This window comes from Saimiri boliviensis, chromosome 11 (genome assembly GCF_048565385.1).
Source record: "Saimiri boliviensis isolate mSaiBol1 chromosome 11, mSaiBol1.pri, whole genome shotgun sequence".
Lineage (NCBI taxonomy): Eukaryota > Metazoa > Chordata > Mammalia > Primates > Cebidae > Saimiri > Saimiri boliviensis.
The window spans coordinates 114,546,779-114,618,867 of NC_133459.1; the positions used below are offsets into that span (position 1 = coordinate 114,546,779).

Here is a 72,089-nt window from a genome sequence, read left to right on the forward strand (position 1 = left end):
GTGTTTCTTCTGTTGTTTATTCCTCTCCTGTTAAGAATGCAATGATCTCAGTCCAGGTACTTTTATGGATTGTCACGCTATCCCTGTCATTGACTCTAATGTCCAAAAGTTTTATCATTTGCCAATGGTGCAACAAATACTGCTATGGCTAAAACGTCTATATTTTCTACAAATGAGCCCATCTCCCACAAAAATGTATTCACAAAGGAAAAGTCATCTTCCATTAGGTCTATTATAATAACATAATCTGAATAACCTGGCAGCAGAGCAAACTGAGACTTCTATAGGTAAGTATTATTCCTTTTCAACAAAGAATCATACATTCTGATATCTTACCAATTTGTCTCACCCCCTGCCCCCGTTTCAAATGGAGCTCCGTCAAATTCTACCTAAAGCCTTACACTCCTCTGCTTTTGGGGCTTCTGTGCCCTCACATGACTCCTACAGTGCCGGGTGCTCTGGTACCAGCAAAAAACATTACAGACTTAATGGTAGTTAGATTTTAATTTCATTACTTTGGACTTTAACCTGCCCTCTAATTAGATGATGAACTGAGGAAAATCTCATTACTTTTCCAATATTCCTTCCGTGGCATCCTTGATTATTGCTGTGTCCCATTTCTACAACTCACAGAGGCTTCCTGAATGTGGATAACAATCACCTCTTCCCCAACAAAAGCTGAATTAACTCCCTTTGTTAAAGAGTGGGAAGTCAGTTTGTTGGTTTGCTATGTGTCTGCTGTTTTATATTAGAATTGGCTCTGTAGGTCTCACCCCTACCATGAGATTGGTCAAGTTTGGGCACTCAGGTAGCCAAAGGCATTTGAAACATGCTATAATTGGCCTTTCTTGAAACAATTCTCTTTTGTTTTGCAAGACAAGCATATGACCTTTCCTTCAGCCAGAAGCCAGTGAGTAAATGGATTACTTGATTGACTAGGTATGACACTACTGTTGAGAAATGTACTTTGAACATATCTGGCAAGTTAAAAGTGGCATAGCTCATTATGATTCTATTATGTTAATTTGGAATGCCACCCAGGCAAGGAAGCAGTTCTGCTATAATGATACATTGTAAAGAACTGCCTGGATCCTTCAGAGAGAGAGATGGCCTTACAGTGGTGAGGCCAGCTAGATGGTGTGGAACCCAGGACGATGTAATAGGCCTCATGCTACCTGCCCAGCTCCTATGACTGCCTTTATGAGGAAGGCAAGAAAAGAGACTGGAATATGCTCGTGTTGCCTGATTGACTCCCACTGGCTTTATGGATTTAGGCAAATAAAGGAAAGAAGAAAACAATGGGCTATGTCTAAGCTTTTGTCTTTTGCTTCACCAATGAACTCGCCCCATTCCCTCAAACTCAACCACGGTCACCACAACCACTGGAGTGAAAATGAAGGTCCTCATGCTTCTTTGCATCCGATCTCTGGAGAGCTTTCACAGACAGCCAAAGAGACAGTATCCTTAATGATTAAAGACAAACACTAGTAATCCCAACCAATAATTGCAATGCCATCTAGGGAAACTAGAGCAACAGCAAAAAAGACAAAATTTCTTACCAAATGTTTACAGACCCTTCACGGCCTCTCTACCTTATTTTGACTAAACTATTTAATACATTGGATTTACTTTCAGTATATCACAGATAAGTTCCTGTGACTTTGAAGTCTGTGATCCGCCAACAAACAAATTTTGCAGTAAGAAGTTTTCTTGTGCAAAACACAAAAAATGCTGAATGAGAAAAGCTGTGCTATCCAGCAATTCAAAGATATTTCCCCTTCTCTGCTTTTACCGAGATGCAAGATGACTCTTCTGCTTCTGGGAGGGTCAAAACACAGAAAGAAAACCAGTCCAGAGCAAGGATTATCTTGGATATAAACCCTTTTCCTGGGATACTAGATAATCTAAAAATACAAGCTGGTGCAAGACAACTAAACATCAGTCCAGCTCCTCTTTGTGTCTGTAAATGTAGCCATGTAAGTTACTTGAAACAATTAAACCACAAAATCCCAACAAGACAAAGTGCAGACAGTTTACAGCCCAGCTACCGCAGCTAGGGAGGGATATCTAATAGTCTTACCTTAGAAGCAATAACAAATTAAAGGGCTTCTCAGTAGCGGAGGTTTTTTTTCAGGAAGTACTCTGCCAGAAAATTTTTTCACCAAAAAGAAGAGATCCATAGAAACTCTTTTTTAAAAATAACATCATTAATAGAGGTAGCAGGTATATTTGCAACACTGGAGGAGAGCATGTATCTCAGTAGAAAAATGAGTAAATAGTTAGAGCTTAATACACATGGTTAATGAAGTCTGTACTCTTTGAAGGCCTTAACCATGGACAGTCCAGGGAGTACAAAGACTGTTGGTTTCAAAGCCCAACAAATAAGAATTCCAATGGGATTACAACACTTACTAGCTTTAGGATTGGGGCAAGTTTTTAACCTCTCTGAGCCTTAGCTTCCTCAGTTGTATAAAAAGGACAGTTGCATTTGCAACCTGGAATTACCATGGAGCCAGTACATAACAGTTGCTCAACAAATATTATATCCCTGATCTTTTTTTGCACAATTACAGAATAAAATCAGGAATAGTATAATTTTCTACTTTTTTTTTTTTGAGACGGAGTTTCACTCTTGTTACCCAGGCTGGAGTGCAATGGCGCGATCTCAGCTCACCGCAACCTCCGCCTCCTGGGTTCAGGCAATTCTCCTGTCTCAGCCTCCTGAGTAGCTGGGATTACAGGCACGCACCACCATACCCAGCTAATGTTTTGTATTTTTAGTAGAGATGGGGTTTCACCATGTTGACCAGGATGGTCTCGATCTCTTGACCTCGTGATCCACACGCCTCGGCCTCTCAAAGTGCTGGGATTACAGGCTTGAGCCACCGCGCCCAGCAATTTTCTACTTTTTATACAAGATAATGCATGATGAAAACCAAGAAAATAATATATAAGGTCATTTAAAAAGGGAATACCCTAGGAGGCAGAAGACCTGAAGTCAACCCCGGCTCCATCCATTTCCACATCTATAATTCTGCTCTTCCATCTCTCTAAGCTTCCAATTTCTCATGTGAGAGATTTGACCAACTTGTTGCTCCCTAGGGTTCCTTCCAGCTTTGAAATTCTTTGATTTCTCTAATGACTGTTCTTGTTCATTATGTGTAAGCCACTGAATGGATATGTACTTAAATCCCAATCATTTTGTATTAGAAGCAGCAGCATATAATGGTAATGAGAGTATTCTAAAACTGGACTGCTTGGGAGTTTGAATTCCAGTTTTGCCACTTACTAACTCAGAGACCTGAGGCATTTAATCTCTCTGTGCACTAGTTACCTTATCTATAAAATGGGTAAACTTATGGTTACTTGGGTCATGAAGATTTAGTAAGTTGGCCACAGAAGGTACTAAGAACAGCATCTGACACAGAGTAAGCAGTCAATGAATGACAGCTGCTCTTTGTGGTTGTTGTTGCTGCTGCAGTTATCTACTAAGGGGAGATGTAATAATCTACACTGGTAGATGTAATAATCTACAAAACCACTACCGTGGTTTTGCCAACTTTGGATATAACATATGGTCGTTTTGTCTTTGTATAAGTGGGTTTTAATTAATTATCTTTCTATGTGCCCATCATACATTCAGTCCCCACCTGCTTGATTATAAACACCCAGAGTGATGACTGTCCCTACTTGTGTAGCCCAAGTGGGGTCTCAGATGCGAGACAGCTCTGAGTTCTCTATATGATGAAAAGAAGACCAAGCCCAGAAAAATGTACTGTTAAGCACTGCCATAATTTGTGATAAAGGTCAGACAGTTACACGAGCATTTTGCTGAGACCAGAGAAAAGCAAAGACTAATACGAGTGCAAAAGAGTATGATTTCTTAAAAGACACATTGAAACTTTTTAAAGAGTCGCTTTCTGAATATTATAAAACTTGAGAAAAATATGTGTCAGCAATTTATAACACTACAGCAATATTGCCCAAAGAGTTAAAACAAGTGATTGATCCAGAGCAGATTTTTATGCCAACTAATCTAATTTGTGTTGGCAGCAGATACCGTCTAGAAGTTTTATTTACTTTTAATACACATTTAATGGCATTTTTATTGTTTAGTGTCTATGAAACTTTGATCCCTCCAACTATGATCAGCCACAGTACCATTAAGTAGAGTGAACACCTGGGCTTGTTACTGCAAAGAACAGATCATCTGCCCTCAAAGAGCTTATAGTCTAATATGAGCAATTATAACCCAGCACAATATGTATAGAGTCACACTGTATGGTTCAGACATCAAGACAGCAATAAGGCTTGAGGAGATGGGGATAGTGCTCTTTAATAATATGTTTCAGATGCCATCTTATCACTAATGTTTCTCATTTTACTTTTACCTAGACCTGCCCTCTAGTTCCACTTTTAGTTTTCTCTACAGATTCTTCCAGCCTTAATTGTTTCCAAGTCCGCCAATAAAGGCAGTTCGCTACTGATTCACAGAAATCATTTCAACCCCCTCACACAATTTCATTGACTTTCATCACACGGAACTTAATATTCTTAAGTTCAATCATTTGTAATACTAGAGTTTAAAAGAATCTCCTAATGTGGCCCATCTGAATCTCCTAATAAAATATTGTTGAAGATAAAAGCACAAATTCAAACAGAAACTCAAGAATAGCTAGAAAATGAAAATAGTGAAAACACAGCATATAAGACCTCATGGGAATAGTTAAAAAAGAAGTCAGAGGAAAAACAGTAGCCTCAAATAGTTCTCTGAATACAAAAAGAAATAGGAAAATACATAAATTAGGCACCCAAGTTACAAAATACAAAATAAGGCTAAGAAAAGCAGAAAGATAAATAAAGGAGAAATGACTTAGAAATGAAGAAGAAAGTTGCTAAACAGTAAACTATAAAATTAGTTAAAAACAACAAAATTAAACAATTTATTGTCCACTCTGATAAAGAAAAGAGAGGAAACGCAAAATAAATAAATAAAGGATCTGAGGGTGAGGCAACATGATGAAATAGAAGGCTCCACGGATTGCTCCCCTACAGGAATGTCGAATTTTAACAACTATCTGTACACAAAGAAGCACCTTCATAGGAACCAAAAATCAGGTAAGCAATCACAGAACCTGGTTTTAACTTCACACTGCTAGAAAGAGGCACTGAAGACACACAAGATACAGCCTTGAATCACAGGTAATACCTCTCCCTCCTTCCTCCTAGCAGTGGCTGTGCAGCACAGAGAGACAATCTGTGCACTTGGGGGAGAAAGCACAGTGACTGGGGTACTTGGCATTGAACTCTGTGCTGCCTTGTCACAGCAGAAAATAAAACCATCTGAACGCAGTCAGTGCCTGCTCGTGGAGGGAGCATTTGGACCAGCCCTCGCCAGGGGGGAATGGCCCATTGCAGTGCTTAGAACTTGAGTTTCAGCAAGCCTCACCAAAGCAGGCTAAAGTGCACTAGGGTCTAAAGTGAACTTGAAAGGCAGTCTAGAACATAAAGATTGCAATTCTTAGGCAAGTCCTGGTGCTTTGCTGGACTTAGAGCCAATGGAATGGGGCAGCATGTGACCTAGGGACGTATCAGGCAGGGTGGCTTAGAAGTGTTTACCACCCCTCCCCTAACCCCAGGCAGGGAAGCTTGCAGCAACAAAAGTGACTCCTTCCGTCTGTTTGAGAAGAGGAGAGATAAGAGTAAAGAGGATGTTGTCTTGCATCTTGGATACCAGATATGCCACAGTAAGACAGGGGACTCTGCAGAATTATGTCCCCAGACAACATTTCTAGACACATGTTGGGCCAAAAGGGAACACTCTTCCTTGAAGAGAAGGACACAGTCCTGGTAGGATTCACCACGTGCTGAAAGAATTTTTGGGCCCTGAATAAACAGGAGCAATACCTAGATAGTATGCTATAGGTCCCGGATGAGACTCTGAGATGTGCTGGCTTCAGGTACCTGCTCAACCACAGTAAGGCAGAACACCAAGCAGGCTCTTGGGTTCCAAGTCCAGGCTTAGGCTCTTGGACACAATTTCTGGATGTGCCCTGGGCAAGAGGGGAGCCCACTGCCCTGAAGTGTGAGTCCCAGGCCTGGCAGTATTCACCACAGGCTGATGGAAGCACCCTTGGGCCTCAAGGGAACATCAGCAGTAGCCTGGCAGTATGCTCTCCTTATGGGATAGAGTTGGTAGTGACTACAGGGAGAGGCTCCTCTGCCTGTGTAAAGGGGAGGGGAGAGAGAAGGACTTTGTCATATGATTTGAGTGCCAGCTTAGCTAGACTAGATGAGAACACCAGGTAGATTTCTAAGGTTTTTGACTCTTAATTCTTGGCTACCAGACAGTATCTCTGGGCTGGGCATAGTGGCTCGTGCCTATAATCCCAGCACTTTGGGAGGCTGAGGTGGGCAAATCACCTGAGGTCAGGAGTTCAAGACCAGCCTAGGCAACATGGTCAAACCCCATCTCTACTAAAAATACAAAATTAGCCAGGCATGGTGGCGCATGGGTGTGATCCCAGCTACTTGGGAGACTGAGGCAGGAGAATCACCTGAACCCAGGAGGTGGAGGTTGTGGTGAGCTAAGATGGCACCATTGCACTCCAACCTGGGTGACAAGAGTGAGACTCCATCTCAAAAACAAAAAACAGTATCTCTGGATGCTTAGGGTCTAGCGGAACTCACCACCCTGAAGGGAAGAACACAAACTTGGCTGGCTTCACTACCTGCTGATTGAGACACCGTTTGTTCAGGAGAAAGTAAGGAAAGAGAAAGAGTCTGGTAATCTGAAGAGTTCATATGGCTCTTACCTAAAAGCACCAAGGTGATACATCTATGAGTCTGCAAGGACCGCAGCATTACTGGGCTTGGGGCCCACATTTCTTTGAATACCTGAAAATCCTTCCCAAGAAGGACAGGAACAGATTGTGAAGGCCATGTTGTGAGAACTACAATAAATATAAAACTTTTCAGTGCCCAGGCACCTAAGAACATATACAAGCATCAAGACCGGCAAGAAAAACATGACCTCATCAGATGAACTAAAGCAAGCACCAAGGACCAATCTTGGAGAAACAGAAATATATGACCTTTCAGACAGAATTCAGAGTAACTGTTTTGATTAAAAAAAAAAAAAAAAAAAAAGAAGAAGAAGAAATTTAAGATATCACAGAGAAGGAATGCAGAATTCTAACATAAATATAACAAAGAGATTAAAGTGATTAAAAACAATCAAGCCAAATTCCTGTGCTGAAAAATGCAATTAACATACTGAAGAACACACCAGAGTCTCCTAGTCGTAAAATTGATCAAGCAGAAGAAAGAATTAGTGAGCTTGAAGGTAGGCTATTTGAAAAGATACAATCAGAGGAGATAAAACAATAAAAAGAATAAAAAACAACAAAGCACACCTACAAGATCTAGAAAATAGCCTCAAAAGGGCAAATCTGAAAGATATTGGCCTTAAGGAGGAAATGGGGAAAGCAATAGGGGTAGAAAGTGTATTCAAAGGGATAATAACAGAGAATTTTCCAAACCTGGAGAAAGGTATCAATAGTCAAATACTATAACATTATAGAACATCAAGATGATTTAATCTAAAGAGGTACTGAGGTATTAAACACCTCAAGGAATTTAACCCAAAGAGGTCTTGTGTCATTTATGAGCTACCAGGTCTATGTTATTTTGTTATAGCAGCCCAAATGATCTAAGATAGGGCCCTTAATTCATTTCTATCCACAGTGCACAGGTATCTCCAATGCAAAAGCAGCTTTAGGTGTCAAGCCATTTCAAAATAACTGGTAGCTACAGGTGAGCCTTAAACAAGGCAGACTTACTTTGCTGTATATTTTCCATGTTCCCTATCAGATCCCTTGTCTGCCTTTCTTTACTCTGCTCTGTGTCCTGAGAGCCATCTATGTGGACCACATCCACTGTTTCCCAAGCCCTCTGGCTTTCACCTGGATGGAGCCAATGTGAAGCACTTGCAGTAGAGTGAAGGGTAGGGAAAGGTAGCTCCCTCCCTACAAGGTCACTGAGAGATAACTGTATTCATCCACACAAAGTAATTGTTCCATTCAAGAAGACCGATTGTACAAAAACATTCCCACCTTGGTCTTTTTGGGTCTCAGCATGGTAAGAGCTCAATTGCTAACAAGACAATGAGTTATTGCACTATCTCTCGTGCCTATCATTACAAATAGTTCTTTTGTATACAAGCCTTCTCTAATTATTTTATATGGAAGGTGCCATCTGTCTTCCATGAAGGTAGGACAGACAGTCTCAATGGGGGAACTTCTAAAACCATAGACAAGACAAATTTTATCCATCAAAATGGAAGTTACCACCTGCCTGTTTGAAGTACAATTGGTCAGAGATCATTTACTCCCACGTCAAAAGCCAATAAATCCCTAAAGCAACGGTTCAGATGGGAATAACAAATGTTGATAGTATGTTTACTGGTGTCCCTGAGAAAAGACTTTCTATCCTGGTATGTGTGGGCCCATAGCCTGTGAACTGGTTCCTCCTGGCTCATGATAAAGTAAATACTGATATGCTCTGCTTTGCCCCACCCACCCCACACAGACCTCCCCTTAAAATTCCCATTCAGAGAAGATATTTTAGGGAACAGAGTCCTACCTCTACAACAGCAGAGTAAATTCATACTAGTATGCAGTCCTGCTTCCTTAGATATGAAGACGTAGCCACTGATGACCAGAAACATGAAGAGAACAAGCAGTATGAAAGAGAAATAGAAAACATGACTTCAAAATAAGTCAGATAAAAAAGAAAATAATTTTCAAATCGTATTAATGTAGGTAAGAGTAAATGAAGTTATTGTCGTCACGGAACAAAATGAGTGCTATGACAAAGAATTAATGAGTAAAAACTGGAAATAAAGATATTAGAAATTTAAAATTATTCCTGAAATAAAATACTTAGAACTTAAAAAGAAGTCAAATAAATTTTCTAGAGATGAAGCAAAGAAACAAAGTCATGAAAAAAGAAAAGAAATTCAAAAGTTACCAACATCCAGTTAATAAGCTCCATAAAGAGAAACCTAAAAAAAAAACAACAGAAACAAAAGGAAGAAAATGATCAAAGAAACAATACGAGAGAATTTCCCAGAGCTTAAGAAAGACATGTCTTCTCATTAAAAGTACCAACAAAATGCCTAGCATGACAACTTAAAAAGAAAAAAACCACACACACACCTAAACACACAATTTTGAAACGTCAAAATTCCAAATATAACAAACAGATTTTAAAAGCCTCTGAGAGAAAAATGAATTACCTGCAAAGGATGCCTTCTCATCAGCTCAGCAGATATTAGAAGCCAATGGGCCAATGCTTTTAAAGTTCTCAGGGAAAATAATTTCAACATAGAGTTCTATACTCAGCCATATTATCAATTAAATGTAAGGGCAAAGTAAAGATATTTTAGAGATGTAAAATGTCAAAAAACTTCTCTTTTTTTCAATGCAATTTTAATAAAAATGCTAGTTTAAATCTTTATAAAGAAGTTGATAAATACATTATAACATTTACAAGAAAGAATAAATAGAGTCAGTCCTAATAAAAAGAGATAGGGATGAGGAGGTACTCTCCCTACAAGCTGCGAAGGAATACTATAAAACTTCAGAAAAGGAAGCATGTAGACACCTGTTGGCTCACTGGATGGTGATGGGAAAAGAATTTTACATCCCTGCCTAAAACCTCCAGAAAGTTATGCTCCAGATGAATTAAAGTCTTAAAAATAAAAAAGAAAGCTATAAACTTAAAAGACAAAAATGTAGAAGAATATCTACATATTTGAAAGGCTAGAAAAAAATTGGGAGTTTTATTTGAAATGCCCAAAAGCATAAACTATAGAACTAAAAAGAAATTCATAATTTGATTACATAAAACTTAAGAGTTCAACTTCAGCTCAGCTTGTCATCATGTGAAGCCACTGACAGAGTCAACAGACAAACAAAAGATTGATATAATACATACCTGTGTCTAAGCCAATCACTACTTAGAATATTTAAGGGATTCCTAAAAAAAAAATAGCATGAAAACAACCACCTCAGTAAAAATGGGTGAAGGATGAGATAGGCAGTTTGCAAAAGAGGAAACCCAAAAGACCAACAAATATATGAAGTATTTTTTAAATAATTAGCTCACAGAGAAATTCAAAATAAAACATCAAGGATTTACCACTTTATGTCCATTAAAGTGGCAACAAGTATAGCGTTGACAGAAGTGTAGATACAGACACTCCAGAGAACAACACATAACCCAGGAATTTCACTGCAGCATCTACATCCCAGAGTAATTCCCACAGGGGTTCCTTGTGGGTACATTTATAAGGATGCTTATTGCAGCCTTTTGTAGACTAGGAAACCAGAAGCAGTCTAAGTGTCCATAACTGAGGAAGAGGTTATGTTAAATGTGTCAGGGGTACACCATGGAGTACTGTTGCTGGGGTTCAGAAAAAGAAAAAATATGGTACTTAGCATGCTGAGTGCTTTGAATTAAAGAAACTGAAAGGCCTCAGGACTAAGCCTCAGAACGAAGGTCTCTCTTTGACCTTCCCCCACCCCTCTGTCTCTCTGATCCTCTTTCTTTTTTGAAGCACAGGAAGGGATGCTCTCTGGAATTTTCCTTATCTAACTAGGGAGGCTTCTTTCCAAAAGAAATGTAACTGTCTTAAGACCCCCTCCTTAGGAATCTAATCAAATAATTAGGAAAAATTAACCACGGGAGAAGAAAGCAGACTTGGATTCTCCACCATACCCAGAGAGACTTTTTAATCTATTCTTCTGAGAGCAGCTTGGAGAAATGCCTGGGAAACTTTATTTGCATAACAGACAACCTTTGTTCACAGTAAAGTTCTGTGAACCTTCCCACCAGTTCCCCAGAGCTCGGAACAACTTTTCTTAGACCATCATTTTTGGGCTCTTTTACTTCCCTGGAAGATCATTTCCTTTTTTACCCCCACTCCACCCATTTCTTCTCTTGTGCAGAAGTACCATATACAAGCATCTGGACCTCACTGGGCCATTAGGTAATCATTCTCCAGCAGTCCACCATGCTTGTGCATATTAGATAAATTAAGATGCCTACTCCTCTTATTAATCTGTCTATTGTCAGTCGTTTGCAGGGAATGGATCTGAGAAGATACAGGTAAACGGCCAACACAGTAGTGATCTATTTTATCTAACAGATCTAACAAATAAAATGCTTAGAGAGGATTAAAATGTAAAAGACATGAAATATATAGCTGTGTCAGTAAGAATCCTTGCAAGAACAGAGAACTTACGCCAGGTTGTTAAATAGGGGGAATTTAATATAGAAAATTAATCCAAGATTCTAGAAGAGCTTCAAAGAGCAAATAAAGGAGTACAAGGCAATACAGAAGCCAACAATTGATACAGTTTCTTTACCTTTTTTTATTGTTTTTCCTCTAAGACTTTTTAGGTATATTTCTTCTAATCATCCCCCCCATGCACTGTTAGTATATCTGTGCTTTCTACATAAGAAACAGGATTCCCCTCCCTCAAGAAGCATTTTAGCCCCTTTAGTGGCAATATTGCACCCTTGAAAATGCAATGTGCAGAAGGAATAAAAAGAAAAGCAAGGGGACATCTCTGGATTCCGGAAGGGGTGCCAACTGGCTGGTGCTAGAAGCACAATGGAGATGTAGTTACCATCAGTCACCACCAGGCAAAAGGTAGGAGAGGAAATACACCAACCGGTTCCTTTCTCCTTTATTCTAATCTCAGTGCCTCCCATTTGACAAAACTAACCAGAAGCCAGGCAAGTCTGCAGTTTTCTGGAGTCATCCTTTTAAGTGTGAAATAGAACAGAGCAAGAAAAATGCAGGGAACTGGTCTGAGAAGATACAGGTAAACAGCCAACACAGCTGTGCATGCCATTTACTTACATGAAAAAAAGTAGACAAACAAAAGAATACACACTTTGCAAGAACATATCATGCAAGAAGAGCACAGCAAGCACATTGAAAATGGCTGCCTGCGTGAGGGAGAAGAGTGGGTTAGGAATAGAGAATAAAGATTAAAGAAAGTTTGAAAACGAAGAGAAAATTACTTTTGAGAAGAATTTTCTTAAACAAAGAGAAAATTACTTTAGGGAAGAATTTTCTTAAGGAGCTACTCCAGCCAAACAAAGGCATTAACCCAGAACAGGACAACATAGGAACCAGGAGATAGAGCTATAACCTAGAAGAGGAGTAAGGAGAGAAGCCAGGATGACAGCTGCGCAGCACACTGAGGAACAATGAGTCCAGATTAGAGCTAAAGGGCAGAAAGTTGGAGGAGGAGAGGCAGCAGAAGGGCCTACTTCAGTTCCTTCCTGCCTCATTTAGGTGGGACTTGTTTTCACGACATTTAGGTGAGAAGGAACAGAGCTAGGGACTTGTTTTCACGACAGCATAATCGATTGCGGTTTAGTTGTTACCAGTGTACACATAACTCTTTCACCAAAACAATTAAACATTTTTTAAAAACATCTTTAGGACAATTCCCTTTTGCTCAATAAAAGTTTATTGAGAGGCTACTCGTGACAAAGAAAAGGTTTCTTTTGCAGCAAAAAGGCCCAAACTATTTAAGTTGGCGTAAAAGGCACTGTATGACCTGACCCTGAAGAGTCTGTCTAGCACTCTCTCTCTCCTCCAGCCAGTCTAAGTCCTTAGGCATCTCCAAACCTGAGATTCTGCTTTCTGCCTGCCTACCTTGATACAGGCTGCTTCCTTTGCCTTGAGTGGTCTCCTGCCTCTGTCTTCCTGCCCACCCTACGATCCCTTTTCCACATCTCTGAGGCCTTCACATCCTAGGGAGGAATGCTCTCACTCGCTCCCATTCATCTGCTGTAGGACTTACCACATGCCCTGTCATTATTCGCTTCATCCTGTCTCCTCTTCTAAACATTGAATGTATTCATCTTTGTATTCACAGAAGCAATTACAGTGTTTGACACATACTAGAGACTCAATAAATGCTGATTTAGTGAACACTTCATCAGTGAATGAATAGCAAATGAACAAAAACAATGAAACACATTAGATAAATTAATTCTGTGGTATTTTATATTGACTGTGTATTACTTAAATAGTTAGTTTGGTGCAAAAGTGATTGCAGTTTTTGGCATTAAAAGTAATGGCAAAACTGCAATTCGTTTTGCACCAACCTAATATATTACTACACGTGAATACTCCTCAAACAAACATGTTGTGGTATGTATTTATTATATTAATGTGCATTTATTTGTATCTCCTCTTTTCAAAGGAATGATTTCAGAAAGACAAAACTATATAAATATACTCACACCCACTTTAAATCTGGTCAGCAAGAGTTTTTGTTAGGTGGATGTTTTCAGGTTAAGATATTCCTCATCTTCCTTGTCAATACAATCCCACATGCTAAGGTTTTGACTTGTTTCTGAAGCAAATACTGAGAATTTTTTTAAAATCTGAAACAATGAGGTTTCTTTTGTGTTGATTCTTTTAGGGCAAAGGTCTAAATGGGGGCCAGAATATTGAAAAGCCCAGTGGCTGCTGTCTGGCTGGACAAGGGAGGGCCACCTTCTCTTCTGGACTCTAATTTCTTCTCTGAGTGGCACATCTTTTTCACAGCACCGAGCAATTGGAATGATGGCTTCGGGGGGGGGGGATGGGGAACAGATGTCATTCATTGACTCTGGGTAATGAGATTTCATATTCCGTCAAAATCCTGAATAGGACAGGGGAGGCCTCATTAGTGGTTTCATGACTGAACAGGTGTAGAGGTCCCACGCGCACAGCAGGTAGAAAGAGGCCATTTCAATTCCATGTGTGGACGTATCTAGGAAACTGGAACGGGGGAAAAAGTGCTCTACCACAACTGCCACTTCAGGAAAATTGCAGCTTCTAGGAGCCAAAACAATATTAACTCCGACCACGGGCGCAGACCTCATCCCAGGGCCAGGAAAATGGCTGAAGGCAGGAGACAGGTGATATTCAGTCCTAATGATACAGTGCAAAAGAGGTCATCTCCTTATTTCTCTGGTTCCATATGGCATATCATAAAATTTTAGCACTCTTTAGCCAACAAAGTAATAACCCTCTTAAGGCCACCAGTCAAAAAATGGGACTACAGGGCGGAATGAAATTTTGTCTCCAAAACTAATGGCAGAAACCTCTTTAGAGGATGGGACACATGAGAAGCAGTGTGTGAATAAAATGTTCCAGAGCGTAGATAAGCCTGTCTAGCAATTTGGCAGCTGTCTTCTGGACAAGTGTCCTTTACTGGAGATAACAATTAAGAAACCGACCCCACTGCCTGTCTGCTGAAAGAAATCCACACTACACCAAGAACCAGGTGACCTGGAGGTACAGTCTCAACTGCGACTGCTACTTGGCAGGCCCCAAATAGCTAAGATGTAGACAAATAGCTCAGCATGTTTTCATGAGGAATATGTTTCTGAAGCTTTCAATATGTAGCAGTTACTTATGACCCTCCTACCTAAATGTTCAAGGTCTTTCTAAATGGCCATCCACCATGGAATCACAATTAGTGTCAGTCTCACTGGTTAATTCTTCTTCAGTCAACTTTACAGAACTCAACTCCTTAGTAAAATCTCAGTAATGTCATTTAGAATATGTTGAGGGAAGGTTAGTCACAATTCCAAAATGTATATTTTAAAATACATTTTATCCCAGCTACTTGGGAGGCTGAGGCAGGAGAATCACTTGAAGCCAGGAGGTGGAGGTTGCGGTGAGCCAAGATTGTGCCACTACACTCTGGCCTGGGTGACAAAAGTGAGACTCTTGTCTCCAAAAAAAAAAAAAAAAAAATTAAATACACGAAATGTTTTTTGTTATGTTTCTTGTTGGTTCCAATTTGGCAGCCTTGTCCTCATAAAAAAAAGTCTGATTTCTCCAACCTTCTCAGGAAAGTGGTCATATATTTTTTATGAGCTCACCATGTGTCAGTCACCATGTTAGGCACTTGATGTGAGCTGTTCCATCCATCCTCACAACACAACCAAGTGCCGAGACTCAGAGGCAAAGTCATGTGATCAATGTCACAGGCTAGTGGATGGCAAAGGTACAATGAAAATCTCAGCCTACGGCACCAAAGCCCAGGCCTTGTTCATGGCATCATGCTGCCTCCTGTGGTCACGAGAAGTGGCTCAATATATTGAAGGCCAAACATTGCCAATGAAAGCGTACAATAGACTGGTTTTGCTGGGCGCGGTGGCTCAAGCCTGTAATCCCAGCACTTTGGGAGGCCGAGGTGGGTGGATCACGAGGTCAAGAGATCAAGACCATCCTGGTCAACACGGTGAAACCCCGCCTCTACTAAAAAAAATACAAAACATTAGCTGGGCGTGGTGGCGTGTGCCTGTAATCCCAGCTACTCAGGAGGCTGAGGCAGGAGAATTGCCTGAACCCAGGAGGCGGAGGTTGCAGTGAGCCGAGATCACGCCATTGCACTCCAGCCTGGGTAATGAGAGCGAAACTCCGTCTAAAAAAAAAAACAAACAAAAAAAAAACAAAAAAAACCAATAGACTGGTTTTAATAAATAAGAACCATTTATAATAACTATTAGCACAGCTTTGGATTTTAAGTGGCTGATTCTAAAGTGTCTTAGGAAGTACTGAAAAACTATTCACTTCCTTAAACAGACTAAGGATGGCTTCCATGAACTTCCATGCTCTTCTCTACTCCCTTTTATGACCTGAAGTGGTAGAGAAGGTACATTTCAACCCACTCCATGTCTACATGATCTCAAAATCTGCACTGCTACAGTAGTAAATATGCCTTTTATGCAAATTACTTTTTTCTCATCAGTGTATCACTATTCAGAAAAATAATTCTTCAACCGTTTAATGTGATCCAATTTCCAAACCGGAGCACTGAGAGCATGCACATCATGTCTTCCTTTCCTTTACTGTCTGCTTCCTCTTCCCCTCGTTCACTACAGCACTTGGGCTGTATGGTGCTCCAAACAAACTAGATGCCCTTTCTGTACCGTCAACTAAATCTGAGTCCTATTTTGAAGACAGTACATTACAAAAGCAAAGATACATATAACATATTTTAACAAATGTAGCACTGTGATGCTGAATGTCAATAGTGGGGAAAGTTATGCATGTTATAGATAGGAAGGATATAGGAACTCTCTGCACGTTCTGCTCAATTTTGCTGTAAACCTAAATGCTCTAAAAATAGACTTTGTTGGCCGGGTGTGGTGGCTTATGCCTGTAATCCCAGCACTTTGGGAGGCCAAAGCAGGCAGATCACAAAGTCAGGAGATCGAGACCATCCTGGCCAACATGGTGAAACCCCATCTCTAGTAAAAATACAAAACTTAGCTGGGCGTGGTAGTATGCACCTGAAGTCCTGGCTACTCAGGAGGCTGAGGCAGGAGAATCACTTGAACCAGGGAGTCGGAGGTTGCAGTGAGCTGAGATGGAGCCACTGCACTCCAGCCTGGCAACAGAGCAAGACTCTGTCTCAAAAAAAAAAAAAACTTTATTAATTTACATATATAAATTATATATTTATGATTATATATAATAGAGATAAATTCTATATAATACATAAAGTATTAAGTTTATATGTATTATTATATATAACATGTGTGTGTATGTGTGTGAACATAAAATATTACTGTATTAGGAGGACATACAGAAAAATCAAGGAAGTCTACATCCACCTCACTTATAGGCAATTTCTGAGCAGAGGTATTCCAGCTCATTTCCTTACCCATGATAGACAAAGCCAAAGTCTTAACTCTATTGTAGGCATCCATCTATGCATCATAAGATAATCATATGAGGACTGGACATTAGGAGAAACAGTCACCTTTGAGGAGACTACCATAAACACTGGCCTATGAGGCTTTCCATTTTTGAATCTGTTTAAACCACCCAATCAGAGTGGTTAGTCTATGCAAACAAAAAGACAAAGAGTTAAAAAAAATCTGTGAAAGATGGAGTGAGGAGGTGGGAGGAGGAGGCAGAGCAAGATGGCCAAGTATAGCCCTCCAATCATCGTCCCCACTGCAAGAATGCCAAGATGAAAAACTATCCCCAAAAGACAGCACCTTCATAAGAATCAAATATCAGGTGAGCCATTACACTATCTGATTTTAACATCATAGCCAGGAAAGAGGTGCTGAGGAGGGTAGGGAAGACAGTCTTGAATTGCTGATGCCACCCCTCTCCCATCCCCCAGCAGCAGTCACGTGGCATGGAGAGATAATCTGTGTTTGGGGAAAAGAGAAGACGGTGCCTGTGAGACTTTCCATTAGAAATCAGGGCTGCCCTGTCACAGTGGAAAGCAACATGGGGAAGAATTTAGCTTTCACCCATGGAGGGAGCGTTTAGACCAGCCCTAGCCAGTGGGGAATCACCCACCCCAGCAGTGGAAACCTGAGTTCTGGCTAGCCCCAGCACCCTGGGCTAAGGCTCTTTAGGGTTCTAAATAAACTTAAATGGCAGTCTAGGCCACAGTGACTGTAATTCCTGGGCAAGTGCTGGTGCTGGTGCTGTGCTGGGCTCAGAGCCAGTGATCTTGGAGGGCATACAACCAAGACACCAGCCTGGCAGCCAAGGAAGTGCCTGTGCTAGCTACCCCTTCCCCAATCCAAGGCCTACAGCTCCAGAGGAGATTTCTTCCTTCAGCTTGAGGGAGGAGACTGGAAAGTAAAAAAAACTTTGTCTTGCAATTAGGATTGACCAGCTCAGCCACAGTTGAATAGGGTACCAGGCAGAGTCCTAGGGTCCCCGTTCCAGGCCCTAGCTATGAGATGACATTTCTAGGCACACCATGCAACAGAATGGAAACTGCTGCCTTGAAGAGAAGAATCCAGTCCTGGCAAGTCCATTACCTGTGCACTAGCCCTCAGGCCTTGACGGTACCCAAGCTGTACTCGTTTGGGGCCTTGGGTTAGGCCAGGGCCATGCCGGCTTCAGGTGTGACCCAGTGCACTCCCAGCTATGGTGGCCATGGGGAGAGACTCCTTCTGCCTGAGGGAAAAAAAGGGAAGAGGAAAAGGGAATTTGTCTTCCATCTTGGGCACCAGTTGCACCACAGTAGAGTAGACAATGAAGTGGGTTCCTGGGGTCCTTGATTCCTTGGCTCCTAGACAGCATTTCCGGACCCACTTTGAACCAGAGAGGAGCCTGATTCCCTGAAGGGAGGGACCCAGGCCTGGCGGCATTCATCCCAAGCTGAGTGAAGGGCCCATGGGCCTTGAATGAAAGCCAGCAGCAGTCAGGCAGTTTTGATGCAGGCCTGGGGCAGTGGTGCTTACAATGAGAACCTCCTTCTGCATAAGGAAAGGAGAGGAAAGGGTGCAAAGAACTTCATCTTGTGGCTTAGGGGGCCAGCTCAGCTGCGGTGGAATAGAGCACTAAGTAGATTACTGAGGTTCCTGACTTCAAGCACTGTCTCCCAAGTGCCATTTCTAGACCTTCCCTGGGCTGGTGGGGAGGTGGCCACCCTGAAGAGAAGGATACAAGCATGGCTAGATTTGGGTTCTGTTGACTGAAGAGTGCTTGAGCCTTGAGTGACTATCAGTGGTAACCAGGCAATAGTCACCATGGGCCTTGGGTGAGACCCAGTGCTGTATCAGCTTCTGGTCTTGCCAAGCACAGTCCCAGTGGTGGTGGCCACAGGAGTGCTTATGCCACCTCTTCCCCAGCTCCAAACAGCTTGGCATGGAAAGAGAGATTCCATTTGTTTAAGGGGAAGTGACCAAAGAGGACAAGAGTCTCTGCCTGGTAATTTGGAAAATTCTCCTGGATCTTACCCAGGAGTCTGCAAGAGTGATGGGTGTTACTGGGCTTAGGGTATGTTCTAATGAAGAACTGACCCAAGATTTAGATCCTAGCACTCAATTCCCTTTCAATACTTGGAAAAATTTCCCAAGAAGGACAGGTACAAACAAGCCTAAACTGCTAAGACTACAATAAATTTTAACTCTTCAACGCTCAGACATTGATGAACAATCACAAACATCAAGAACATCCAGGAAAATATTACCTCACCAAACAAACTAAATAGGGCACCAGTGACCAACTCTTGAGTGACAGAGACATGTGACCTTTCAGACAGAGAATTCCAAAATAACTATTTTGAGAAAGCTTGACAAAATTCAAGATAACACAGAAAGGGAATCCTATCAGATAAACTTAACATAGACACTGAAATATTTTTAAAAAATCAATCAGTAATTCTGGAGCTGAAAAATGCAATTGACATACTGAAGAATTCATCAGAATCTCCTAGTAGCATAATTGATCAAGCAGAAGAAAGAATGAGCTTGAAAATACACAGGCAGGGAGGCAAATTTTTAAAAAATGATCTCCTACAAGATCTATAAAATAGCTTCAAAGGGCCAAATCTAAGAGTTACTGGCCCCATTTATGAGAAGAGAGAAAGAGATAAGTTTAGAAAGATTTATTCAAGGGGATATCAGAGTTTTTCAAATCTAGGAAAAAATATCCATATTCAAGTACAAGAAGGTTGTAGAACACCAAGCAGATTTAACCCAAAAAAAACTACCTTGATGCATTTAATGATCAAACTCCCAAAGGCCAAAGACAATGAAAGAACTCTAAAAGCCACAAGAAAAAAGAAACAAATAACATACAAAGGAGCTCCCTTACATCTGGCAGCAAGCTTCCAGGGAAACCTTGCAGGCTAAAGGAGAGTTACATATCATATTTAAAGTGCTAAAGGAAAAACGCTTTTATCCTAGAGGAGTATATCCAGCAAAAATATCCTTCAAATATGAAGGAGAAATAAAGACTTCCCAAGCAAGCAAAAGCTGAAGGATTTCATCACCAGACCTGTCCTACAAAAAATGCTAATAGTAATTCTTCAACCTGAAAGAAAAGGATGTTATTGATCAATAAGAAATCATCATCTGAAAGTACAAAATTCACTTGGTAATAGTAAGTACATGGAAAAACACAAAATACTATAGCACTGTATTTGTGGTATGTAAACTACTCATATCTTAACTAGAAAGACTTAAAGTTGAACCTATCAAAAATAATAATGACAACAATATTTGAAGATATAAACAGTATAAGATATAAATAGAAACAACAGAAAGTTTAAAAACTGAGGAAATAAAATTAAACTGTGGGTTTTTATTACTTTTTACTTGTTAGTTTGTTTTTGCAATCAGTGTTACGCCATTACAAGTTCAAAATAATGGGTAATAAAATGTTATTTGCAAGCCTCATGGTAACCTCAAGAAGCAAACAACAGAAACACAAAACATAAAAAGCAAGAAATTAAAACATGCCACCAGAGAAAAATTACCTTTCCAAAAGGTGCAATGAGGGGTAGTAGGAAGGAGGGGAGTGGGAATGTTTAATGGATACAAAAATATAGTTAGATAGAATAAATAAGATCTAATATTTGATAGCAATATGTGGTGACTACAGTTAACAAGAATTTATTGTACATTTTAAAATAACTAAAAGTATAATTGGAACGCTTGTAACACAAACAAATGATAAATGTTTAAGGTGATGGATACCCCATTTATTTTTATGTGATTATTACATATTATATGCCTGTATCAAAATATCTCATGTACCCCCATAAATGTATACATCTACCATATATCCATAAAAATTTCAAAAATTTTTAAAAGATAGACTTAGTGAAGCAGGTTAAGAGTTCAGGCTGTAAGATACAGAAAAGCATTCAGTCTAGTAAATACAAATGCTATAATTTGTGCCCTTAAAAAAGTGGGAATATATGCTCATATTTATTCATATGTGCATTTAAATTTAAAACTCCATACACTTATAAAGAAACTAAGAGTACTTAACTGATTTGGAAGGGTTAGGAATGGCAGATGAGGTGGAGATGAAAAGATGTTTATATTTAGTTCTTAAAGCCAATGAATGCCAGTGAATCATTTAAAAGCTGACATACACCCAAATCACAAAATAACTCCGTGTCTGCATTCAATCTACTTGAATTCTATTCGCCACTTAAAAACTGTGTGACCTTAGACTATCATTTACTTCTTTAAGTCACCATGTCATCTATAAAATGAAGATAATATACCTATATTACAGAGTAACCTTGAAGATTAAACTATATAATCTCTGTAACATGCATAGCACATAGTAAGTACTCAATAAATATTAGATATTAAGATTTTCATTCTTACTGACATATTATGAGCACTTAACAAGCTTATTGCACATCGCAGAGTCCGGGAAAACTAAAACATGAAAGAATTCAAGTTATCAATATATTCTTCCAGTAATCTTTCACTATGGAGGCAGTGAATGTTTATGCTTGTAATTTTCAGGGCCTGACTGATGCAACAAAAACACCCCAAAGCCACAATCTTACACAGTCTAGTAGCAATATTAATTATGCCATTTTTTAAGAATAATAATCTGCAGAAGTTCAAAGATCTCGTTTTACAACCAGGAAAAAAATATCTACTTCATTTTTATTTTTTTCTTAGGTAAAATTTTGGTGAGAAATAACAAAGGGGAATAAAATAAAGTATGTGGTTTTTGAGATATGGGGAAAACATGTCAGGTTTTATCAAGAGACAGAATTGGAGCAATAAAAAATACTTTTCTGACACAAAGCTATCTACAGATTCAATGCAATCTCTATCAAAATACCAATGACTTTCTTCACAAAATGGAAAAAACAGTCTTGAAATTCCTATGAAACCAAAAAAGATCCAAAATAGCCAAAGCAATCCTGAGCAAAAAGAACAAAGCTGGAGATATCACACTACCTGACTACAAATTATACTACAAAGCTATAGTAACCAAAGCAACATAGTACTAACATAAAAACACATAGACCAATGAAACTGAATAGAAAATCCAAAAATAAATCCACACATTTTTTTCAACAAAGGTGCCAAGAACATACACTGGGGAAAAGACAGTCTCTTCATGAAAACCTAGATATTCATATGCAGACAGAAGAAACTAGACCCCTATCTCTCACCATATTTAAAAAAAAAAATCAAAATGGATTAAAGATTTAAATATAAGACCTGAAACTAAAACTTCTAGAATAAAACATGAATGAAATGCTTCAGGATATTGGTCTGGGCAAAGATTTCTTGAATAAGACCTCAAAAGCATAGGTAACCAAAACAAAAATTGACAAATGGAATTACATCAAGCTAAAAAGCTTCTGCATAGCAAAGAAACAATCAACAAAGGGAAGAAAATGAAGAAAGAAAATATTGCAAACTATTTATCTAACAAGGGATTAATAATTAGACTATATAAAAAACTCAAACAACTCAATAGCCAAAACCAAATAATCTGATTTAAAAATGGGCAAAAGATCTGAATAGACATTTCTCTAAAGAAGACATAGAAATGGGTTACATCATGAGAAAAGTGCTCCACATCACTAATCATCAAGGAAATGCAAACCAAAACCACAAAGAAATATTATCTCACCCCAGTTAGAACGGCTATTATCCAAAAGTCAGAACATAACAAATGCTGACAAGGATGTAGAGAAAAGAGAATGCTCAGACACTGCTGGTGGTAATATAAATTCATATGGTCTCTATGAAAAACAATATGAAGTGCCATCAAAAAACCAAAAATAAAAATATAATGTGATCCAGAAATCCCACTGGATCCATCTATCCAAAAATAGAGGAAATAGTATATTTCTGAGATTTCCAAGGGCAAGAAGCATTTGCACTTCCATGTCTATTGCAGTTCTAGTCACACTAATCAAGATACACAGTCAACCTAAATGCCAATCAGTGAATGAATGGAGAGAGACAATGGAGTATATATACAAAATGCAATATTACTCAGCCATGAAAGACTGAAATCTTGTCATTTGCAACAACATGAATGGAACTGAAAGACATGTTAAGTGAAACAAATCAGAAAGACAAAATCACATACTCTTATCATACGTGGGAGCTAAAAGACAATCTCACAGAGATAGTGACTATAATGGTGATTACCGAAAGCTGGGAAGGGTAGTAGAGAGGGAGGGATAAAAAAGGGTTGATTAATGGGTACCAAAAAAAAGTTAGACAATAGGAATAAGAACTAGTGTTCAGTATAAGAATAGTTTATTATATACTCCAAAATAGCTAGAAAAGAAGATTTGAAATGTTCCCAACACAAAGAAATGATACATGTTTGATGAGATGGATATCCCAGGTACCCAGATTTGATCATTATATCTTACATGCTTGTATCAAAATATCACATATATTCTACAAATGTGTACAACTACATATTTATGAGCTACAGAAGGTCAGCTCAAGGAACCATTAAAAAGATTTTTATTGGCTCTCAGTTCCCTGAGAACAATCTTAGACTGCCAACCTTTTCTGGCTGCTTTCAAATTAGTTGATAAGATTAGTCTTATTATTTGATGACAGCTTTTTCTAACTACCTGATTGGTACTGCAATAATCTTTTCTTGGAACAATCAGATTTTATTATTTTTAAAATAAACAAAATTATGTATCATTAAAAAAATTTTTTTAAGAAAATCTCTCTCTGAACTAGTTGGATTAATAGGGGTCTTTATCTGGGGGAAAGGTATTTTTTATGAGAACCACTAACTTAAAACAAAACAAAAAAACCCCACGATACTACAGAAAATGAGGAAAACTGGTTAAGTCTGTGAAATTCCATAAAGACACTGAACACAGCATATTAGATTCAGTACTCACATATATTATTCAGTAGCTAGAGGTCTCCTCATTATTTTTGTAAAGCTCCATATGGCATTCTTCATTTATTTAATAACATGTAATATATATTTAAATGTCCCCAAATTAGTCATATTTTGTGAAAACAGAAGGTAGATTCACGATCATGTCATCTCAGCCCGGGATTGCCCAGTTACAAGTGACTGGGTCAACCAAATCCCACTGCCCAAAGCTAGCAGTCCTTTCCTCATTTCTCAGCTGGTCAAGCCAGACTGAGGTGAGACAGGTTGCCCAGGAAATACTTTTAAAACTCCACTAACGGATGCTTCTGACACCATTTCCTCTCTATACCCTCTAAATGAATGGTATCAACTCTAACCCACCGTCTTACATACAATAACACAATAGAAGAAAAGAAACAGATGACCTAATTGCACAAACACTGGTAGATGAATGATTCAATTGGGTATGACAGAGTAGGCTTCAGAAAACCTTTTAGGAATGAACTAGCCTATCTCATCTCATTCTGTTTGCCCAAAAATAAATAAAAGCAAGCACACACAAATCAGTGAATGAATAATATCACTGAATGAGCTGAAACAATGGTGGTTATGCCTACATTTTATTTTATTAAGTATCACAAGTAAATTTTCTTTCTTTTTTTTTAAGAGACCAGGGGAGAGCTCGAATGCAGTCCCCCACTACCACAAATTATGCAGTCAAGTTTCCCACATTTGGGGATATTGCAGGGGTCAGCACATCTGGAGTGCAATGGATAAGCCTCGCTCTGGGAAACCCACCTTTGTGATCATGGTATCTCCCCTGCCAGGTAAGTATCAGCACAAGTAAATTTTCAATCCATCCCAACAATAAATACATAGTCAGTACTTTCTCATAAACATCTGAACTACAAAAGGTCAGCTCAAAGAACCATTAAAAAGATTTTCACTGGCTCTGAGTTTGCTGAGAACAATTTTAGACTGCCAGGCTTTTCTGGCTGTTTTCCAATTAGTCGATAAGATTAGTCTTATTATTTGATGGCAATTTTTTCTAACTACTGATTGGCACTCTAATAATCTTTTCCTGGAACAATCAAATTTTATAATTTTTTAATATAAAAAGATTTAATTCCAGAGGTTCTGATCAAATTAAACAGAATCCTAATTAACTAGTAATCAAATTGTACAGCAGGTAATGTTTAAGTTACAGTATGGAACGTTAGCAATACTTGTAATAACAGCCTCTCTCCAGGGACTTAGCAAAGCTTGTTGGGATTGTTCAAAGCCCTCAGGACAGGGTCAGAAGTTACTGAAAAGAAACTGAGGTACCTGTGTGTATAAAGAATATGGACAATGAGGCCAAAAACGTAAATATGATTTGCTTACCTGTAGGTAGGGTGAGAATTTTATAGGAAAAATAATGTAAAGCTAAGAAACAAGACTATTCAACTAGACCTAGGCTTGTCCTGGCTTCCCTACTTACATAAAACACCAAAACATAAAATACTTTGCTCTTAATCAAAAGTTAAAATGATTTGGGATCCAGTCTCATTCACTCTGACAATCCAACTCCATTGACTTCAACTAACTGCATGGAATGCCATATACTTGCAAGGCACTGCTAATAACAATAATAATTAATAAATAAGTGATCCTTGGACATTGATTAATTGAAAAATTATCCAAGGGCACACTTCCCCACCTTCTCTCTCCTACAGCCCCTCTCAAGCTCTATTTCATTCGGACCTTGCTGTGACACATCTACTGTTGCCCATACCTCACAGTTCAGATTTATGCTATCTCTAGGCTCAAAATGAAGGTTAAACTTTTTAAAGGGTTGATGGAAATTTATGAGAAAATATCTAGTTTCTCAGCACAGGAAAAATGCTGTAATTCATCTGTACAAATCAAATGAAGTCATTACAAATGACCCTGATCTTCCTCAGATGCTGCCACATTAAACCGTAACTAGCACATAAATTTTGACAAACCCAATCTCACAGCTAATCTTTCACCAAAACTATGACCAATTAAAAATTCGTCTGTATTCGCACAATAATGATGAGAACTGGACCTAACTTTGGAAAGACATCTGCCCTGGCGCACCAACAGAGATCAACTCTCCATTGCCTGACTCTCCCCTCTGCGATTAAAGAACAGTCTACAGCATCCCGAGGGAACTTTCATGAAGCCTTAGACACCCAGGGAGCCTGCACAAATTTGACCTCACTTATAAGGCTACCTTTTAGGTGACAACTGCACTCTGCAGTGGCAGTTCAACTCCTATCATCAAGAAGAAGGAAAAGCAGCCACACATCTCTTCTTCCAAAGGGTAAACAAAATAAAACACCACATGATCTTTCAGTCCCACATTCACGGAAGAAAACACAAGAAAAAATAAAACCTCAAACTCAGAGACCCAGAGCTGTAAGCCTCCCTACAACTCTCATCAGGGCAAAACAACACATTTTGAAAAACTCAAAAAGGAACAGCACCTCACAAGAGCATATTGATTTTCAATAAAGCCATTTACACATTTTTGCTTGGACTACAAGTAGCAAGCTGCTTTCTCAAAGCCTCTCGCACTGAATTAAAAAGTGTGGACAATGTCCTCATTCACTACATAAAGTCGTCTTTGGAAAGATTCTTGATGAGAAGAAGATTCTCATCAGAGAGGAAAGGGGAAACAAAAATAGACAAAATGACATTTGATATTTTTCCCTGACTGGCTTAATTACTTGGAAAAGAGAAAAGAACACACAGACCTCCAGAACAAAGAGGCATTTGTTTGAAATACAGCATGGTTCACATTGGCTCTGCACCAGTGAGCCTTCCAACAGACGGAGCACAGGAAAGTAGGAAGACACTGCCCTGGGAAAGTATTTAATCCTAGGTGAATGATGATTTCTCTTTATTGTAGTCCTTCAAAGCAATACCTCAGTATCCGTTGAAAACCAAGAGATGTTTTTAATGAAGAAATTAAACTGAGGAAAGAGCCAATACAATTCACTCTATTGCTGGCCTACGTCCTGTTTTACAGTGGTTTTAGTGCCACGAACAGTTGGCCTTTCAATTCAGATAATAATAACGATAATGACTGGGAAGGAGAAATATACGACAATGAAAAGGTAGGAGGAGGAGAGAAGGACGCTTCTGTGACACCACGTGGATCTGCTGGGTTTACAAGTTGTCGTGGATCCAGCAGTCCAGCACCGTGTGCATCCTGTCCCTCCCTCTGCGTTGGTACTTCTGGCGGAGGGACTGACACGAAGCTGTAAGGATGGGTCAAGAGGACTATAAGCCAAACATGGCAAACCCATGTCCCTTGACAGGGATTGGCTTTAAAACCAAGGCTAATCCTTCAGCTGATGAAAGGATATTAAATAAACTGTGGTATATCCATACACTGGAAAATTATTTGACAATTTCAAAAAGTGAAGTGCAGTACAGATACAGGTAACAACATGGGTGGACCTCGAAGACATTACGCAAAGTGAGAGAAGCCAGTCACTAAAGGCCACATATTGTATGATTTGATTTATATGAAATACCGGGAACAGACAAATCTATAGAGGTGGAAAGTAAAGTGGTGGCCGTCTAGGGCTGAGGAAGATGGAAAAGTTGGAGGATGATAGCTAGAAAGTGGGAAGTTTCTGTTGGAGGTAATGAAAATATTCTAAAAGTGACTGTGGTGATGGCACACAATTCATGAATATACCAAAAGCTATTGAGTTGCATGATTCAAATGGGTGAATTGTAGATATATGAATTATATTTCCATAAAACTGTTCTTTAAAAAGGCCAAAGGCAACATCCCATGAAATTCCTCTGCCTGTTCATGTAAATCCAACTCTATTTAGTTTAACTAACTGTATTAGACACCATGCATTTGCAAGACAGTGCTAATAATAATAATAATAATAATAATAAATTAGTAAGTGGTCCTTGGGCATTGATTGATCTATTCAGTCAATATTTATTAGATGACTTCTAAGACAAGAACTGTTCTGGGGACTAGAGATACAGCAGGGAACAAAACAGATAAAATCTCTGTGCTGCAATATGAATGGAACTGGAGGTGGGAGGGAAAGATGAAGAGAAGTTGGTTAATGGGTATGAGCAGAGATAGAAGAAAACAGTTCTAATGTTTGATAGCAGACTAGGGTAGCTATACTTAGCAACAATATCTTATATATTTCAAAGTAACTAGAAGAGAGGACTTGAAAAGATAGAAGCACATGGAACTGATAAAAACTCAAGGTGATGGATACCCCAAATACCCTGACTTAATCATTTCACATTCTATGCATGCAGCAAACACTTTCATGTATGCCATAAACATGTAAAATATTATGTATCAATTAAACAATCTCTGCACTATCCCAGCACTTTGGGAGGCTGAGGCGGGTGGATCACAAGGTCGAGAGATCGAGACCATCCTGGTCAACATGGTGAAACCCCGTCTCTACTAAAAATACAAAACATTAGCTGGGCATGGTGGCGCGTGCCTGTAATCCCAGCTACTCAGGAGGCTGAGGCAGGAGAATTGCTTGAACCCAGGGGGCGGAGGTTGCGGTGAGCCGAGATCGTGCCATTGCACTCCAGCCTGGGTAACAAGAGTGAAACTCTGTCTCAAAAAAAAAAAAAAAAAAAAAAAACAATCTCTGCACTTAAGAAGATGATGAAAAATCAGCAAACAAACAGAAAGAAACAGTAAAGTGCATTGTTAGATGACAGTAAGTGAACTAGAGAGAAACAAAGCTACCAAGCTGGACTTGGGATTTTAGACTCAGTCGTCAGGGTAAGCCTTACTGAGATGAAATTTGAATAAAGGCCATAGGGAAATACTGGTTCAGAGACGGGCATGTAACCAACCCCATTTGGCACAATCAGATTAAAATGAAAGAAAAGAAAAGGCCTTTTGTTGAGTGGTTGGGGATGTGGTGCTGTCTCTCACTCTTACTCTCAGTCTCTTGCTCTCTCGCTCTCTCTCTCTCTCTCTCTCTCTCTCACACACACACACACACACACACACACACACACTCTGATGTGAAAAACAAAGCACATAGTCCCCAAACTACCTTCTACAACCGTAAGGACAGCCTGCCCTACATTGAAGCTGGCACAAGACTACAAGGCAGAGATACAGAAATAATATGGATTTCTTATCACATCGTCAATTAATGACACTGAAACCACCCCGTTACCTCTCCACTTCCAAGCCTGTAGCCCAACAAATTTTCTTCTTGTGTGGACCACATTAAATGTGCACACATCTCCTCCACAGGAGATACATCAGGATTCCTTTTCAAGAGATTTCTCACTCTTTCTCTCATCACCCCCTGTGGAGAAATTACTGTAGGGCTGAATGCAAGGCTGGGAGGAGAGCAGGGGCATTGTGTGTGAACTCCCAGCATCCATTAAACACAAGCAGCTAAAAGGGGAAGAAGTGGTCATCAGCAAGAAAAACACACAGAGTCTCTGAACTTCCGCAACTCCTTCCTTTTTTCATCAATTAACTGAACCAAAATTTACTGTTTCCTGTTGCAAAGCAGTGCACTAAATGCCAAGAATACAGTAGCTCACTCCCTCATAGAGTGTAGAAGTCCGGAGAGGTGGGCAAGCAAATAATTGAAAAATAAAAAACAAACCCCACAAACTACCAACCCTTACAAGTGGCATGAAGGAAAGAAACTGGGAGCTGAGAAACAGAATGGGAAGGGAAACTACTTTGCAGAGCATGATTAGAAAAGTACTCTCTAAGGAAGTGGCATTAGCAGCTCTATAACAGTCCCCAGTGGCTCTGACATCAATGTGAGCAAGGATGAACACCAACGAACTGAGAAAAGAGAGAGAAACGGCATTGCGGTAATATACCTCCAGGCTCTTTTAAAGAAAACATCACAGAGAATCAGATTCTCCTTTTCTGAATGTTTTAACTTAGTTCTAGCGTGAACAGACAAACCTCTTATTGCAAAACTAAGGTTAATTTCCTAGAAGATCCACTGCCACACACCCAGAGCCGGAGAGATATAACACTAAAGTAGGGGGCTGCCTTAAGACCACAGGGAATATGAAAACGACGTGGCTTACTTAGAGATGGAAAAATGCAAACAATGGTTAGAAAATACTTGTGGGTCTGTGATAAGCATAAGGAGCATATGCATAAACTGGCATAAGGAGACTGTTGGTGACTTGTCAGATTCTATGAGTTCACTTCTTAGAAGTGAAACACCTGAGGGCATTTTATACCTTTGGGAAACGTTTAAAATAATAAATTACCATTTTCAAAAGTGAAAGACAAAGATGCAGAGCTACACCAAGGGAATACTGTGGGAAAAAGTCAGAAGAGTGAAATCACGGGCAGAAGTTGTAAAGAAAAGATAATAATTCAGCATGCCTTTATTGGAAATATTACCTTAACAGAGGAGGACGGGACAGGAGAGCAGAGACAAAGGGAACTAGTGTCATCATTGAGACAGGGGGTCCCAGCAGGGGTGGGGGTGGTGATGCTTTGCAAGGACTAAGCTGATTCTTGAGGAGGCAGAGTCCAGCAGGTGGCAATGGGCATAACTCATGCCCACCCATCCCCCGTGGAGCACACGGACTTCCATATTACCTCCCCTGCTGTTCAACATTTAGGAGGTATCGCGTGCACAAAGAAAGCAGAACTACACGCAGGAGCGACATGCCCTGTTTAGACTGTCACTATGCTGTCAATGTTGGCATTTCCTTTTCCATTTCAGTGAAAGATTTTGGAGTTTTAACACAAGAGAAGAATGGGACCAAACTTGGAGTGCAAGATAAGAAACGTCTCATGGGAAATAGAATTCACACAATGTACCCTGAGTCTGTTTGTCATGATGCACCCTGAACCAATAACTAAATAGTCATAGATCATTAAAACCACAAGTGACTTAGCCCAGTGAATGCCTTTGGAGCTCAGTCTGAGTTTGTCTTTTAGAGGAACAACCTAAGGCTCAATTGCTAACAAGTCCCGGGACCCTAGAAATAAAGGAGTCCAGGGAACCTAGGAATAAAAGCTAAAGTCATTCACCAAAGCTGCGATTCTTATATTTCACATCGACAGCTATTTCTATAAACCTCCTATTCTTTGATCCTGAAGTATCTAGAAAAAAGAACTAAGAAAAAAAGCGAGAGAGGGTGCAAAAGCAGGAAGACAATATAAGGACTGTCTCCATTCAAACTGCTGTGACAAAGCACCATGGAATGGCTAGCTTGTGAACGTCAGACATTGATTCCTCACAGTTCTGGAGGCTGGAAGTCCCAGATCAGGGTGCCAGCATGGTCAGATTCTGGTGAGGACTCCCTTCCCGGTTTCACACTGCCAACTTTCCGGTGGACTGTAGTTCCGTTATCCTTAGGGAGTATGTTCCAAGAACCCCAGAGATGCCTGAAACCGTGATAGTACCAAACTCTATATATGTACTGTTTTTTTTCCTATTCATACATACTTTTGATAAAGTTTAACTCATAAATTAGGCACAGTAAGAGATTAACAATAGTAATTAATTGAAAAGTAGAACAATTATAACAATACTGTTCACAGTTTAACAGATGTGTTCTTACCATAGATCTTAGCTGCCTGAGCATAAGACTTTTTTTCTTTCCATATTAATCTTGATCTTTCACTGTTTCACTTAAAGGAAGCACTTTACAGCTTCTCTTTGGCACCTCCGAATTGCTCACATTATTATTCTTGTGCTTTGGAGCCGTTATTAGATAAAATAAGAGCAAGTTGAACACAAGCCCTGGAAGACCTCAACAGTGAATCTGATAACAGAAACAGCAACTTCTCAGTGACTGAAGGGTGGGTAGGGCATGCAGTGGGGACAGGCTGGACAAAGGGATGATTCTCGTTCCAGCAAGACGGAGCAGGACCATGCAAGCGTTCATTGCACTGCTTAGAACAATGCAGTTCACAACATAGGGGTTATTTCTGGAATTTTCCATTTAACATTTTTGGATGGCAATTGACCACAGGTAACTGAAACTGCAGATAAAAGGACACTATTGTACTCTCTGGCAGAAAGAAAGCTAACTAGCTTTCTAACCACTTCTTATTAGGGCACTAATCCCTTCCCTCAGGGCCCCACCCTCATAGCTAATCTTCTCCCAGAGGTCCTACCTCCTCCTAGAGTAACATTAGGATGAAGGTTTCAGTATATGAATTTGGAGGTGACACAAACATTCAGTCTATTGCAAAAACCAAATAAACCTAAAAATATATGACTTGTGCCTTAAAACAAAAAATAATGTTGAAAAGAATATAAAAGTAAGATGCATGGAACCCTTAAATAAAAACAAACGGCAATAAACAAAGAGCCTTGACCTTATTAGAATACCACACATCATCTCTCTTCTCTTTGCCACATGTATCAGAAAGAAATCGGCCCCTTCATGAACTACAGTCAACTTCCAATCAACTGTTCCTGGAACTGAGTGGCAAGGAGCCAGGATTATCAGCATAGCATCCCAGCCCCTGCATGAGGCAAATGCTCACTGGAAAAGGATCATACCTCTACTGCTTTTATATTTATTCTAAACAATGTCATTACTCAATCAAATACACTAAGGGACATAGGAGACCAGACACAGTCAACACCAACCAAGAATAACAGTCAAGAGGAAGAGACACACAGGGACTCCAGAAAATGGAGTAAACAGTCACAGACTTTAGTTATGCTTAGAATGCTCCAGGAGACAAAACACAAGTTTGAGAATTTCAGCAAAGATGTTTTGGAGGGCCTAATTAATACATTAAGGCAAGAAAAAAAAGATACTAGGATTGGAAAAAAAAATTTTTTGTGTTGCTGATAACATGATTTTTGGTGTTGAAAAAAGAATGTATAGGTAAATTATTAGAAATAAGAAATGAATTAATTGATCAAGACATCTGGGTAAAGCTTAATGTTTAAATATGACTGAATTTATATATATTAGCCACTAAAAGTTTGAAAATGATGTATTACAAAGATATTACTATAATACCATCAAAATATCATAAATATGAATAACAAAAGTTCTGTAAGACTTCTGCACAGAAACTGTAAAATATTACTTAGAAAAATGTAAGAAAACCTAAACAAATGGAATCATTTATCATACTCATAGAAATATTGAAACTCAACATTGTGAAGATAATTCCCCTCAAATTTATAAATAGATTTAATGGAAACCCAATGAAAATTCCAACAGATATATTGTGTGGAAATTGACAAGAGTATTCCAACTTTTATATGGAAATGCAATGGATCAAGAATAGCAAGGACACTGTAGAAGAGGAAAAAGGCAGGAGTACTTACTCTTTGAGAATTATTATTTTTATATATTTTTATTTATCTATTTAGAAATAGGGTCCTGCTCTGTTACCTAGGCTGGTGTGAAGCGGTGCAATCATAGGTCACTGCAGCCTCAAACTCTTGGGCTCAAGTGGCTCTCCCATCTCAGCTTCCTAAGTAGCTAGGACTACAGGTATGTGCCACTATGCCCAGATAATTTTTGTATTTCTTTCTTTCTTTTTGCAGAAACAGAGTCTAGCCATGTTGCTCAGGCCAGTCTCAAACTCCTAACTCCTGGCTTCAAGCAATCCTCCTGCAAATCAAATCCACGATGAGATACCAACACACATCAGAATGGCTAAAACTAAAAATACCAAAAGAGGCAAGAATTGGGACGGTGTCAAGATTCCAGGATGTTCATATACTGATAGAAGACATGGGAATTGTACAACCATCTTAGAAAATATTTTGTCATTATCCACCAAAGTTAAAAAATGCACACACTAAGATCTAATAAGCTCTCTTCCATACAGAAATGTATACATGCACATCAAGATACATGTAGAAGAATGTTTATGGCAGCATTATTAGTAATAGTAAAATATATATATATATATATTAGCAGTAGGATGACTAAACATGGAATACTGTATAACAGCAGTGTCAAATAAAAATATAAGGTGAATTACATATGTAATTTTAAATGTTGTAGTAGCCACATTAAAAATAAGAAATAAACAAGTAAAATTAGTTTTAATATTTTATTTAACCTAATCCATCCAAAATATTATTGTTTCAACATATAGACAATATTAAAAATTATTAATGAGATATTTTACATTCTTTTTTGTACTAAATATTTGAACTCTGGAATGTACTTTACACTATAGCACATCTTATTTCAGACTAGTCACATTTCCAGGGCTCAAGAGCCTCCTGGGGTTAGTGGCTCTATATTAAACAGCATATCTTTATGGCAATTAAATGAGCAAATCACAGCTACATGCAAAATCAATGAATCTCTCAAATATAATATGAAGCAAAAGAAACCAGATACAAGAGAATGCATGTTACATGATTTCATCTAGCTCAAAAACAAGCAAGCCAAACTGCCATGCTGTTAGAGGTGAGAACAGTGCACGCCCCACCTAAGGAGCAGGGAGAGGGTAGTGATTAAACAGGGTGGAGTTTAGACTGCTAGGATTGGGGCCATGCCCTGTTTCTTGATGTGGATGTAGCACAGTTGTTCACTTTGTGAGCATTCGATGAGGACTTTTCTGTACATGTGTTGTAGTTCTCAACTTTTTTAAAAGAGGGGAGTAAAGAAGAAAGGGAAGAAAAGAAAGCTGCCACTGATAACCAAGTACATGCTAGAATTGAAGAGGAAGTTAAAATCACAGAAGGGGGTTTAGCAATCACCTAAGCAGAGAACAGGAAAATTCACACATCTGTGATTGATTTACTTGATGAAAATATACTGTAAATCAAAGAAAACACCATTCTGAAGGTTCAGAAGAGAGTGCCTCTGAATAGGATCAATGATAGGTTCCAACAGGAAATGTCAAAAAATAAGATCCAAATTGTTTCAAGTTACACAAAAGTAAGGGACAGAAGAATCCAACTACAGCCCTGTGGGCTACGTCTTGCCCACAGACCTGTTTCATTTGGCCTACGCACTGTTAAAAAAAAAAATACTCTTTGAACCTAGCTTTTAATATCTAGATTCTCTCCGAGAGAACGGCAGTGGGCTGTCACTGATCAGCACTTGTCCTTCAGCCTGTGCCGTTCATTTACGGTACCTGGGTAGTCACAGTGCAAACCGAGATTGCAACTCAGGCCTCTCTGGTTTTAAAGTCTTTTTCCGTTCCAATCCCAGAAAAAGAATATAGGTGCTGGGGCTGAAAAGAATATAGCAACTAAGAACTTACTATCAAGACTTATTATTCCTCCTTTCCTCTGAACTTCAATACTATTTTCCCAACTGGAAGGAAGAATGCCTTTACAGTTGTTGTTGTTGTTTTGTTTTGTTTGTTTGTTTGTTTGTTTTGAGACAGAGTCTCGCTCTGTTGCCTAGGCTGGAGTGCAGTGGCGAAATCTCAGCTCACTGCAACCTCTGCCTCCCAAGCAAATCTTCTGCCTCAGCCCCCGGAGTACCTGGGATTACAGGCACCCACCACCATGCCTGGCTAGTTTTTGTACTTTTAGTAGAGACAAAGTTTCTCCATGAAGGCCAGGCTGATCTTGAACTCCAGCCTCCCAAATTTCTTTACTTTTTACTTTGTAGTGATGCCTTCTCCATCAGTTCTTTTTAGAAGTTGCTAATTATTATGTACGATAGAATTGCCCAAAAGCTGCCCTTTCTAGAAACCACTTGAGGGAAGTCTTGGGGACCTGTTCAAGTCACCTACTGACCTGTTTCCCAGCTCAAAGTCCCTGAAGAAGAGATTTTAATGCATCATCACAGTGACAGAGGAGTTTTCAGAATACCCTAAGGTGTGTACACAGTAATGTGGACAGAGATGTTATGCGGAATTCCACGAGGCAATATGTGCAGATGTGCCTTGAAAAGAGTAGTCCACTGCATTAAATGTAAAAATGTGTTAATTAAAATCACCTGGAAATTTATTGCTAGAACTAGAACAAGAAGCTGAACACCGTTTCTAAGGTAACATTTAATTGATGGTCAGCAAATCAATGTGCTATAGCAGAGCATGATTTAGGAGTGATTAAATTTACTCTACTCTGCTTAATGTAAATGAAAGGTTCATACTCCTAATCCCTGTTTGCCCGAGGCCCCATGGTACAATCTTTCTGCTAATGACTATGAAGTGACTCAGAGTAAGAGAAAAGCAAATAGGAACCTCATGCTGTACCAAAAAAACCCACAACTCAGACTGTTCTAAGAACAAGCATTGAGTCCTAAGACCATCAACAACTCCAAGTAAAGGTTAGAGAACCACCCTGTCTTCCTTGGGTCACTGTTTTTTATTTCTCCTCTCTAAGTAGATCATCAATAAATCTGATGCTTTTATTCACCTATGGAATATTCCACAGCATCTTTGGTATCCAAAATTTGGAGACTAAAAGGGACCATGAGATTTATAGGCACCTAAGGGATTTATCTAATATATGTAAGTGCAATAAATACAGTTAAAATGGTACCACTTTTACAAAAAAACAAATTATCCCCATAATCTATGATATTTGTCATGTGTCTGTTGTATTGATTCTAAAATAATCACACTGATAACGATGACACAGTATCAACATGTAGATCCGTGTGAAAATTAAGTACCTGGCTTTTAGTTTTGACTGCCCTGAGATAAATAACGTAATTGTTCAGTGCTTCGGTTCATCCCACTGTGGAAGAAGTGATTTTGTTTATCCTCCGTATTCTTCTCAGAAAAGACTATTGTTGACCAAAGCCTTTAACTATGGAGGGAAATAACACATGTATCAAAAGTTATTGATGCTAGCCATGGCATACACAGCTGTGAACACTCAAAGACACCAGCCTGGGAGAACAATTCATGACATCCACACACGTGACATATTTCTCCCACAGATTACTAAGGTCGATTCTCTCACACTGGCCAACTAGGTAAGTGTCCCTTTCCTCTCCTACAGTTCCTGGAGCTATAAGGTAGACCTAAGGAGACTTTTCCAAAAGAACAAGAGTGCCTCTCTGACAGATTTGCGAGTAGCTGTATTTTCCTTCTCCAAAAGAAAAAAAAAATCCACACTACATAACCATTGTGCTTCAAATATATATTGATAGCTCACAAAAAAAGTGAATTAAAATAATATCTAGAAGAATCAAAAGAGCTCTATTCCTTTTTTACTAAGAAACAAATTTACATTTACTCCCTTGACTCCATCCAAGATCCTTACTCCTTCCACTCTCTGACCTACATTCTACCTTCTCTCAAAAAGGAAAAAATCCTCAAGAAAGAAAAATTAATTGCGAAAATTCAGTTCCAAAGCATTCTTCTTGTACTCAGGGTTTATTTGCCAGACTGATTTGATCCAATGTCTAGGACACACCTAGTCAAGGATTTAATAGGCACTATTTGATAAGTCAGCTGAATCTTATCCCTCTACCAGAACCAGTGGTAAGATAGGACGGGACTGGCAAAGAACAACAACAAAAAAAAAACAAAGAAAAGAAAATAGGGAAGAGGAGGGGAGGGGATGGGAGGGGAGGGGAGAAGAAAAAGAAAGAAAGAAAGAAAGAAAGAAAGAAAGAAAGAAAGAAAAGAAAAGAAAGAAAAGAAAGAAAGAAAGAAAGAAAGAAAAGAAAGAAAAGAAAGAAAGAAAGAAAGAAAAGAAAGAAAGAAAGAAAGAAAGAAAGAAAGAAAGAAAGAAAGAAAGAAAGAAAGAAAAGAAAAGAAAAGAAAAGAGAGAGAGAGGAAAAAAAAAAGAAAAAAGGACAGTGTTCACTAAATGGAGATGTGGACACCCAGGCACGTCCATGGGTTGACACTGGCAAAAGTCCCAGTCCTACACATTTATGTAAGCTATGTTTCGATCTGAGAGAAGAATCAACTGCCCAATTTAAGAGTAATAAAACAATAGTAGCCACTGCTTATTGAACATTTAACTTTGTACCATTTACATATACTATCTCAGTACCTACATGGATATTTGTTTTAGTCTATGTAGGCTGCTATAACAAAATACACTAAACAGAACAGCTTTTAAGCAACAGAAAATTTTTTTCTTGTGGTTCCTAAGGCTGGGAAGTCCAAGTTAGGGAGCCAGCACATTCAGATTCTAGGGGCAGCCCTCTCCTGGCTTGTAGACCACTGACTTTTTGCTGTGTCCTCACATGGGGGAAGGAGCTCTGTAGCTCTCCAGAGGCTTTTTCATAAGGTAATTAATCCAGTTCATTAGGACTCCACCCAAAGGCCTCACCCTCTAATGCTATCATCTTGGAGGTTACAATTTCAACATAAATTTTGAGGAGACACAAAGGTTTAAAACATAGTCGTACTATTATTATTATTAACCTTATTTTGTCAAGAGAAAGCCATATTTGTTCTCATATGTAATTAATTACTCCCAAAATCTAGCAGTTTAAAACAACAAATGCACTATCTCCCAGTTTCTGAGGGTCAGCAATCCAGGAGAAACATAGCCAAGTGATTCGGTCCAAGTGTCATGAGGCTGCAGTCAAGATGGTGGTTAGAGACACAGTCCTGTGAAGGTCTGATGGGCCTGGAAGATCTGCTTCCAGGTTCACTCATTTGGCTTTTAGCAAGAGACCTCAGATCTCTGCCACATGGGTCTCTCGGGAGGGCTCCCAACACACCTGCTGGCTTCCACCAGAATAAGTGACTTAAAAGTGACAGAACTACCAAGATGGAAGTCTCAGTCTTTTATAACCTGATCTCAGAAGTGACACACCATCATTTCTGCATACTGTAAACATGAGAGATGATTCCATATGGGTGTCAACATAAGAATGTGGGGTTCCCTGGGGCTGTCTTGAAAGTTGGCTACCATAAAAACTGATGCATGGAAAGGTACTGACTTGTCACATAGAGTTAGCACTGGATAATCAAGATGTAAACTCAGGGGTGTGATTCTATTCAGAACCCCCATTCTTTAGAACTAATAAGCTACTACAGAGCTAATAAAGGGAGAACTGAGAAAAAAAAAATGTTTAACATGCAGATCTAGAGGACAACCCTTCCCGTTTGGAAGCCTGCCCCAGAAAGGGTTCAGCTTGAGAGTCCTCACTCCATGGACCCCAGCATGACTGGAAGTCTCATCAGGACACTGATGTACTTCAGCACAGGACCCTCAGCCTTCTTCTTCTTCCTTCCACCTCTATCATGTGGGAAGCTCTGTCCAAATCCAAGTCTTTGTCCAAAAACAGACTTGGGCTGGAGAACAGGACAAATTCAGAGGTTGTATCAACTTGGCAGCTTTAAATAACAAAACAGAATATTGTTTTCTTAAGGTTCTTTGTAGTTTCTCTTCCTGGAGCATAAATTCACATGCTCTCTCAGCTAAACACTGGGAAGAAATAAGTTCAGCTAAACAAAGGAAGAAGAAAGTTTTAGTGACTTAAAAAAATATTAGTTGCCATATTTCTTGAACAGACATTCATTTCCTGGATTAGACACTAAGGAACTAACATTATCAGTCTATTTTATTTATTCTATGCATCTACGGATTACAGAATAGATCCTGTTAAGTATAATGCTTTGAAAGGACCCTTCAGAGAAAGAACTAAATGAATTTTCCCATCTATTCTTAATATTCTCCCTACTGAATGCAGACAGCAACAGGAAAATTCAAAGCTATTATTTTTAATGTCAATGCCTTTACTAGTCCAATAAAAGGGGAACGATATTAAACTTTTCATACGACAAGAAGCAGATAGCACATATCTTCAAGAAACACATCTTAATCAAATTGAACATAGGAAATTAAAAAGAGGATAGATGAGTGAAGGTATCCATCCTCACTTAATTAAAAAAAAAAAAAAAAAAAGCTCTGGCAATTCTTATGAACAAAAGAGCATGTCTTTGCTCCCCTTTGTTCCTTTCAGAGGAATAGTGTGGATTAATTTTGGTTCAAAAGTCCTGAAAAGAACACCTGAGAAATTGCCATATTCATAGTCTTCAGATGAAAAGGAAAGACCCCCTCTTTCAGGCAAACCCCTCTTACATTAGGAAATAACACCAGTGAGAAAAAGCAGACATGGACTTCAAACGCAACTACACAGCTTGGCCAAGGGAAGTTCAAAGGCCTTCCTGATGACCTTCCAGGGTAGCTGTAAACACCAGGTGAGAGACTGCTAGGAAAAATAAAGCCCTGTCCAGGTATAAGGTAGGAAAATTGGTACAAGTTTGTGAAAGTTAGCTACATAAAATACTTCAAAATTAGGCTTACAACTACATAATTCAGCCAAACTATCATAACCCAAGAAAAATTATGATAGCAAATGTTTCTCAAATATTTACTGTCAGACACTCTGCATATATATATATATATATATATATATATATATATATATATATATGAATCCTCACAACAAATCTGAACGCTTTGGATAGTCTCATTTTATAAATTAGCCAACAGGTTTCCAAAAGTTAACATTCCCAAGGTCATGAAGCCCATAGAGCCAGCATCCGGATTTGGATATAGGTCTGTCTGATTCCCAGCCACAGAGTAACTCTACCACATTGTCTCTCTAAATCTGCAGATTTAGAATCTGCAGGGTGATTCTCCAGAGTGAAGAATTACCCTGCCTAACTTTGGAGCACAAAAGGAACCTTACCCTAACAGCACATTCACAAATATGCTAGACGCAACACACAATCACATACATACTGAGATTTTACATTACATTCTGCAAGTCAGAAATACTCCCCAACACTAAACGTGTTGTAATTACATTGATTATAAAGCTGAGCCAGATTTGAAAATATCTGGAGGCATACTTCTATTTTTCACTTCACACTTGAGCATCAGTAGAGAAGAATTCAAATAAGGATGTTACTGGTTTGACATGCTAAATGGAGGTGGAAAAATACCACGGATTCCATAATCATGTGCAAGGGGAAAAATGGAACTACCTGTAGAAGAGAGCATTCTATGGGTACAAAATGATGTAAGTTTCCTTAAGTGTTTTCTTAAAGACAGAGAGTTAATGGAGAAATGCTGTGACTGCTAAAAGTTTGTTATTCTAGTATCGAGAACCCATTATTGGCCATGTGCTATATGCAATACGTTAAGGCTGTCACAAAGTATGGGAAGACACCATTTCTGTCTTTAAAAAGTTGCAGTCTATCTGAGTAGAAAAAAAGTATACACTAAGCAAGATAATCAGCCACACAAGCCTGCAAAAAAGAAGCTCCAAATCACCAGCATGGAATCAAGTGATCTATAAACAAACAATAGCTTATTTAAGCAAAAAATAATTCACAGATTTTAGTAAAGGAATTGGGTGCTGACTTGGAGACAGAATTCTGGGTTCACTACCAAGAAAACAGGGAAGGGGACTGTGCTGATCCTGCACATCCTAAGATCCATTCCTCACCCTGCCCCTGCTCTGCACTGCATGGCCAGAGGGCTGGCACAGCCAAGACACTTTGCCCAATCTTTGATAGCTGGCTTCTGCCTGGGATTGGTTACCAAGAGACTGGTAGCGACGCTTCAGGGGGAGGGAAAAACCAACGTATTTTCTTTCCCCCCTTTCTGCTTCAACTCTGCTGTGTCTTTTCCATGTTTCTGCTACCATCCCACAGTCTGCATTGTTTTAACCTTCTCTAACTAAGCCCAGCCCTAGGCTCCTGTCCTTTGTCCCCAGTTTTGGATGGCAGTAGCTTCCTGGTGTCGTTAATCTGGGTTGCCTCGCTGCCCCCTAATTGATGTCTCCGCTTCTTCGTTCATCCGTGTAACTAGATCCCTGCTTTAAAATCCTACTGGTTTACATGTTCAGTGCTCGTGTTTTCCTGGTTGCACCCTGCCCTAGGTATTAAGACTCTGTCTTAGAAGCAGACTCTGAAACAGTCTTGTGAAAGTGATGTGTTCTCAGGGGTCATGGAGGGAAACTGAGCAAGGACATGTCTTGTTTGGATACCAGCTTCAGCCTGCTTCCACTCTCTGCACCAGACAAGAGGGTCACCAAACACCCCAGGTTTCCTGGGACTGAGGAATGCAGGACTTTCAGAACTGAACTGGGACAGTCTCAGGCACACCAGGATGTTTGGTCACCCTATGAGACAACTAGTATTGACTCCAGTCTGGAGTGAGGAGACCTCACAGTGAGGTAGAGAGTGCTGCTTCTGAGAAGGAAAGCCGTAAGCATTAGAAGCCCACACTCTCAGAAGAGAGTCTTGAGTCACCAGCTGGTAAAGGGAGCGCACCACTGTATCTACCACAGCCCCTGACTGACACAACTTCCTTCCATTCTACATCCAGCCTGTTATATTTGAATATTCGTCTAATAGGTTTATAGCTCCAAAGCTCCAGCCAGTTTCCGCATTCAAACTAAAAGATTAAATTAGCATCAACCATTCGTCACTTGGCTTTTTTTCTCCTGACCTATTTTTCTATTTTTGTTCCTTTTATGTAAGACAAAAAGAAGAAGGGCTGCAACAAGTGAAAGTTAAATTTGACGCTGATATAGTTTGGAAATTTGTCCCCTTCAAATTTTTTTTTTTTTTTTTTTTTGAGATGGAGTCTCACTCTGTTGCCCAGGCTGAAGTGCAGTGACACAGTCTCAGTTCATTCCAACCTCCGCCTCCCGGGTTCAAGTAATTCTCCTGCCTCAGCCTCCCAAGTAGTTGAGATTACAGGCACCTGCCACCATGCCCAGCTATTTTTTGCATTTTTAGTAGAAACAGGGTTTTGCCATGTTTGCCAGGCTGGTCTCAAACGCCTGACTTTGTGATCCACTCACGTTGGCCTCCCAAGGTGCTGGGATTACAGGCGTGGGCCACCACCCCAGCCCCCTTCAAATCTCACGTTGAAATGCGATCAGTATTGGAGATGGGGCCTAGTGGGAGGTGTTTGGGTCATGGGGTAGATTTCTCATGAATGCCTTAGTATCTTTCCCCCAGAAATAAGTTCTCACTCTATTTGTTCACTAGAGAGCTGGTGGTATAAAAAAGAGCCTCACACCTCTCCCCTCTCTCTCTTGCTCCCTCTCTTGTCATGTGAAATACCTACTCCCCCTTCACCTTCGGCCATGACTGGAAGCTTCCTGAGGCCTCAGCGGAAGCAGATGTTGGCACCATACTTCTTGTACAGTCTGTAAAACCATGAGTCAAAAAAAAACCTCTTTTCTTTATAAATTAACCAGCCTTAGGTATTCCTGTATAGCAATGCAAAATGGACTAACACAAATGCTTCGTCAAAATTCCAAGGTTCTGGGTAGCCTAAACTCCCTAAATAAAACTCTCAATCAGCATTTGTCAGCCTCATGAGTAACACCCGTCAGCCAGTAGAGACATAGGCTCTGGGGCCAGCAGATCAGGTTACCTCCTCTGCTGCTTCTCTTCTGAAAATGGTGCCCAAATCCTGGCCTCACAGTAAAGCTGGGAGGATTAAGCATATTAATGTTTGTAAAGTCACCAGCATAAAATAAATGCTCCAAGAGTGGCAGCTTTTGTGGATAATGGTTGTACATAATCTGAAAGCCTGATTTCTAAACCAATCAACACTGTAAAGTGTGATGAGAGACCTTCACTAATTACAATCTAGGTAGTGGCCAGAAACAGAGGGCCCCATCTGCAGAAATTACAGAGATTCATATTCTTCCTAGATTATACTTGAACTGTTGCCCCAAAAGATTTGTATCTTGGACTTTGGTCAAATGAGTCTAAGATATTAACTAAAGTATTTACTTTAGAGAAAGTCAAGGACTGTTAAAAAAAATTTAAACCTAAAGCAAATGTTGAATCATGCAACATGTGTGTGCGTGTGTATGTGCGCACGTGTGTGTGTGTAAATAAAGCTATAGTATATAATTAAATTTGGGAGCAGGAATGAAGAAGATAAAACTATTCCAGCTGCATCTCAGCTAGGCTCTTTACATTGTAAGCATGCTTCAGTAACTGTACTTACACATAAATGGGTTTATCCTTATAAGTCAAATAATCACTTTAATATTTTCGGCATCAACCATGTATGAAATCTCCGTATAAGAGCTGTAGAAATTTCCCAGGGGAAGAAAAGTATCTACAGATTGCGTAATAAACCTGTATACCATCCACACTTTCTTTGCCATGTATAAGGAAAGAAAAATAGGTATGCTGAGTAATATCCATTTCTGAACCTTTGGTAAACTGTAAAGGCCCTTATAAATGTAAGGTTTTACTACCATAATACTATGAAATTCAGAATAACATTACACACACACACACACACACACACACACACACCCCCCAGAGCTACAACCAAATGTGCAAATCATAGGAGTGGGAGGGGGAGGTTGGTTCTTCTCAGCTTTTTGACAGGAAGGCAAATTTTCTTCCCTAAAATAAACTTCGTTCGAGACAGGACTGAAAAGATTTGGCAAATGCAAATACCCACTGGTAACCAGAAGTGAATTATAAACAATACCTACTCAGGGTTATAAGCATTAATGGGGTTAAGTGGAATTTCACACTTGAGGAATTTCATATGCTCAGTCTTGACCTAACTTCAGAAAATATGTGGCCTTACTGTAAAATGCCCTAGAGACTCAAGAGGCATGCTGTTAGTTTGTGGGCAACACACAGCAGAATTTCAATCAGAATGGAAAATTAAACACATGGCACTCTCCCCTGGCCTTCTGTTTCTCTCTGGGTGGGAAAGAATCTTACAAGACTCCTCCTCCTTTCTAACCCTCACGTCTAATGAGTCTCCTGCCTGATCCAGCCTCAGAGAGTTTCTTATGACCATTCCTTCCTCTCCACCCTACACCACTGCCTCAGTGACAACACCTGGACATTCTGCCACATCCCTTTCTTCCACACCTATGTTCTCAAGAATCTCTTCAGCCTTCAGTCTCTTTTCAAATCAATCATCTTCTTCTCCACCACCAGATCAATCCTCGTAAAAGAGGAGTTGTGAAGAATAATAGACCCACCCAGCATTCCAGAAAAATAAGAGTGGGAAAGGCCTTTTACCTTTCATCCTCCTTGGAGCATCACTTTGGCAAAGTAAAGGTCCTGAGAAGTCCTGAAGTAAAGATATCAGCTTAATTTATTTAATCCAGGTTCTTCAAACTGAATAATTATAGTTAGCAACCCCTGTAAGATAGGTACGATGATTACTGTCATCTTACAGACTTCTAAACAGAGGACAGGCACGGTTAGATAACTCCCAAAGGTTGCACACCTACGGAATGTAGAGTCAAGGTTCAAACCAGGGAGACTGACTCTAAAGCTGAATGTTTTTTGATATTCCACAGACCCACGCACTGAGAAACACTCTCTTGGATCTTAAAGTTTATATTATCACCTTGTGCTGCTGAAAAAAAGATTCACAAGTCTCCCTAAACACATTTTATAGTCTTTAACTTAGTGGCCTTGCTACTCAAGGTGAACCCCCAGGCCCAGCAGCCCTGGTATCATGGGGCAGCTTTCCAGAAATGCAGAATCTCAGGCCCCAGCCCTTCCATGTCAAAAACCGCATTTTAATAATGCAGAATTTCCAGTTTGAGAACCACTGCCCTTAAAGCATTCAGGACTTTAGAGCTTGATCTACCATTAGCTCATGCTTTGAGCTTCTTCTCTTACCATTCCTCCACAGTAACTTTGTCTTCAGCAAACCATGTTTCCTGAACTCATCAGTCTGACATTAATATACGGCAGAATCAGCCAGCAAACAGTATCCATCTGACACAACCCCCCATCCACTCATCTTTACCCCTCAAATTCCCCCCAGGTGGCTCTGAAATTCCCCTGCATGTGTCTCCCGTGTGTCCTGGCATCTGAAATCCTCTATTTTCCTCCTCTCTCATTCTGTGACCATCTCCTTTCTCGGCCAGCCCCAGAGCTGGCAACTATGCCACCAAACCCCCTGGCCCAGGCCTTCCAACACCAGAGGTGAGGGACATGGCCGCACTGCTCTCCCATAGCCACTCTCCACCCTGCGCCTCGAGGACACAGCTCATGAACGATCCCTCCACACAGCCACAGTAAGACACGGAGAACAAAGAAGAGAAAGATGGGTAACCAGGCAATGAGGCCAGAAAGACTGTTTATTTTGCAAGATGACTTCTTCAAAAATACACATTTCTAAATGATTTTACCGAGCATTTTCCACACAGCTCACCAGAGAATGACTGTTGCCCGCAGTGAGATGCATGCATACAGTCTTTCGGAGGCAAGTGTGTCCCAGAGGAGAGAACGTAGAGAACAGAGAGGAGGAAAATCTAAAGGCCTGACCCAAAGCAAAGACTCAGGTGACCACCTGGAAGTAACATCTGGGAACCCCACAATTTAAATAGTCCAAATTGAGGAAGAGGAGTGCAGACATCTCCTGGACTAATGAACGGGACTCTGGGGGATGGAAAGTAGGGTAGGAAAGAAGGAAGGTGAATCTCAGGGGAGACTGGTTATTCAAGGCCAAGGAAGCTGGCCAGTGATGTCTTCAAATGCCAGGCGAGGAAGCCAAAGGTGGTACCTCTCTCCTAAGTGTCAAAGCAAGGAAGGAAGACAACCAGGCCAGGAAATTGTCCAGAGAAGTCTAGGCCATCCCGTTCCTTGTGTAGATGCTCCTTATACAGAAGCTCAGCTTATGATGGGGTTACATGCTGACAAACCTATTGTAAGTCAAAAATATCTTAAATCAAAACGCATTTAATACCTCAATAAACCCGTCATAGAGCCCAGAAATTATAAGTTGAACCACAGTAAGTTAGGGACCATCTGTATTCCACAAAGAGGTATATGTGTAAGATGCGAGACAATCAAACAGATTTCGCAACAGCCATTTGGATCCAAGGACGAGACACTTATAAGAGCTGGTAGTTAGCCTGAACACTCACCTACCCTTCCAACTCATCACAGGGTCCAGTTGAATTTTGTATATTTTTTCCAGCTTCATCACACCCCTCTTTGCCTGTGTTATCTTGTACTATACTAGTCAGGATTCTTCAGAAAAACAGAACCAATAGGAGATATATGTATTTCAAGAATATAAATAATTAGATTTATTAAAAGGAATTGGCTCATGCAATTAGGGAGACTGAGAAGTCCCATGATTGGCTGGCTGGCTATGAGCAACACACCGAGGAAATCCAGTAGGTAGTTTGAAGGCCTGAGAGCCGGAGAGCAAATGGTGTAGATTCTACTCTGAGTTTGAAGGCCCAAGAGCTAGGACCACTGAGGACAGATTGATATTTGAGCTGAAGTAGTCAGGCAGACAGTGAATTCACCCTTTTTCCCGAACAGATTAGAAGATGCTCACACAAATTGGGTAGGGCCATCTGCTTTCCTCAGTCCAGCAATTCAAATGCTAATCTCCTCCAGAAACACTCTTACAGACACACGCAGAAAAAAAGTTTAACAAGATATCTGGGTACCCCATGGCCCAGTCAAGTTGAAACATAAAATTTACTATTACATTCATCCTAGCCAACTAAATAACTTCCTTTCTGGTCCCTCAAATTTACTCCTGGCCTTTCTCTAATTCACTCTTCACATTGCACCAAGTCCATCTTTGAAACATACCAACCTGGTCCTGTCACTCTTCTCTGTGAAACATTTGTGACTCCCCATTGCTCTTGAGATAGTCCACAACTCTTTATAGGACCCAGAAAGAGAGTGAACATGATCTGGCATCTTTACCGTTATACCCCCTCCAGCAACTACTCTGCCCTCCTTGTTCTCTGTTTCTGTTTCTTGGACACACCAGTGCTTCTGCCACAGACTCTGCATATGCCTTTCTTCATCCCTGTCCTCTTCCTCACACACATCCTGTTAACTCACAGTATTCTCAGCCCTTTTCCTATCTTCCTTCTCTTTAAAACTCAATTTATTTATTTACTTTTTTTTTTTTTTTTTTTTTGAGACAGAGTCTCACTCTGTTGCCCAAACTGGCATGCAATGGTGTGATCTCTGCTCACTGCAACCTCTGCCTCCCTGGCTCAAGCAATTCTCCTACCTCAGCCTCCCAAGTAGCTAAGATTACAGTTACCCACCACCACACCTGGCAAATTTTTATATTTTTAGTAGAGATGGAGTTTCACCATGTTGGCCAGACTGCTTTCGAACTCCTGACTTCAAATGATCCACCCACCTCAGCCTCCCAAAGTGCTGAAATTATAGGCATAAGCCACTGCGCCCAGCCGCTTTCCATGTTTAGAAGGATGCTACTAGTTTCAGAATAGGATCTTGAGCATGCTACTTTATCTGTTCCTCAATTTCTTCATCTGTAATATGGGTTTATTCAATAGAACCTGATACAGTTTGGCTGTGTCCCCAACCAAATCTCATCTTGAATTGTAGCTCCCATAATCCCCATGTGTTGTGTGAGGGACCCAGTGGGAGGTAACTGAATCATGGCGGTGGGTTTTTCCCATTCTGTTCTCATAATAGTGAATAAGTCTCACGATATCTGATGGTTTTATAAAGGGCAGTTGTCCTGCACATGCTATCTTGCCTGCTGCCATGCAAGAGGTGGCTTTGCTCTTCTTTTGCCTTCTGCCATGATTATGAGGCCTCTCCAGCCATGTGGAACTGTGAGTCCATTAAACTTCTCTTTCCTTTATAAATTACCCAGTCTCTGGTATGTCTTTATTAGCAGCATGAGAATGGACTAATACATAACCCATATTATTTCATATTGAACTGTAAAATCTCTACCCCAAAGTACAATTTTGATATGGTTCAAAATACATTCTAGTAAACTGGATTCACAAAAATTTGACAGGTATGGTTCCTAAAGGACTTACTTTAAAGAACAGTTAAGCATGGTTATTCATAAGCTGTATACAACAATTCTTTCAATGTAAATAGATGTTTCATACCTAAAAGCAGTTTCTTATTTTAAGTAGGTTGAATAGTTCCCCTGGAATTTGGTATAGGTGATCTCTTTTCTGTTCTAACATGTAATGTTCTACCAATTGGGCTGCCAATGTTAGCCTAATCTAAGCACACACACCTGTAAGGTTTTGTGCACTTTCGTATTCTTACCCATTCCACACTCTGATGCCCAGTATTCATGATTTGCAGGGTGGCTCCAGGGCTGGTACCACCTGCCACCAGCAGCTGTGGTTGAATCCTATCACCACCCCCCAAACTCCCGAGCATAACTGGAGCCCCAAACCACCTTCTGCAGCAAATATGTTTACCTCATTATACAGAAATTCTTAAGGACAATTTTTCATTGCTTTATTAACAACATAGGGAATCCATTTAAATCACCAAACAGAGGTCCTTTTACCTGATGACAGGTTAGTGCTAAAAGGCTATTTCTAAATCCATTTATTCATAAACACACACAAAAAATAACCCTACTTCTCATTTTTGTAAATGTCGTCCAAAGTCTGTTATAGTCATCTGACTGGCTAAGCTGGAACGTCTTTCTATGTGACAAATTTTGTTCTCATTTCTCTGAAAGTCCCTAAAATTCACTGTGGTTTGTAAGCAGAAAAGTTTCTGAACTCAAAGTCCTACTTTAACAAATGTTCTTGCTTCTCATATTTTAGAAGACGGGATTTCCACTAATTTCCACATGTGTTCTGACTAGTCTCTCCTAAGGGCTACTCATTCATTCTCCGCTGCATTTGATGCGTTACCTCTGCTGTTCTACATCCTCTTCCTATAGCCAGAATCATCACCCTCAAGCCGACAAAGTGCGGGGAAACAGGGTCTGAATAACCAAAGAGAAATGTGTCCTGAGGAATGCCTGACAGATTTAAGAAGCAAGGTGGGCTGGCTCTGTGTTCAAAGAGTTCTTCCTGAGTTTTGTAGTATTTTCTGTAGAGCTTTAGGAAAGTGTTTGACAGAAAAATAATCCACAGATATTCTGCATGTTAGAATTAAATTGAGAATTTTCTCAGAAAATCACATCTGTCCTTTAGATATGAGACGATACAAAGGAAACGATAACCATTATTTGTGAGTGCTTGCAGTTTTCCAGGGGCTGTTCTAGGCATTCTTCTTACATGTTTTATTTAAGCCTCAACATCACCACACAAGACAGTTAAAATTATCTCTATTTTCAGATAAAGAAACGGAGATTTAAAGTAATGAAATAAATTGCCCAAAGTCTGAGAGAATTAAAGCCGTATCTGTCTGATATCAATGCATATGAATATATACACTATCTCCCTGGGCTTTTTTTGCACATTTCATTGTCAATATTCAATATCCCTGGGCTTTAGAAAGGTTATTTTTTAATAATCCATTAACATATTTTACCTATTCTACGTGCTACTGTATTAGTCTACCAACAGGTTTCGTGCCCCCTAAGCTCTTCTCTCCTCAGCCCATTTTCCATCCAGCCATCAGGACAGGGTCTCTTGAGGGTTGGCTGCCAGACCACCTGCATCAGAATCACCTGGATGATTGTTAAGACCGCAGCTCCCAGACCATTCCTGGAGACACTGAATCAGAATCACTGACACATTTCATTAAGCACCCCAGTTGATTCTCATCCACACTAAAATTTGAGAACTCCTGTGTCAGCATATCACCTGCTTACAATCTTCAAACGGTGTACCAGAAACTGTGAGATACCATTTATGGCAGGCTAAACAATGCCCCTCACCATATTCTAATCTCTGAAACTTAGGGATATGTTACTTTACATGGCAAAGGGACTTGGTAGATGTAATTAAGACTCCTGGGAGGAAATCATCTTGAATTTTCCATGTGGGCCAATGTAACACAAGGCTTATTATAAGAGAAAAGCAGGAGCATCAGAGTCATAGAAGGTGGTGAAACAGCAGAAGCAGGCCTTGGAATAATGGAGGCCAAGAGCCAATTAATGCAGGAGGCCTCTGGAAGCAGGAAATAAACAAGGGAACGGGTTCTCCCCTAGAGCGTCCAGAAGGAATGCAACCCTGCAGATGCACTTTAGACCTTTTACCTCTAGACCACAGGGGTACAACTTTTTGGATTCCCAGGGCCACATTGGGAGAAGACTTATCTTGGGCCACACATAAAATGCAATAACCCGGATGATAGGTGATGAGCTAAAATATATACATAATAATAAAAATAAAATAAAAAGATGGGGGTGGGGTTCTATGCATGATTTTCATGACATTCGCCACCATGGATAAACAGAAAAGGTCTTTGATTCAAAGAAGGGTTCGTCATGGCTGCTCTAGAGAGTAAGAGAATGTATCTGTGGCTTTAAGCCACTAAATGTGTGGTAATTTGTTACAGCAGCAATAGGAAGCTAATGCACTGCTCAAAGTCCTCCGGAGGCCCTCCATGAGTCATAGCTGCTTGGTTCACACCCCCATCTCTTTTGTCTCTCCCCCGTGAACTTCATGCCTCAATGATGCTGCACCATATCCAATTCCCCAAATAGGTCAAACTCCTTAATATCACACTTGGACATTTTCTTCTCCCAAACTTGTCGGCTTCAAGAGCACCAATTTAAGCCCAGATGTTACTCCTTAACACCAAAAGATAAAATTAACCATTCCCTCCTGTACAGTGTAATTGATAAAATGATGAGGACAACTATATATATATATATATATATATATATATATATATATATATATGTATATATAAAATGTATATGCATATAGGTGACATACATATATATATATATACACACACATAGCTGTTCTCATCATCTATATATATATTTATATATATATATATATACATTTTATATATATATATATATATGCCGTGTGAAACTTTGGAATTATACGCACATGCTGCCTTTAAAGAAAGCATTTAAGAAAGTTTTATTTTATAACTTTCCTCAGCTCCTATATCACTACCGGTTTTATACTCATCCTTATACCACCTCATACCTTTATAAAACATTTTGATTTGGTGGGGTAGGCAAGAAAAATACTATACAGACCTACCAGCCAGGGAGGATGATCAAGCTATAAAGCAAAAATAAATCAGAACTATCAAATGGGTATGGCTCATAAATGGCTTTGATGACACTGTAGGTAAAAAAAGTTTTGGTATTTTCATTTGTTAAAGTCTAAAAAGAACTTAGACTTATATTATCAAAGTATATAGAAAAAATCGACAAAAAACATGACTTGTGAAATAGAATGAACCCATGTGAAAGATTACTAAACTCATAAATTAATGAGGAAAACAGTAAGATAGTAAGATAGCAAAACTGATTTGAAGAACATTTGAGGAGTTGGGCATTTATAGAAAATTTAATAATGGAATGTCAAAATAAGATTGTTAAATTAGATATAAAAGTGGTAATGTTCCATAAGGCATTAACCTTTGGAGTTACCTTATTTCCTGAACAGAAATAATTTCTATCAAAACTGAATACAAATACAGAAATTAACAACATATAATTTCATCTATCCTAAGCCTTTAGTAAACAACAAATAGCAAAGTCAATGAACAGCATATCCTCTCAGAAAAGTAAATAAGCCCTGAGCAAACGTGGTTATTCTGCTGATCTGATTTACAGATTACGGACATATGGGGTCAGAAAGCTGTGACACCTTTTCTCACCCATCATAAAGGTCAGGACAGCGTTCCTGCCACAAGAGACAAGTTAACAAGAGAAAAGCATAACAGACTTACTTAATCAAAGTTTCACATGGCACAGGAACTTTCAGAAATGAAGACCCAAAGGCTCAGAGAAAACCGTCTATTTTTTATGCTTTGGTTCCATGAAGAATGGGCAGCCATGCAGCAATATGATTGGACCAAAAGGAAATGATCTAATGCTAATAGACTGAATGAGGAAACTCAGCAACGCCTGTCCGTTCAGACTCTTTTTGGCCTCTCTGTGTAGCATTCCTGTATCCTGGGTCTAGGATAGGACCCCAGTGGAATGAGGGCCTTATAACCTGCTGTCAGGGAAGGTAGGTCAGAGAATTTCTCTATGGCCAGCTCCTATACAGCAAGGTGGGGGAAGGTTAGAGTAGTATTTCTAGTTTCTATGGTTTGCCTCGGGGGCGAAAAGGGAGCAGGAGACAGAAGACCATCAGGACAGAGACGTTGGCTCTGAGGCCTTCCAATGCCCTTTGGGTCACAGTCCTCAGCATACCAAAGCATCATTCTTTGGGGTATCATCTTCTGAGCCCCACCAGGTACTTTTTCATAACTGTATACATACATATATAAATTACAAAGATGGAATCCAATTACTGCTATGAAATTTCAGAGGAATGTAGATTACGGGGGGTATTTGGAGATTCACATAGAACTGAGCCTTGAAAGAAGAAAAGGATACGCGGACATTGGGAGAATTTAAATATTATTTTCTAATATGTTAAAACCAAATTTTTCTCCAAAGAAATGCCCCTCATCTTTTTTGTGAAATGCGATTGAAAGAAATTTAGAAATTCACTTTTGTCTTTCCAGAACTGTATCTGTTCTTCTTTTTTTTTTTTTTTTTTTTCTTTTTGAGATGGAGTTTTGCTCTTATTACCCAGGCTGGAGTGCAATGGCGCGATCTCGGCTCACCTCAACCTCTGCCTCCTGGCTTCAAGCAATTCTCCTGCCTCAGCCTCCTGAGTAGCTGGGATTACAGGCACGTGCCACCATGCCCAGCTAATTTTAGGTATTTTTAGTAGAGACGAGATTTCACCTTGTTGACCAGGATGGTCTCGATCTCTTGACCTCATGATCCACCCGCCTCGGCCTCCCAAAGTGCTGGGATTACAGGCTTGAGCCACCGCGCCCGGCCCTATTCTTAAAATTAAGGTCTCGTTGTAGCTCCTGTTCCCACACTACGAACTCAGAGTTCTCCTTGGCCTTAGTCCAGTTCTGTTGGGTCTCTGTCACCAGGCCAAGCCCCTCCCTGTCTTTTGCCCTGTTCGCTCCCATTGTCCTTGCAATCTAACCAGGCTTTTCACTGCCCACACATGCCATGGCCTCTTTTTACCTCTTTACCTTTGTGCAAACTGTTGTGTGTGTACACCTTCTGCCTATAAGAAATTCTAGAAGAAATGCTAGTTGAACATTAAAGGAAGGATCAAGTAGACTACAACACTAAAATGAAGTTTTAGGGAGATGAAGACGAACAGCAGAAATACAAGAATGATTGAAATGGTAGGAGGGGGTGAGGAATTCAAATCAATACCTAAGTGTGAATAATCCCTAGACTCTCGTCGATGTGAAGGAACACAAGGTAGGAAAAAGGCTTTGCTCATCAGTGAACCTGTATATGGGCCTCACAGTCCACATACTTTTTGCTCGGTGTGATCCAACTCTGACTTAACCTAATTATGAGAAGACAGCCCTCTAGTTTGTTGCCTTTTCAGTAACCACGGAGTCACAGCGATAGCCTTTTGACACTATTCAGTTACAGCTTCTGAAAACCAAGGGAAAAGGACTATTCCTTACCCTCTCCTGGGTTCATTCGAATTGGATTCCTTAAGTATGAACTCAGAAAAAAAGAATGTTAAGTGTGTTTACAATTATGTATGTAAATAAAGTACATTAATATTACATTAAGGATTATTAAGATCTGCTAAAATGACAGAGATTATATTTTGTTCAATTGGGAATATGACTGTTTTCAGTATTCGTGTTTGCTGTCTCACCCACTAGGTTATAATCTAGTTACATTAAGATTAAGGATAAGGAGATTTTTTAAATTCACTTTTGTATTCCCACTGTGGACCATGATGTCTGGCACATAGTAGGAACATGCAACAATTAACATTGTAATGTTAAATAAATGGGATAAATGGGAGATTCTGGGGAATTCACACCTACATATTACATAGGTGTTTCTACCTATATAAGTGAGTCACTATGCATATTGATAGGAATCTGCTCTTCCTATCATATTATAGTTGGACAAAGACAGGGAATAAGAAAAGAGGAAACGAAGTTGGTAACAGAAGGAAAAATTCTGTCAATATCAGTCAAGGATGATAACAGCACATCATAGGCACGATGTCACATGGTGATGTGTGAGAGACCTCACAAAAACAAAGTCACAGATATTTAACTAGCAAAGATTACAGCAACTTTGATTCCTAATTAAAGCCCAGATACACAGAAGCAAAACAGAACATTTGATTTCCCAAACCTTTATTAAGCACATTCTATAGACAAACATATTAGCGGGATGCTAAAGGAGTTATCATGGTGAAAGAAGAATGAGCATGAAGCATCTTTGTGTTAGAGCCTAGCTGGACTATTTCTTATCTGATAATTTATTTAAAGATAAACAAGACTCTGTCTCTGGATTGAAGAGCTAGAACAGGAAGAAGTCAGAAAGAGTGAAATGTAGAATAGGGATGTGGAACTGCCGGGGACCCGAATATTCCAGCCCACAATATGCCTTATTGGTGTAAGGATTCTTTTGGGGTGAAGGCAATTGAAAGGAAGCAGAGGAAAAGCTCTCTGCCCTCTCCCATTTGCCTAAAAGCAGTACATAAATGTACAAAGGCAGAGGTATCCCTTCTCACTCCTCCTCTGGGAAGAACAAAAGTTGATCACTGAAGACAATTTTGATTCCTTATCAGCCTGGAGACAGCACTGGCAAACTGTCTAATACGGCAGACTTTACCCGGCCTTCTCTAACATATGTTTCTCTTCCCACGATTGGACACACCTAGAGACTCAAAATCCATTTCCTTTGTCCTGCTACTTCTCTACAAATTCACTGTTTCTTTGTTGAAGCCTGTATTCAATGCTGTTTTTGAGATTTGAGATTCACTCATTTCCTGTTTTCCATGTTATATAAAATATATATGTTCAACTTTTTTTCTTATTAATCTGTATTTTGTTATAGAAGTTTATCCTAGCTAAGAAATCTGAAGGATAGAAACAAAATTATTTTGCCTGCCTTATAGGAGCACAGAAATGAGGAACCAGTTCCCACTTGGAGTATAAGAAAAGACTTCAGGGTACATTTTGGCAAAGTGGAAGACAGATCAAGTGCAATGGACACCCGCCCAAACAGGGCCAGCAACGTAGACCTGAGCCACCTGACCCTGGGACAGAGGAGGTGCAGCTCGGCAGGAGGAGCACACTGCGCCTCAGCATGGGGAGGTCCAGTCCTCCTGCTGTTCTCAGAGCCAATTCTGGAAGAATACGCACTGGAATCCTGATGATCACCATAAACAGCAGGCTGAGTTATGAACAGTAGCAAATGCTGTTCTTTGATTTTCAAACTTTTCTTGAAAAGTGAAACAGCTTTAAAAATACACACAAAAATCCCTACACCTAGAAGAGATAAAAGTGGAATGGCTCCAAAGAAAGCAGAACAATAGCAGGGGTGTAGATGTCTTCCCATTCTTCCCTACCTTCCACCTTCTTGGCCTGGGGGGAAAAATGACATCAGAAACATTTTTCTGACAGACCAGGTAGAAAGTCACCATTTAAAAAAAAATTAACTTGAATGCTTTTTCTTGTCTCTTTTTTTTTTTTTTGTACTCCATAACAAGTCTTAACAAAGTAAAGCAAGACTGTATATCATCTCAAATTTTGTTTGCCAGGTCTGTGATCTCTCATGAAAATGTGTCAGAAGTTGTCAATCACTTTGGAAGTGAAAAGTTCAACCAGATAGCATATTGCTGGGTTCTTTTTTACTTTTTCTTTCTTTCTTTCTTTTAATTCATTGGAATGCTCTAAAAATCATTCTTCTATTTCAGAGGCATCTGTGATGGAGCAAAAGCACTGACTTCTGTCAAGTTCACATGAAACAGAAATTCACAGAAGCCAACACTTCCAATCAATGCAAATGATCCTGATGGAGAAATTGACAAGAATTACTGAGGGCAGCATCTTGGTTCACTCTCCTGTCAGGCCACAGGAGGCTGAAGCTCTGCTGTCATTAAACCAATTGGGGTACTCAAGGAGGGGGAAAAGGGGCAAAAGCAGGAGCAGACTTTTTGTTTAAAGTTTGAGACAGGAGAAAAGAGCAATTTAAAAATCATTACTTTTTAACCATGAACACAGCTATTATTCTGAACTCCAAACCAGGGATGTAACAGTCAGAAAGACAAAAGAATCGCAGGGTAAATTGTTGAAACAAATCTCTTTGTAGTCGCTAGTAAAAATCTCATTGCAATTCAAAAGATAAATGGCAATTAAGTAGTTTCTGTTAAGTGTTTATTGTTCACCTTTTATGTGGGTGGCCTTTTAAGTGATTTTCTTTTTACAGGAAAAGAGAAAGTTTGTTCTCTTCAGCATTTGAACTAAACATGATGCAAATGCATGCAACCATCAATTTTAAAATAATAATCGTCTTGATTTTCTAAGCCCATAAACCAACTACTACACACAACTTCCTTTTCAGGCTGTTGTTTGCTTGGCTTATCACAGTTAACTATTGCACTGTGACTCTGCATGAAGACGGTAATGTAATTAAATCCTATTAACACATCAGGAATAAAGCCCTTTAATGGGCACACAGGCTTTGAGAGGCAGCTCGTTCCTGAGCAGATTTAATATCCTCAAATTAAGCAAGTGTGAATGGGAAGATGAATCTTATTAAAAACTTAAATCTGATTATATTTGAAAATTATTGGTTCCTTAATGTAATAAATTATCCAATACAGACTAGAACAAATAATATGTCCTAGCTTCACATAACTCCACTCTATAACAAGTGACAAAAGAAATTATGTGTGACTGTGGGGCAAAAAGAAAGGTCTTTTTATAAAAGTCATTTTGCATAATGAAATACCTAAATCATTTTAATAAACATTTGGGGAGGGGGGAGAGCAAATGACACAGTTGGAGAGGGAATCATTTACACTATTCAGAAAGGGAATGTGGAAATAGTGATGCTAATGTTTTTTTTTAAATTGCCATTCTGGCCAATTTGTTGTAAATTCTGAAAAGAAAAGCTGCAGCTTATGTTGTTGGTAGCAAATTCCTTCTCCAGAAGGCTAATGCAAATGTAAGCCATCTGCCACGCATTCTGCTGAGAAGGCTGGAGTCGCAAACAATGGGCCAACAGTCTCTGAATACTAACACATACACTCCACAGGCAGGAAAAGTTTGCATTTTCCCCAAAGGTATACTTTGCGTTGCCTCCCTTCCTATCCTACCCAGGACCACCAGGCACCCTCCCGCTCTCTCCTGATCCAACTGGCACCAGGCGAGCTTCCACATGATTAGTCTGATGATGTTCACGAGGACAAACCCCCAGAGAAGCGTTTCTGTTGAAACTGACTGAAACAGGAATGCAAGACCTGTTAAATTATTTAAACTAGACAAATGCTTTACAGTGTGTGTTTTTTAACTTAATCCTATTTTAGCAAAAACTGGCATCGTCCATTGCACTATGCATCAGAACAGTGCTTGGGTTTTATCCTTTTGTGACTGGACTCTTTCAGAAGGCTCAGGAACACTGTCCTCAGCTCATCTGAAGCTGACCTCTCGCTAGCAGATGGACGTGTTAAACAGAATGCACCGGGCAAGCAGGCGCGACAGGGAACCATCAAATCTGAAACCGGGGTCTGCTCACATACCTTCAAGTAATTCTTCCTCCTCCATTCGAGGAAATTCGAATGCTCAGTTATTTGGCAAGTGTGCCCAAATGGCTCATTCAGCAACATGATAAAGCATTTAAATATTGCTTGGTGTTTGGTGATGATAGGGCAGAAGAGGCGACTCCCAGTGAAAAGCTATCCCAGGAATGCTAACACCATTTCCCCTTACCCCCACCCCTGCAGGTTTGGCAGCTGCCAGTTTTTATCCCAATCTCTTCTGGCTCTGATTACCATATTCCCTCTGGCCTCTTACTGGAGGTTCCTCAGACTTGCCAGACTGCATCTTATCCGCTGGCCCACTGCTGGTGTACAGCTGCTTTCACTGCCTTGCGTGCCTTTCCCAAGACCCCTCTGGTTACACATTATCTAAGCAAGAGTCTAGTGTATGCTCCAGAGCCTGATTTCCTGGTTTTAAATAGCAGCTTCCTAATTTACTACTGGTGTGGCTGCGGACAAGTTGTTAAACTTCTCCATGACTCAACGTTCTCAACTGTAAAATAAGCATAGTAATAATACAACCTTCATCAAACAGCAAATAGGATGAGGCATGTGAAACACTTAGCACAGTGTCTAGTATAACGTGTGCTCAGTAAGTGCTAGCTATTATCATCATCTCTATCGTGGAAATGCAACAATCCCATTTGCCGTCCCCAACATCTCTCACTCTTTAATATTATCCTTTCTCTGAATTACCATGTGCTTCAGCAAATATACATGCTTACGCTGTTGCCTTCATCTCATACCTGTGTTATCTGCCAGACTATCAGTTCCTTATGAGTTTATCTTTGTATCCACGAGGCGTAATACAATATCAGGTACAGTAATAATTGTTTAGTAAGCATTTGTTAACTAAATACAAAAATTAATAAATGAATAAATTTAGTAAGTGCTGGATTAAGCATCTAAACCAAAATAGGGAGGAGATCAATGCTTCGTACCACAAAGATAGTAAAATGGCTACGGAGAATGGAGAAGGACTACTTTCAAGTGCTGAGAAGAATGTGAGGCAATGTTACAGTAGGTGGTCAGGCAGACATGAACAGTGCAGGAGAGAGCTCCTGCCCCTACCAGGGATGTCAGGTGACCATCAGGTGATGCTCAGGCAGTTGTCAAAATGTCTCTCTAGGATAATAATTGGTCCCGGTCAGTGCCAAAGAAAGGTAATCTACCAGTAAACAGAAACACTTGAAAGGGTGACTAGCAGCTTCCCAACAAGAGCTCAGGATTTAAGCGAGTGGGCTCAGGTGCACACATGAGGAGGTAAAAATGGTGAAATGTAACTGGTATATGACCTTTTAGGGACATTCAACTGGTAAAGGAAGTATGCCTCAAGTGGGCACATGTACAACACCAGTAAACACTGGGCATGCTCCTTTCCCAAGGGCTAGCAGGCCACTGTGCATGCGGATAGCCCATCCCAAGGGAAGAATCAGGGCAGAAGTAGCACTAGTCCCTAGAAGTGAGCCAGCGTATAAACCCCAAATCAAAAGGTCAAACCGTGCGTTTGATCTCTCAACTCACCTGCCTGACCCTTTCCAAGTACATTACTTCCTTTCATTCCTGCTCTAAAGCTTTGTAATAAACTTTCACTCCTGCTCTGAAACTTGCATTGGTCTCTCACTCTGCTTTATGCACCTCACTTGAATTCTTTCTTCTGAGGAGGCAAGAATTGAGATTGCTACAGACCTATATGGATTCATCACCAGTAACAGCAACAGGAAATTTTAATACGCTGCTGGGAATAGTGTAAACTGCCTCAATAATTATGAAAAACTATTTAGCAATCTTTAATAAAGCTACTTACATATCTGCCTTATGACCCAACAATTCCACAATTTAATATATACCCAATAAAAATGAATTAATATATCCAGAAAAAGACATGTGGAATAATATTCACAGAAACTCAATTCATAATGGCCTCAAACTTGAAACAATACAATTATCCATCAGCAGGAAAATAGACTTAAAATCACTGTGGCATATTTAGGTAATAAAATACTACCCCAAACTTTAAGAAAAAAATACTGATACAAAAAACAATATGGATAAACCCTCAAAATACTACGTTGAGCAAGAAAAGTCAGACATACAAAGGTACATATTATACTATTCTATTTACATGAAAGTTAGGAACAAAGCTAATCTATGAGGGCAAAAGTTGAATAGTGGTTGCCTCAATAGGAAGCTTTCTGAGGTGACAGAAATGTTGTGTATCTTAATCTAAATGGTGGTTACACTATGTTAGTCCATTCTCACACTGCTATAAAGAACTACTTGAGACTGGGTAATTTATAAAGAAAAGAGTTTTAATTGACTCACAGTTCTGCAGGCTATAGAGAAAGTATGGCTAGGGAGACCTCAGGAAACTTACATTCATGACAGAAGGGGTAGGGAAAGCTAGCACATCCCACATGGCCAGCAGGAGGAAGAGAGAGCAAAAGAAGAGGTGATACATACTTTCAAACAACCAGATCTCATGAGAACTCTATCACATAACAGCAAGGGGGAAGTCTGCTCCCATGATTCAATCACCTCCCAGCAAGCTCCTCCTCCAACACTGGGAATTACAATTTGACATGAGATTTGGCTGGGGACATAGAGTCAACCATATCATTTCACCCCGTCCCCACTTAAAGATTATGTCCTTCTCATATTTTAAAACACAATCATGCCTTCCCATCAATCCCCCAAAGTCTTAACTCATTTCAAGTATTAACTCAAAAGTCCAAGTCCAAAGTCTCATCTGAGACAAGGCAAGTCCCTTTCACCTATGAGCCTGTAAAATCAAAAACAAATTAGTTACTTCCAAGATACAACTGGTTTACAAGCATTGGGTAAATCCTCCTGTTCCAAAATGGAGAAATTGGCCAATACAAAGGGGTTACAGGCCCCATGCAAGCCCAAAATTTAGCAGGGCAGTCACTAAATCTTAAATCTCCAAAATAATTTCCTTTGACTCTGTGTATCGCCTCCAGGACACACTGATACAAGGGGTGGGCTCTCAAGGCCTTGGGCATCTCTGTCTTTGTGGCTCTGCAGGGTACAGCCCCTGTGGCCACTTTCACAAGCTGGCATTGAGTGCCTGTGACTTTTCCAGGTTCACAGTGTAAGCTGTTGGTCGATATAGCATTCTAGGATCAGGAGGATGGTGGCCTTCTCATAGCTCCACTAGGCCACTGCCCCACTGGGGACTCCGTGTGGAGGCTCCAATCTCAAACTTCCCCTCTGCACTGCCCTAGCAGACGTTCTCCATGAGGACTCTAATCCTGAGGCAGACTTCTGCCTGGACATCCAGACATCTCCATACATTGTCTGAAATCTAGGCGGAGGCTCCCAAGCCTCAAGTGTTACCCTCTGCACACCCACAAACCCAACACCATGGAAGCCAAGCCAACACATAGAAGCCATCAAGGTTTAGGAGTTTTATCCTCTGGAGCAGCAGTCTGAGCTGTACCTGGGCCCCTTTTAGGCATGACTGTAGAGGCTGTAATGCAGGGCACCACATCCCAATGCTGGACAGAGCCACAGATCCCTGGGCCTGGCCCACAAAAGTCATTTTTATCTCCTAGGCCTCCAGGCCTATATGGCAGCAGGGCCCTGGGCCTGGCACACAAAAATCATTTTTCTCTCCTAAGCCTTCAGGCCTGTTATGGGAGGGCTCCAGTGAAAGTCTCGGACATGCCCTGGTCACATTTTCTCCATCATCATTTATCAACATCAACATTTATCTCCTTTTTACTTATGCAAATTTCTGCAGCCAGCTTGAATTTCTCCCCAGAAAATAGGTTCTTCTTTTCTACCACATGTCAGGCTGCAAATTTTCCAAACATTTATGCTCTATTTCTCTTTTAAATAAAGTTCCAATTTCAGACCATCTCTTTGCAAACACATAGGAGCTTACACTGTTAGAAGAAGCCAAGTTATATCTTGAACACTTTGCTGCTTAGCAATTTCATCTACCAGATCCCTTTATCATCTATCTTAAGTTCAAAGTTGCACAGATCTCTAGGGCAGGGGCACAATGCTGCCAGTCTCTTTGCTAAAGCACAGCAAGAGTGACATTTACTCCAGTTCCCAATAAGTTTCTCATCTTCATCTGAGACGTCATTCGCCTGGACATCTCTGTCCATTTCCCTTATCAGCATTTTGGTCAAAACAATTCAACAAGTCTCTTTAGGAAGTTACGAACTTTCCCTCATCTTCCTGTCTTCTGAGCCATCCAAACAGTTCCAACCTCTGTCCATTACCAAGTTCCAAAGTTGTTTCCACATTTTAAGATATCTTTACAACAATGTTCCACTTCTCTAGTACCAACTTTCTGTATTAGTCCATGCTTGCATAGCTATAAAGAACTACCTGAGTCTGGGCAATTTATAAAGAAGACGTTTAATTGACTTGCAGTTTTGCAGGCTGCACAAAAGCCTGGCTGAGAAGGCCTCAGGAAACTTACAATCATGGCAGAAGAGGAAAGGGAAGCTGGTATGTCCTACATGACCAGCAGGAAAAAGAAAAAGTGAAGGGGAAGGTGCTACACAGTTTCAAACAACCAAATATCATGAGAACTCTATCACAATAACAGCAAGGGGGAAGTCTGCCCCAATGATTCAATCACCTTTCACAAGGCCTCTCCTCCAACACTGAGAATTAAACTTTGACATGAGATTTGGGTGGGGACAGCGAGCCAAACCATTTCACACTGGTACATACATTTGCAAAAATTCATTGAGCAGTGTACTTCAGGTCGATGTGCTCTACTTTGTATAACTTATTCCTCCAAAAAAAAAAATGTTAGTAAGGTTGCTGGAAGGCATGTCAATTGGTACATACTTTCTGGAGTGTTGTCTAGTAATATATGCCAAAAGCATCCCAAAACCATTGATTGAGAAATCCCACTTCTAGGAATTAATCCAAAGAAAATCAATGAACAAATGCACAAATATGTATGTGCAAAGATATTTATCAACCTGATGTTTATAATAGCAAAAACTGAAAACAATATAAGCCCTTATTGGTATGGGGATGATGCACAATGAAACACTATGCAGACATGCAAAAAGAAGATGTAGAGCCACAATTACTGACATGGGGGATCAAGATAAAATGTCACTGAGTGATAAGAAGTTACAAAGCAGTAAATAGTAAATTTGGTATGGTTTTATTTTGTTAACACAAATATACATACACACACACAAATATATATTTGCCCAGGAAAAGATCTCCAACTATATTTAACAGAGTGTGACAGTGCCTTTCTCTGGATGAGATTTCATATGGTTTGGTTTGTTGTGGTTTTGTCTATTGCTTTTTATTTGTTTATTTTTCTATGGTCACTTATCATTTGAGAAATTTATATAAATACATAGATGCTGATAACTGGATACGTACAAATGTGTATGTGCACTGTGCATGGGCAGACACCCATTCAGCAGAAGTGAGATAATGTGACCTAAAGCATATGTGAAAAAAGAAGGAGATGGCTGAATAGGAACAGCTCTGAAGTGTAGTTCCCAGCAAGAACAATGCAGAGGGTGAGTGATCACCACATTTCCAAATGAGTTTTTACTGCCCACAGACCAGGAGATTCCTGGGCTGAAAAGTGCCATGAGTTTCCAGCATGGCTGCTTCAGCTGGCGCAGTGGGTCTCCGCACAAAGACTCACACAAATCAGGGTGGCTGTTTCAACTGATGCCTGCAATGCCTGTGAGACAGAGCTGCCCATTCAACTGAAAAAAAGGGGGCTGAAATAGGGACCCAAATGATGTGGCTCGGCGGTTCCCACCCACACAAAGACCAGCAATCTGAAACGCTCTGGAGAGTTTCACAGCAAGTGCAGTTGGACCCTGGATGGTCCAGCTCTGTGGGGGGAAGGGCATCTGCCATTACCAAGGCAGTACACCACTACCGAGGCAGTCTGCCATTACCAAGGCAGTCTGCCATTACTGAGACAGTCCGCCATTATCGAGGCAGTCCACCATTACCAAAGAAGTTCCAACTATACCTCTATAACCACAACCTCAAGGAAGTCCATACGGCAGCTGAGCAGAGCCCACGACAGCTCAGCAATGCCTCTGCTGGCAGACTATGAGTAGGCTACCTCCTCGCTGGGCAGGGCATCTCTGAAAAAAGGCAGCAGCATAACAGGAACTTATAAATAAAGCCCCACCTTCCCAGGATAGAGCCCTGGGAAAAGAGGTGGTTATAAGTTCTCCTGCAGCACAGCGTACCTGCCCAGCAGCTCTGAATGAAACAATGTCACTCCCAGCTCGGTACTTGAGCTCCTTTAAGGGACAGACTGTCTCCTCAAGCAGCTCCCCAACTCCATATATCCAAAGAGACACCTCATAAAGGAGAGTTCAGGCTGACATCTGGCGGGTATCCTTCTGGGACAAAGATAACAGAAGAAGAAACTGACAGCAACCTTTACTGTTCTGCAGCCACTGCAGGTGATCCCCAGGCAAGCAGAGCCCGGAGTGGACCTCAGCAGTCCTACAGCAGAGGAGCCTGACTGTTACAAGAAAAATTAAAAAGCAGAAAGAAAGAACTTCAACATCAACAAAAAGGACATCCATTCAGAGATCCCATCCAAAAGTGACCAACTACAAAGACCACAGGTAGATAAATCCACAAAGATGGGAAGAAACCAGTGCAAAAAGGATACAAACACCAAAAACCAGAACATCTCTTCTCCTCCAAGGAATCATAACTCCTCACCAGCAAGGTAACAAAGCTGGATGGAGAATGAGTCTGATGAATTGACAGAAACAGGTTTCAGAAAGTGGGTAATAACAAATTTCTTGGAGCTGAAAGAACATGTTGTAACCCAATGCAAAGAACTAACAACCTTGAAAAAAGGTTTAACAAAATGCTAATGAGAATAAACAGCTTAGAGAAGAATATAAATGACTTGATGGAGCTGAAAAACACAAGAACTTCACAAAGCATACACAAGTTTCAATAGCCAAATTGATCAAGTAGAAGAAAGGATATCAGAGATTAAAGATCAACTCAATGAAATAAAATGAGAAGGCAAGATGAGAGAAAAAAGAGTGAAAAGAAATGAACAAAGCCTCCGGAAATATTGGATTATGTGAAAAGACCTAATCTAAGTTTGATACGTATACCTGAACGTGATGGAGAGAATGAATCCAAGCTGGAAAACACTCTTCAGGATATTATCCAGGAGAACTTCCCCAACCTAGCAAGGCAAGTCAATATTCAACTCCAGGAAATGCAGAAAACACCACATAAATATTCATTCCTCAAGAAGAGCAACCCCAAGGCACATAATTGTCAGATTCACCAGGGTTGAAATGAAGGAAAAAATGCTAAGGGCAGCCAGAGAGAAATGTCGGGTTACTCCTAAAGGGAAGTCCATCAGACTCACAGCGTATCTCTCAGCAAAAACCCTACAAGCCAGAAGAGAGTGGGCCCAATATTCAACATCCTTAAAGAAAAGAACTTTCAATCTAGAATTTCATATCCAGCCAAACAAAGCTTCAAAAGCAAAGGAGAAATAAAATCCTTTATGAACAAGCAATTGCTGAGAGATTTCATCACCACAGCCCTGTCTTACAAGACCCCCTGAAAGAAGCAGTAAACATGGAAAGGAACAACCAGTACCAGCCACTCCAAAAACATATCAAATGGTAAAAAGCATCGACACAATGAAGAAACTGCATCAAGTAACAGGAAAAACAACCAGCTAACATCAAAATGGCAGGATCAAATTCACATATAACAATATTAACCTTAAATGTAAATGGGCTAAATGCCCCAGTCAAAAGACACAGACTGGCAAATTTGATAAAAAGTCAAAACCCATCAGCGTGTTGTATTCAGGAAACCCATCTCATGTGCAAGGACACACATGAGCTCAAAATAAAGGGATGGAGGAAGATTTACCAAGCAAATGGAGAGAAAAAAAAAAAAAGCAGGAGTTGCAATCCTAGTCTCTGATAAAATAGACTTTGAACCAACAAAGATCAAAAGAGACAAAGAAGGGCATTAAATAATGGTAAAAGGATTAATGCAACAAGAAGAGCTAACTATCCTAAATATATATGTACCCAATACAGAAGCACCCAGATACATAAAGCAAGTTCTTAATGACCTACAGAGAGACTTAGACTCCCATACAATAATAGTGAGAGACTTTAACATTCCACTGTCAATATTAGACAGATCAATGAGACAGAAAATTAACAAGGATATCCAGGACTTAAACTCAGATCTGGACCAAGCAAACCTAATAGACATCTACAGAACTCTCCACCCAAAACCACAGAATATACATTCTTCTCAGCACCACATCACACCTACTCTAAAACTGACCACATAATTGGAAGTAAATCACTCCTCAGCATATGCAAAAGAATGGAAATCATGACAAACAGTCTCTCAGACCGCAGCACAATCAAATTAGAACTCAGGATTAAGAAACTAACTCAGAACAGCACAATTTCATGGAAACTGAACAACTGGCTCTTGAATTTTGACTGGCTAAACAATGAAATGAAGACAGAAATAAAGATGTTCTTTAAAACCAGTGAGAATGAAGACACAACGTACCAGAAACTCTGGGACACATTTAAAGCAGTGTCTACAGAGAAATTCATAGCAATAAATGCCCACATGAGAAGCAAGGAAAGATCTAAAAATAACACCCTATCATCAAAATTGAAAGAGCTAGAGAAGCAAGATCAAAAAAATTCAAAAGCTAGCAGAAGACAAGAAATAACTATGATCAGAGCAGAACTGAAGGAGATAGAGACACAAAAAAACCTTCAAAAAATCAATAAATCCAGGAGTTGGTTTTTTGAAATGATCAACAAAACAGACCACTAGCCAGATTAATGAAATACGAAAGAGAGAAGAATCAAATAGATGCAATAAAAAGTGACAAAGGGGATATCACCACCAATTCCACAGAAATACAAACAACCATCAGAGATTACTAAAAACAACTCTATGCACATAAACCAGTAAACCTGGAAGAAAAAGTATACAATTCCTGGACACTTGCACCCTCCCAAGTCTAAACCAGGAAGAAGTTGAAACCCTGAATAGACCAATAACAAGGGCTGAAGTTGAAGCAGGAATTACTAGCCTACCAACCAAAAAAAGCCCATGTTCAGATGGGTTCACAGCTGAATTCTACCAGACATACAAAGAGGAGCTGTTACCACTCCTTCTGAAACTATTCCAAACAATCCAAAAAGAGGGAATCTTTCCCATATCATTTTATGAGACCAACATCATCTGGATGCCAAAACCTGGCAGAGACTCAACAAAAAAAGAAAACTTCAGGCCAATATCCATGATGAACATAGATGCAAAAATCTTCAATCAAATACTGGCAAACCAATTGCAACAGCACATCAAAAACTTATCCATTATGATCAAGTAGGCTTCATCCTGGGGATGCAAGCCTGGTTCAACATAAGCAAGTCCATAAATGTAATTCACCGCATAAACAGAACCAAAGACAAAAACCACATGATTATCTCAAAAGATGCAAAGAAGGCCTTCAATAAAATTCAGCAGCCCTTTATGCTAAAAACTCTCAATAAACTAGGTATTAAAAAAACATATCTCAAAATAATAAAAGCTATTGACGACAAACCAACAGCCAATATCATACTGAATGGGCAAAAACTGGAAGCATTACCTTTGAAATCTGGCACTAGACAAGGATGCCCTCTCTCACCACTCCTATTCAATATAGTATTGGAAGTTCTAGCCAGAATAATCAGGCAAGAAAAAGAAACAAAGGGTATTCAATTAGAAAAGGAGGAAGTCAAATTGTCTCTATTTGCAGATGACATGGTTGTATATTTAGAAGACCCCATTGTCTCAGGCCCAAATCTCCTGAAACTGATAAGCAACTTCAGCAAAGTCTCAGGATACAAAATCAATGTGCAGAAATCACAAGCATTCCTATACACCAATAACAAACTAAAAGGGAGGCAAATCAAGAGCGAACTCCCATTCACAATTGCTACAAAGAAAATAAAATACCTAGGAATACAACTAACAAAGGATGTAAAGGACCCCTTCAAAGAGAGCTACAAACCACTGCTCAATGAAATAAGAGAGGACAGAAACAGATGTAAAGATATTCCATGCTCATGGTTAGGAAGAATCAATATCATGAAAATGGCCACACTGCCCAAAGTAATTTATAGATTGAATGTTATCCCCATCAAGCTACCAATGACTTTCTTCACAGAACTGGAAAAAAACAACTTAAACTTCATATGGAACCAAAAGAGATCCCACATAGCCAAGACAATCCTAAGCAAAAAGAACAAAGCTGGAGGCATCACGCTACCTGACTTCAAACTATACTACAATTCTGCAGCAATTAAAACAGCATGGTACTGGTACCAAAACAGAGATGTAGACCAACGGAACAGAACAGAGGCCTCGGAGGCAATGCCACACATCTACAACCATCTGATCTTTGACAAATCTGACAAAAACAAGCAATGGAGAAAGGATTCCATGTTTAATAAATGGTGTTGGGAAAACTGGCTAACCATATGCAGAAAGAAGAAATGGGACCCCTTTCTGATATCTTACACTAAAATTAACTCCAGATGGATTAAAGACTTAAACATGAGACCTAACACCATAAAAACCCTAGAAGAAAACCTAGGCAAAGCAATTCAGGACATAGGCATAGGCAAGGACTTCATGACTAAAACACCAAGAACACTGGCAACAAAAGCCAAAATAGACAAATGGGATCTAATTAAACTCCAGAGCTTCTGTACAGCAAAAGAAACAATCATCAGAGTGAACTGGCAGCCAACAGAATGGGAAAAATTTTTTGCAATCTACCCATCTGATAAAGGGCTAATATCCAGACTCTACAAAGAACTAAAACAGATTTACAAGAAAAAAACAAACAACCCCATTCAAAAGTGGGCAATATGAACAGACAATTTTCAAAAGAAGACATATATGAGGCCAATAAGCATAGGAAAAAGTGCTCATCATCACTGGTCATTAGCGAAATGCAAATCAAAACCACATTGAGATACCATCTCATGCCAGTTAGAATGGCGATCATTAAAAATCTGGAAACAACAGATGCTGGAGAGGATGTGGAGAAATGGGAACACTTTTACACCATTGGTGAGAGTGCAAATTAGTTCAAGCATTGTGGAAGACAGTGTGGCAATTCCTCAAGGACCTAGAAATAGAAATTCCATTTGACCCAGCAATCCCTTTACTGGGTATATAACCAAAGGATTATAAATTGTTCTATTATAAAGACACATGCACACATATGTTTTCTGCGGCACTGTTTATGATAGCAAAGACCTAGAACCACCCCAAATGCCCATCAATGATAGATTGGACAAGGAAAATGTGGCACATATATGCCATGGAATACTATGCAGCCATAAAAAACAATGAGTGTGTATCCTTTGTAGGGACGTGGATGAATCTGGAAAGCATGATTCTCAGCAAACTGACACAAGAACAGAAAATCAAACACCACACGTTCTGAATCATAGGTGGGGGTTGAACAATGAGAACACACGGACACAGGGTGTTGAGCATCACACACTAGGGTCTGTTTTGGGGGGCAATAGGGGAGGGACAGCAGGGGGTAGGAAGGTTGGGGAGGGATAACACGGGGAGAAATGCCAGATATAGGTAACAGGGGGGATGGAGGCAGCTATGTAGATACTTACACAACAATCCTGCATGATCTGCACATGTACTCCAGAATCTAAAGTGCAATAAAAAATTTATATATATATGATTGGCCCTGTCTTTTAATGTAATAGGTTGAATTTCACAAGGCAAGGAGAATACAGCCCACCCTTCACAAGACAAAGGTAAGCCTTGCCTGGCTGATAGAAACAGGAACAGTCTCTGCTGATGGCTCAAATGGGAGGCAGTCTCTACTTGGGCCCCCTTAGGTAACGTGTTTAAATAACTCATGACCTGCCAAAAATTAGAGTGTCCACTTAGATATTTTCATTTTAGGTGGATAATAAGTCAAATCTTCTCAGTTCAAGAATGTGGTTTTATATACAAAGAGGGTTGTTTTAAAGGGGGTTGGAGGGAGAGTATATCAGATTTTAGAAAGAAACAAAAGGTTGGGAGAGGGAAGACAGAGATGGAGATGGAAATAGAGAGGGAAGTAGGAAATGGAGGCAGAGAGGAGACAGAGATGTCCTTTCCTAACCATTACCAGTGAAAAGTAAAGCCTCATTTCCAGCATTCTTGTTTGATCATGGTTGGTACAAATTCATTTCTTCTTCATTCTCTTTAATTTTCTATTGATTCTTAATGGTTGCATGTAGGGTCACTAGGCATCTTTCCGCATTTTTCTCATTGTGTAATTATTACATTTCAATGACTTAGAGTCTCCCTGGCCCTGTACAACCCATTTAAACAGGGCTGCCCCAACCTGGTACTATGTATCACCTCCTTCCACCTTGTTTTCAGAACTTAGATGCCCTATCCATAGCCTTATATTTTTTATATAATTATTTTTTCAAAAAACCTGAAACTGATAGAGAAGTAGTTGCAAGTACAAAAAACTTCTTCCTTGAATAACTTAAAGTAAGATGCTGACCTGATGTTCATCACCCCCAAAAACTTTAGTATGTTTCCAAAAAACACAGTCCCGGTATAACCACAAAATTAAATTAACACTGATATATAACTATTGTCTATTCCTCAGAACCCCCTTCAAGTTTCACCAATTGTCTCAATAATGTCCTCTACATCTCAATATGACATTATTGAGACAGATTATCTTAACTAGATTCTAGTTAAGAATCATGTGTGGCATTTAATTTTTATATCCCACTTGTCTCCTTCAGTCTAGAAAATCTATTCTTCTTTATTTGATGCTTATGACCTAACATTTTTGAAGACTACTGGCAGTTAATAAAATGTCCCTCAGTTTGGATTTTTCCGGTGTTTCTCATGATACAGGCTAGGCATCTTTGGCAGGAATATCACAGAAGTGATGCTATGTTCTCACTGCATCCTACCAGGTGGCACACAATCTTGATTTATCTTATTAATGATGCTCACTTTGATTGATCAATCAAAATGGTATATGCTAGGCTTTTCCACCAAAGTTACTCTTCCTCACTGTGTAATTATTAAATATTCTATAGCGAGGTATTTTGAGACTATATAACTATCCATTTCCACATCAAATTTTGAATGATTCATTTGTTTATTTACATGTATTTATACCATATGAATCCATGGTTTCTTATTTTATACAACAGGTTATAATCTATCACTACCATCATTTATTTTGACACTCAAATTGCCCTTGAGTTGGTCATTGAGGGCCCCTACAAGTGGGTGCCTGTGTTTTTGACATGTCTCCATTATTCTTTGATCCTTTCCTTATTTTCTGGCATAAAATGTTCCAGCTCATCTTATATTTTCCCTCCCCAGACCTGGAATGGGTTATTTCTCCAAGAAGCTCTGGTTTCTCTTATTAGAAAATGGTATTTAGACACCAACATTTGGCTACTGAGTGTGCTCACTAATATTAGAAGAGCTGCTGCTCCAAGACCCTTACAATGCACAAAGATAGGGAATACCCAAATGTATGTGTATTTGCATATGTGTATATGCAAGTGTATATGTAGTATGTGTGTACACATAAGTAGTATATGTGTATACACATATGTCACAAATACATTTAATATTTATATTATTTCTATATCTGTTATCTGTCTATAATCATAAGTTCACACTAATATTTCCAATTTAAATACAACACCACAGAGTTCATTTTAGTTTTCTCCCTTCCATATGTGTATCTCTCTTCTTCAAAAGTGAGAAACTTGGATCCCATTAATGTTAATATATTCGTTGTTTTGATCTGTCACTCTAGATGTACCCATTCTACCATCTCTGCTGCCATCATCTCCTCTGCATGAAACACTCCTCACTCAGCTCAGACACTGACACCCCACACGAGGAGCCTGTCCACGTGCATGCC

The 72,089-nt window shown here is 39.8% G+C and overlaps 1 non-coding gene across 1 annotated transcript; it reads right to left on the reverse strand.

Moving 5' to 3' along the window:
• Positions 1-24,372: 24,372 nt before the first annotated feature.
• Positions 24,373-24,536, reverse strand: LOC120360543 (U1 spliceosomal RNA). The gene has a single exon (XR_005577013.1). It is a non-coding gene; the product is annotated as a U1 spliceosomal RNA (small nuclear RNA).
• Between the last annotated feature and the right edge of the window lie 47,553 nt (positions 24,537-72,089).